The 72,089-nt window shown below is 45.4% G+C and overlaps 2 protein-coding genes across 3 annotated transcripts in view; both read right to left on the minus strand.

Annotated features, from left to right (window-relative positions):
- Nucleotides 1-15,699, minus strand: part of LOC146191411 (cytochrome P450 3A14-like) — a 24,974-nt gene extending 9,275 nt beyond the window's left edge. The window contains exons 1-7 of one of the 2 annotated variants that reach the window (XM_084601956.1): nucleotides 15,641-15,699; nucleotides 14,744-14,840; nucleotides 13,690-13,742; nucleotides 13,084-13,180; nucleotides 11,803-11,928; nucleotides 1,571-1,808; nucleotides 626-756 (exon numbers count right to left, since the gene is read on the minus strand). In XM_084601956.1, coding sequence (XP_084458082.1) covers nucleotides 626-756; nucleotides 1,571-1,808; nucleotides 11,803-11,928; nucleotides 13,084-13,180; nucleotides 13,690-13,742; nucleotides 14,744-14,840; nucleotides 15,641-15,699 — 801 coding nt within the window. Of the gene's footprint in view, nucleotides 1-625; nucleotides 757-1,570; nucleotides 1,809-11,802; nucleotides 11,929-13,083; nucleotides 13,181-13,689; nucleotides 13,743-14,743; nucleotides 14,841-15,640 lie in introns of those variants that run through there. The other variant, XM_084601957.1, reaches the window with a different exon arrangement.
- An 8,290-nt stretch (nucleotides 15,700-23,989) lies between these two features.
- On the minus strand, nucleotides 23,990-59,402 carry LOC146191412 (cytochrome P450 3A29-like). The gene is made up of 15 exons (XM_084599938.1): nucleotides 59,344-59,402; nucleotides 58,147-58,243; nucleotides 54,682-54,734; nucleotides 53,461-53,557; nucleotides 51,668-51,793; nucleotides 42,994-43,234; nucleotides 36,473-36,603; nucleotides 33,634-33,718; nucleotides 30,683-30,697; nucleotides 30,207-30,279; nucleotides 29,186-29,298; nucleotides 28,006-28,093; nucleotides 27,770-27,910; nucleotides 27,030-27,195; nucleotides 23,990-24,067 (listed from the first exon to the last, which is right to left on the minus strand). The coding sequence occupies exons 1-15, from the start codon at nucleotides 59,400-59,402 to the stop codon at nucleotides 23,990-23,992; spliced, it is 1,563 nt and encodes a 520-aa protein (XP_084456064.1).
- Between the last annotated feature and the right edge of the window lie 12,687 nt (nucleotides 59,403-72,089).

A 72,089-nucleotide genomic window follows, 5' to 3' on the forward strand; every position in this document is an offset into this window, starting at 1 on the left:
CCGAATATATCAACAGGTGCAACGTTAGGCGTCAGCTTGATAGTACGCGCGGTCATGTGTAGTTACTCTGGGGGCAGAAGGTGACATTTCGTTTTTTTCTCCAAAGTGTGCGTTTTCCTAAATACCTCAACTTGCTGAAAGACAAAAAGTGCTCAGTTAGACATAAACACAACAAAAGTATTCCGCCTGTTCGGTGTTGTTTTTGCTAGGATTCCATAAATAGGAGGACGAGAGTAAGGTTTCTGCTTCAAGGTCAAACAGCGCACGAACACCGATTACGAAATAGTCCGCCCGCTGTTTCTTTTTTTTTGTTTGTTTGCAGCTGAAAATCAAACGATTTCGTTGTTCCTGAAAATAAGAATCTCCGTCATGTCATTGAAAAGCGAACTCTAGATTAGTATCATCCGATGCGAAAAGTTAATCGCCAGTTTGACTTTGCTAAGCACCGATATCCATACAGAAGCACTCATATTGGGATTGTTCCTCCCAAACTCGGTATAATGTACTCTTTTTTTTTTTTTTGCGAGCAATAGCAAAAAACTAGCTCTTTTGTGACGACAATAAACAAACCCCACATGAATATTATTCGAAACCAAAAATTCTTTATTTATATTTCTGTACTCACTGCGGGATTGTTCCTTCTGAGTTCGATGATCTTTGATGTTTCTTTAGTAAATGGAATGGTAACGTAGGCACCGAGGAGCATGTTGATCCAGTACAACGGCTTCATTAGGAGACCCAGCATGGAGGTGCTCTCTATAGCAAAAGAAGAAAAATATGTTATGATCAGCTTACCAGGATAGAGCGCTAGTAAACTAAAAGGGATAGGCATTAGCGACCTAATTAATCTCACTAATGCCTTGCGACACTCTCAACTCCAATGAACAACCTGCTCAAAGGTCGGGAATGGGGGCCTGATCTGCTGTTTCACAGAAAACTGATGTCTCATTGGCTAGTATGAGAGCCTCTACTATCACCATTCCTTTGAGAGCTTTGCTTCGTCGCGTTGCCAATACACTTTAGTAACAACAGGCTTAGAGGTCATCGTTTCTGCAACGTCACACTTTCACAATTCTCTACAGAGCCTTCTGTACATTTGTCTACACTTGCAAAAATGACCTGGTAATATGTGATTCGGCCATTTTGTAGCGGAAAACAGGCGGAAATGACATGCCGAAAGGCCCATAAGCATCTCGACGGACTCAATTGGGTTATTCTTCATCTACATCGTTCGTCGCCAGTTTTTCGACCTCTTATTGTTTTTGCTCTTTGTGAGCTGTACATTGTCTGCTTGAACAAGTCGCCAGGTGCCGTTTTTGTCTCTCACGTAATACGCCTTTAACAAGTGTGCCAGAGTTTTCACCACATATTTGCTCATTATTTCATACGTGACCTCCTAAGGGGTAATTACAGTTGCATTATTAGGCCCCAGCTGGCGGATAGAGGACGAGACGATTGTCGCTAGTGCTGTGTGAACGCCTCAATGACGAGAGAGAGAGAGAGAGTGTGTGTGTGGGGTAGAAGCTCTGAGTGTTAATCCGGACGCGTTAAATGTCTGACTTCCACTCACGAGAGATCAAATGGAACGGTCCCGCCATAATGCCCTGCAGTACCACTTTAGCTGCAGCGGCGAGGGCACTTTCCGGTCCTCTTTGGAAGCTGTAATCAACTCCGAATGCCCCGCGCCCAACGTAGTCCATGGCGAGCCGCTGGTACAGGTGGTACACGTTCACCTCCTGGCCGCTGGTGGCAAGTTTTTCAACGATGCTCAGGAATATGTCTGTGCCATTCATGATCTCCGTCATCATCTGCCAAACGACACAAACACACAAAAGAAGAAAATTGGGAAGATATAAAACAATAATACAAGCATTGTGTAACAGAAAAGCATTTCGTAGGTCGCACACGTTGTCCCATAATTGGTTAGCGAAGGACAGTGATATCGAAACAGGCGGATATCCCCAGCTTGATTTCCAGAGGACGAACGAACTTGGTTTTAACAAGCCTTCACAGATCCTAGAACCGTCACTACTCCCCTTTGCCCTCGGCTTTGACAACTGCTAGGTAAGGTCCCCTTTTCTTGCTCAACCATAATGATACAATACTTTTCTTGAAACGACACTCCGCCGTAACACAACGGGGAGATTTCTCCTCTGCCAGCGGTGGCTGCAGCACGGCGCTGCGTACACCCGGAGGCTATCGGACAGGCGGCAGCGGAGGCGGCTGCCACGCAGATATTTAATGCATGAGCCTTAATTGGCTCATGGCGGAAAAAAAGAAACGCTAGTAGAAGGCGTGCGAAACAGCTGTCCGCAGGAAGTGTACAAAGAAAGCTTTTGTCTGCGCCAACAGCAATGGACTTCTGAACCTTCATTTGATTATGGCCATATGGTATCCAACCTAATCCGAGTGTGGCCGACTCAGTGTTCATTGCCATATTTGGAGGCCGTCCCAAAAATTTGGACCTCTGAATACACAAAATGTGACCGAAATTGATTTCTAGCCTAATATGGTGCGGTTAATTGAGTGGTGACCACGAAATTTGAGTGAACCCCCTCCACCCCCCCCCCCCCCCCCTCTACCAAAATAATTGAAAGGCCTCCTGGTGTCCCAAAATTTTCATTCGCTCGAGTTCCAACATTTGCGTCTAACATATTTTAAGTATGGCTTACTCAGCGGTGGCGCTCAAATTTAGCTGGGGAACCCCTAAAATGTGGTCTCCTGGAGCCCCGAAAATTGACCTCGAATTAGTGCCCAATCTAATTTGACTATGACCAGCTCAGGGGAGACTTCCAGATTTAGCCGGGGCTTCTCCAAAATGTGACGTGCTTCCACTTTCTCCTAGCGTGGGAGGGTACGTGCAACATAATAGATGTTTTCACCTTCTGCCTTGTGTATGGTGTGCATGAAGGTCTTAAACGATAGCGCGTGCCTGCTGTGTACATGGGGTCTCCCATGTAAGGGAATAACGAAGGAAGTGCCGATATTTAGCCTACATACTGGCAACAGATAGAGAGAAATGTGATGGAGTGCTGCATCACAGGAAAATGAATTTGCTGTATTCGTCCCTTCCCTTATGGCGCGGTTCAGGAGTCCAAAAAAAAAAGAAAAAAAGAAAAAGAGTGCGACAGATACTGAACTTTCCTTTCCTGTAAACAAATTTCTTCTTCCTGTTCTTCTTCTTCTTATTATTATTATTACTAATAATATTATTATTAGTAGCATAATTAGTAGTAGTAAACGCACTTCGAGGCGAGTGGCATTGTTTGCGGGAACCAGTGGCTGGTCGAAGGTGGGGTTCTGTCTTGTATGTGTTTTTTAAAACTTTTGCTGCCCGCTTGGCGAGGATGTTCGACGACCACTCGAGGTGTATTCCGGCGTCCGCCTGCCTACACGTTAAAAGCATGCAAGGTGTCATCGATAACAGTCACACTTTCGAGGTTACGTTTATTGCGCGCAAGCCCGTCTGCGGAAACAGTGCGGAGAGCTCAACGAACAGGGCGTCTTGTTGGAGTTGTTGCGCATTTGTTCCATGCATTCCCGTGAAAAAGTTTTCAAGGATGACATATGTGAGCAAAGTCCGATTTTTAAGAATGTATATCAGACTCCGAGTGCTTTGACTCTAATAAGTACAGAACGAAATGCCGTTAGCAAGTGTCTTCAACCCACGGCCTTTTGAAGATTGCGGAAGACTACTTAGAGAAGTTTACCGTTCACAAGGTTAAATTCGCCAATGTCTGCATAAACACTACGAATTAAAGTTGAATTGCTTGCATTAATGTGGATTGCTCGTCACATTTTGTGTCACTTTCGGTTTTAGAAACCAGCTGCAGCTCTCTACTGCAAAAAAAAGAAAGAATAAAAAAAAATCACGATGATAAAGAGCTTGTGCGCGCACATTGTGGCCGGCTACTAGGACCAAAAGATTAGATTGAGGAGCAAATTAGCTGATAGTTACATAGCCACATCGCAAATCTGTAAAATATGACTTCTGTGACCTGTTTCTTTTCGCTCTTGAGGTTTTATGGTAAAAATAAAATCTATCAAACAGCACCTCCTTCAATTCAGATGGTTAAGTCAGACAGCATTAGTTTTTTCTTATTTGCATTTGGCCTCAGTCATTCAGGAAAATGACGTATTCGATACGTAAAGTACATACATTAGGGTATGTACACGTCACAAATTTTTTCTTTGTGACTGCTGGTCGCCGCATTTTTTAGGCGTTGTTATTGTGCTCCACTTTCCTAGGGTTTCATTTTGGGGGAGCCATAAAACCCGTTTTTAAATTAGCGTGGATATGACTCACTGACTGGAAATACATGCAATATCTAAAATGAAGACCTTAACGCAAATACGAGAACACATAATAAAATGGAAAAGAAAAAAGTATAATTTAGTACAAGTCACAACTTGTAAGTAAAATAAAATGAACCAAAATGACTGCGAGAATTTGAGATAATGCAAGGACAAACGTATTATATAGGCAGCATGACACTGCAGGAAAAACAAATGATCATATGTAAAACAGAGAAACCTTAGAAAAAATGTTTGAGAAAGCATAGTAAAGCAATTTCAAACAAATCTTTTACCTGACTGTTAACTACTTGCTAAACGCGAAGCACACAGTCAATGAAACTGATCGCTGGTTGTTGTATGAGACGTTTAAAATCCCTTCGTATGCACGCATCACAGTCAGAAAAGATGTGGAATGCGCAGTCGCAAGTTGTCATTACCGCAACCATGTGGTGCATCAATATCTGGCCGTGCCCTTGAAGACAGTGGGTGTACAAAACATTTCTACACACGACGCTTCAGGAACACAGAAGAAATATTGCCACCTAGCGTTGCCAGGTGGCGCATGACTGAGGTGGAAAAGGAGGACGAAGTTGAAGAGGACGACAAAGTGTCGCTTACACGTTTGCGTCTGTGCTGCTGTGTTCTTGTGTCTGGGCTACCCCCTGCTATCATTGGTATCCTTAGTCACCGTGTACGTGACATTCTGGTGGAGCTGCTGGGTAAAACGATCGCCTATGCAAGAATCTCCATCTACAAGACGTCGCGCCAGCCCTGTACCATTGGACACCCCCGTGCATCGCTCCAGTCGACGGCTCCAGGGACTGTCTCCGGAGTTTCAGCCAGCACCCGCCGCCATGACATCTAGTGCTCCTGCGCAGCAGGTGACGGGCCTCGCACCGGCCTGTAACTACACCTTGCAGGCCCCTCGGGTACCGAAGACTTTCCATGGGGACCTCTTTGAGGATGTGGAGGATTGGTTCCTTCAGTTTGAACGTGTCGCTGCATTCAACCAGTGGGACGATGCTGCCAAACTAAGGAACGTCTACTTCAGCCTTGAGGACGGCGCCCGTATCTGGTACGAGAACCGAGAGCAAGCTTTAACTTCGTGGCGGGAATTCCGTCGTCAACTGCTCGAGGCTTACACTAGCGCAGATCGTCGCGAGCATGCAGAACGTGCCATTCACTCTCGCATCCAAAGGCCGAATGAGAGTGTCCAAGCATACGTCGAGGACATGACGCGCCTCTTCAGGCGAGCCGATCCCGCCATGTCCGAGGACAAAAAGGTCAGGCACTTGATGCAGGGTTTGAAAGAGCAGTTGTTCGCAGGCCTTGTGCGAAACCCACCCTCGACTGTAAACGGATTCCTTGCGGAGGCCACCACAATGGAAAAGGTGCTACACCAACGTGCCGTGGCTTATGACCGACCTTTTCATACACGCACAACCGCGGAATCATTTGCATCTTCAGAGCGGCATCCCGATGCATTGCGCGAACTGATTCGCAGCGTCGTGCGCGAAGAACTAAGCAAGTTCTGGAGCCCTCTGCAGCAATCGCCATCTTCCGTTTCTGCTATAGTGCGGGAGGAGGTGCGGCAGGCACTCAAGAGCCCTCTTTCGCCTGTAGTTCCGAGCCCGCCATTGCTGTCGGGGACCGACAATCGTCCCACATATGCGGAAGTTCTGCAGAGTCAGGCTCCCCCTTCACCACCGCCCATTCTCGCGTCACCTACAGTTCCGCTGCCCTCGGTGCAGCCAGTGCAGAACTTCGACAATCGCCCGCTGCCCCGACGCAAAGCCGACATTTGGCGCACGCCTGACCGCCGTCCGCTTTGCTTCCACTGCGGTGAACCAGGACATCTCTACCGGGATTGTCCGTATCGACGCCTCGGTCTCCACGGCTTCCGCATCGACTCGCCTCCTCCCCGGTTTGGTCAACGGCCCCGAGTTATTGAGGAGTACCTGGCGGAGCAGCGTTCATCTCGTTCGCAGCGTCAGCCCCGCTCCCCTTCGCCAAGGCGCTCCTCCTCGTTCACTCACGGTTCCTCGCGAGAGGACCAAGGCCGCTCGTCTAGCCCTGGTCGGGAAAACTGAAAACAGCGACCTTCGGGGGCGAGGCCGCTGGTAGTCGCTGCGTTGAAGACCTCCCGTCGTCGCCGCTTCGATCCGACCGCGAGCTGCTGGTACCGTCACCTAGGGAAGCAAAAAGCGTTTCTCTGGACCTTCCGGTTATTTTAGACGGTCACACTACGGTCAATGCTTTAGTGGACACCGGTGCCGATTATTCAATTTTGAGTGGTCGCATGGCGACTGTTTTGAAGAAGGTGCTCACTGCTTGGCCAGGTGTGTGCCTTCGAACCACCGGCGGTCATATAGTTACTACAAAGGGGATGTGCACGGCTCGCATTCAGATTAACGGACGTACGTTCGTCGTTAGTTGCGTTGTTTTAAGTGACTGCTCCCGTGACCTTATCCTCGGCATTGACTTTCTGCGGGAGTACGGAGCAGTTATCGACCTGCGAAATAGACTCGTCACGTTTTCGATGGGACAGTCTACCGAACAAGATAGTAGCAGTCCTTGCAATAACGCACTTCGTGTTTCCGCTGAGAGCGTCTCGCTGCCGCCGCGAAGCAGTGCTCTTGTGGAAGTTACCTGTGACGATTTCCGTACCGGTGATGCTGTAGCGGAGGCGAACCATACACTCCTGCTTGCTCATGGCATTTGCGCTCCCCGAAGTTTATTGTCGTTTCACAATGGCCGGGCTGCACTCCTTGTCACAAATTTTTCTAATGAGTACCGACACTTGTTCCCGGGGACTGCTATCGCTTTTGCTGACCATGTTGCGCACGATCCGGTCTGTTTTGCATCCACGGCAGTAGAAACTAACGAGCCATCTCTTGACAACATCGACATTAACTGTCACTTGTCAAAGGAGAAACGGCGGGCTTTAGAGCAACTGCTGCTAGACTTCAAGCACTGCTTTGCTTCTTCCTCGAAGGTTCGTCAAACGCCCATTACACAGCATCGCATCATTACTTATGACGACGCTCGCCCAATACGACAGCAGCCTTATCGTGTGTCTGCCAAAGAACGAGAAGTGATCCAGACGCAAGTTCAGGAGATGCTGGATGATGGTGTTGTGCAGCCTTCACAAAGTCCGTGGTCTTCACCAGTTGTCCTTGTCAAAAAGAAAGACGGCACTCTTCGATTTTGCGTCGACTATCGAAAATTGAATAATGTGACAAAGAAAGATGTATACCCGTTGCCGCGCATCGATGACTCACTGGACAGATTGCGACGTGCGAAGTATTTTTCATCTATTGATTTAAAAAGCGGCTATTGGCAAATCGAAGTAGACGAAAGAGACCGAGAAAAAACCGCATTTGTCACTCCAGATGGCCTATATGAATTCAAAGTACTCCCATTTGGATTGTGCTCTGCCCCAGCTACATTCCAAAGGATGATGGACACCGTCCTCACTGGCCTCAAGTGGCAGATCTGTCTTGTGTACTTGGACGATGTAGTTGTTTTTTCCGAAACATTTGATCAACACCTCGAACGCCTTCGAGCTGTCCTGGAAGCCCTCCGTTCTGCTGATCTCACGCTGAAGCCCCAGAAATGCCACTTCGGGTATACAGAACTCAAGTTCCTCGGCCATGTTGTAAGCGCTGATGGGGTGCGCCCGGATCCCGATAAGACTGCTGCCGTCGCACGATTTCCCGTTCCAGCTAATAAGAAGGCTGTTCAGCGCTTCCTCGGCCTGTGCGCATATTATCGGCGTTTCATTGCGGACTTTTCTCAGATCGCAGAACCTCTGACGCGCCTTACAAGGAAGGACACCTCCTTTGTGTGGAACTCTGAGCAGCAGATGGCCTTCTCTTTGCTTCGTGAGCGCCTTCAAACATCCCCTGTTCTGGCGCACTTCGATGAAGCGGCTGACACTGAGGTACACACTGACGCCAGTAGTATCGGTCTTGGCGCGGTCCTTGTTCAGCATCAAGACGGGTTTGAGCGAGTAATAGCCTATGCCAGCCGCACTCTCTCTCGTGCCGAAATGAACTATTCCACCTCAGAAAAGGAATGCCTGGCGGTCGTATGGGCTACTATGAAGTTTCGTCCCTACCTTTACGGCCGGCCATTTAAAGTCGTCACCGACCATCATTGTTTGTGCTGGCTGGCAAATCTGCGAGACCCATCTGGACGACTTGCACGCTGGAGTTTACGTCTTCAGGAGTTTGACATAACCATTGTTTACAAGTCCGGCCGCAAACACGAAGACGCCGACACGCTGTCACGAGCACCCGTTGACACTGGCGATACTACAGCCGATGACGATAGCGGTTTTCTAGGAGCCCTCAGCGCATCTGAGCTCAGGGATCGACAAAGAGCTGATCCAGACATCCTTCCACTCATCGATTATCTGGAAGGGCGTGATACGATTCTGCCTCGACACCTATCTCGGCACCTTGGTTCCTTCTGCATACGGCAAGGCGTATTGTATAAAAGAAACTCCCAGAGCCAAGACAGAACTTACCTTCTGGTAGTGCCATGCGAGCTCCGTGAGGATATTCTCCTTGCTTGCCATGATGAACCAACGTCTGGTCATTTGGGTTACTCACGGACGCTTGCTCGCGTCCGCAACATGTATTACTGGCCAGGACTTTCCGCAGCAGTGAAACGCTATGTACGAAGCTGTCGCGAATGCCAGCGCCGTAAAACACCGCCCCAGAAGCCTGCCGGATTTCTCAAGCCCGTTAAAGTACCCCGCATTCCGTTCGACCAAATTGGAATGGATCTCCTTGGCCCTTTCCCTTTGTCGCAGGCCGGAAACAAATGGATAGTAGTCGCTACTGACTACCTGACTCGATACGCTGAGACAAAGGCAATCCCTCATGCCACAGCTTCCGAAGTAGCAGAGTTTTTCATGCACAACATAGTCTTGCGGCATGGCGCCCCTTCCTACGTCATTACCGACAGAGGGACAGCTTTCACATCACAGCTGATCGACCGCATATTTGAGCTGAGTTGCACGACCCATCGCAAAACCACAGCGTACCATCCACAAAGCAATGGCCTTACAGAAAGATTGAATAAGACGATTGCGGACATGTTGGCAATGTACGTCGATGTGCAGCACAAGACCTGGGACGAGGTGCTGCCGTACGTTACATTTGCGTATAATACAGCCTTACAAGAGACAACGCGCTTCACACCATTTCGACTTGTTTACGGACGCGAAGTTCAGAGCATGCTCGATTCCATGCTCTCGTGCCCAGATGATGACCAGCTATCCTCAGATGCCCATCAATATGCCATCCGCGCTGAGGAAGCCCGCCAGCTCGCCCGTGTGCACATTGGGCAGCAGCAGACCACTGACGCGCACCGTTACAACCTCCGGCACCGCCAGGTTGACTACAAGCCTGGAGATCAAGTCTGGGTATGGACACCAGTTCGCCGTCCAGGCTTGTCAGAGAAACTCCTTTCCCGCTACTTCGGGCCGTACAAAGTGTTGCGCCGTGTGAGTGACCTTAGTTATGAAGTTATCCCAGACGGTGCCACACAACCAAAACGTCGAAAGCACAGCTCGGACATTGTGCACATTGTGCGGCTGAAGCCGTACTACCACCGATAGCGTATGGCCACCCGCTGTGACCACTCTCTTGCTTTTCACACCATTTTTACCGGCCCTTCTCATTTTTTTCCGGAGGGAGGGGGTAATGCCACCTAGCGTTGCCAGGTGGCGCATGACTGAGGTGGAAAAGGAGGACGAAGTTGAAGAGGACGACAAAGTGTCGCTTACACGTTTGCGTCTGTGCTGCTGTGTTCTTGTGTCTGGGCTACCCCCTGCTATCATTGGTATCCTTAGTCACCGTGTACGTGACAATATACTTCTGTGACGGCAGTCTATACTACTACTACTACTACTAGTACTACTACTACTACTACTACTACTACTAGTGCTGCTGCTACTGCTCCTCCTCCTCCTCCTCCTCCTCCTCCTCCTACTACTACTACTACCACTACTACTACTACTACTAATACTACTACTACTACTACTACTACTACTACTACTACTACTACTACTACTACTACTACTACTACTACCACTACTACTACTGCTACTACTACTACTATACTACTACTCAGTGCACAAATGCACGGCACAAGTGCCATGCATTTGCTGCCTTCCAAATTCTCGCTCCTAGCACTGCCATAACATGTTCATCATCATTTTCAAGCACTGTTGATCCCTACATTTTGATAGCCCCACCCCTTAGGTAACAACCCGAAAAGGGTGCTTTAAGGTACATAAAGCGATGTGATGTGATGTGATTCGACGCTGAATATCCCTTGGTTGTTTTTTTCTCGAACGGCTTTCGAAGTAATGCTATTCGAAAGATACTATAAATATTCTCAGGTATATTTAGACACAATTTGCCGCTCCGAATTTCGCCGTAGAGAGCTAGCAGTCGCATCGCTACGATGCCTCAGACCGGCAAGAGTGCTCCCTAGCGGCTCCTCTTAGACCTATATCATATTTTGATGAAGTGTCATGACCAGTAAATGTATTGGCTGATTCTGCTAATGCGACAGCTCGCACCGCTTTGTCGAAACATATAAAACACGAGCTTTTTATATTTCTTTGTGTGATGCAGCTGTGGGTATTATTTTTCGTTTCATGGAGAAAGCAAGGACTCTAGTGTATTTCAAGAAACCCTATTCAAATCCACTTTTGGTCTTGGTCACCCCTCGGAACATTTGAGGACAGCTGAGAGTTTCTTGTGGTGTCTGCGCAGCGATGTTAGGCGCAGCTCCAAAAGGGATTGAGATTGAGAAGAAAGGGATTGAGTTGCATCTTTCTTGCGTATTCGTGAAAAAACAGTCATTTTCACGAAACTATTAAAGCACTGCTTTTACAAGTCCGATAACTTGAGGTACGTATAAGTTACATTGAAAGTCACGACTCATATATTTACATGACATAGGGCCCCGTTGTAACGAATTATATCTTCCTGCTGTAGTACGAGAGGCAGCAAAGTAAAGCTTGTCATTTAGAGCTCGCTCCTGTATAAATCAGTCTAGTGTACTAACACCTCATTACAAAAATTTTCACTTGCGACGAGGTAGCTTTACATAGGCAAAGTGTGTATGCTGAGTGTGTTTCCCACTTCATAGGGTCAGCCCCGCTGGGGTGGCGCATTGTTTACGGCGCTCGGCTAGTGTTCTTAATGATGCGGGATCAAATCCAGGCCTCGGCGGCCGCTTTTCAGTGGAGGTGAAAAGCAAGGCGCCCGTGTGCTGTGCGATGTCAGTGCACGTTAAAGAACCCCAGGTGGCCGAAATTTTCGGAGTCCTCCACTACGGCGTCTCTCAATAGCCTGAGTCGAGTTGGGACTATTAAACCCCACAAACCACATATCAAACTTTCTAGAGTCAGTGTTTCTCAATGTTCTATGGGCTGACAGCCAGCACATATGCGATAGTTTTTCTGCCGATTCCGCAGCTTACCTGCTTTATCTTCGCTGGACTAAAGCCAGGAGCAATCGCCCGCCGTATGCTTCGCCATTGTGTGCCGCCAGCATGGACAATAGCATTCTTCAAAAAGGGGTGATTTTGCAGCATAATCGCTCCCCGCTGTAAAAATAATAATAGCATAGCCTCCTGTCATCAACTATTACATGGGGAAGAAGGAGAAAAAACAATTAGAATAGAGAAGCATGCATGTAGCAAATGGTCAAGCTCTTTAATGCAAATACTTATACTATAAGAATACTATTCTCTCCATGACATTGCAGTATTTTTTTTCGTAAAACTATTCTACATACGCAAGTAGTACGCCAGCATCGGGGAGCTCAGATAATGCTGAATGAATAACTGCAAGATCTGAGATTGGGCACTGTTGCACTGAAACGCTGTTGTCGAGCGCTCTGCTAGTTCTTCTTGAATGCAAACTTCATAAAATCACCTTTGTAAAATCACTTGTATAACGCAGAACCAATCGACATGCACGCGTTGTGGTGTAAATATATATACTGAAATGTAGCGAAACATTGAACGAACAAATGCTTACGGCGAAATTTTGCAGTGATGAGTAAAATAAAATAAATGAAAGAAAACATTATGATGCCATGGAAAGTGCAATGAGAACCATTAAAGTTGCATTCTAGAAAACAAAAGAAGGTGGGCAGTGTCCTGCAAATGAACTGATAGTGTCATATCCTTAGAAATTGAGCAATGATGAGTAACGTAGAGGTATTAAAGTTTGTCTAGGGGTCCAATATCACGTAGATAGGAATATAAAAAGTTAGTTCACTGCATGCAACCGCTGCTTATGCCAAGCAAAGAGCAACCGCTGCTTATGCCAAGCTACCATGTTATCTAGCTTAGCTAGATACTAGATATCTAGCTAGGCTAGATAGAGAACGGTATACCATTCTTAAGCGGCCACCCAACATATTTCTGAAGCCCCACTTTCACAAAGCCTCACGAACGTGCCTAAACCTACGAGAGCCTTGTCCGTAATTTTTCGCTACCAACGCCGACGCCGACAACACCGACGACGCAGTTACTGAAGAGCGGGGTACTGCGTAAAAACGCGGCAAAATCTGCACTGGAAAGAAAAATAAAGGAAGTATGCTTGGGTGAACAAGTATTCACATGATCTGAGAATATCGCATAGCATCCGTCACACCTCGGCTGCAAAGTACTGCAGGACAGACAAAGCCAAACCACAAACTTACAATTAATGAATAGTTGTCCTATGGTACAGACTAACTGACATAAACTTACGCCACGGTCCGTAAAGTTTTGGAAGTTGCGAACTAGAACATATTCCAAGAAGTCCAGGTCTTTTGTTACTATGAACGGCACATCTCCGTCGTAGAACCTGTAAAGTGGGATAAGGATGGCTATGCACGGGCGGCGCGCTGAAGCCAATGGAGTCCAGATAATAGCCCGTAGAAAGAAAAGTGGTTTACACAGTTACGGTCAGTGTGCCTCTGTCTCGAATTCCGGTTTTCTTTGTTATCGGATCTATTATATACGCAGGGAATCAGTATTGGTTATTTCTAAATAATGTGTAGTTATAATCTTTAGATTGCGCTGGAGAATAGTTTAACATGTGTTGCGATATTACCCGTATGGTAGTGGTCTTCATGTCACTAACTAAGCAGCATAGTACAGCGAAATCATCTAAAGAAAATTATAGTTCAGTCAAGTCTAAATAAATTTTATTCTGAAAATGTTTAGTTATTGTTGATTCGAGCAACTGAAAATACCTGTCGCAAATAAAAGACACATCGCAGTTTGAAGCCAAACTTTCCTATTCTTCAAGGTGACATCTGTGAGTGAATTAGCTCTGCAAAATCTTTTAAAGACCACGAAATCGTACCTTACCCAAATGTGTCGCCGTACTTGTTGAACCATTTGCCGAGAACCCTGAAATGATCCTGTCCGAAATGCATGAACGTTGTGTACAGAAAACGCGATACGTATTCGGAATTTTTGTTAGTTGCTTTCTCATTAAAGCAGACAAATAAGACAAAATGATCACCAAAATCACTGGTAGGACTCCTAGTGAAGCACGATACATGTCGAGAACTGTGTATTATGGGATTTGAATGCGCAAGGCTCTAATTTCAGTGCTTCATCACGCTCTAATAATAAAATATTTTCGAGACGGTCGTAGCCTGAAAGGCCACGAAAAAATAATATTCGGCTCTCTAGTCGATTCTCCATCCGGCATTTCCTACGCGACGAAACAGAACAGAACGAAAGGTTTAAAGAACTGTTCCGGGCTGGGCGTCTTTACATATGACAAAATGTTGAATAAAAGTAATTCCATCTGTTCAGAGTTATATAAACATGCATATCTAGGCTTCAGTGACGCGCATCGAAGTCTATAATAATAATGATATTTTTTTTTTCGCTGTTCGCATAGTACATGCGAAACATATGCTTTCAAAACGACTGATGCTAACCGCATTACCTTCTTTTCGACCATGGATCCCCAAGACGGAATTGTGCTCCTCTCTATTTCTTCATGTCAATTGCCTGCCTGACGGTACTACTAGCTCAAAATAATGTAGACAGAATTCATGGCGGGTGCTAGGTGCCGTTTCTCAAATGCAATTTATGTTATTTATTTCAGCAATAAATATACTGCGGACGCTGAGACGAACAAAGTAAGGACGTACAAGAAAGAAAAAAAATAACACACATAGAATCGGCATCTGCAAAAAGAACGGATAAGAGCAACTGGTTATGCGTCACGGGTCAGTGGTATGGTTATACGTTCCTACATTTATACCGGATGTTAGAGCAGAAATTTATTTCCGATTCACTCTGTCAGTAAAATGCAGGTGCACTGTCGCACAAAAACCCCGTATTGCTGCGTTGACGTGCTAATTGCGACGAATCTATGGCTCATATACCGTTTTGGTGACCTCACCGTTTCGTGATACTCGCGTATGTTTCCCCACAGCAGACTCGGTGTAGGACCAGGTATCCCGAGAGCTTTGAAGTAAGCGAAATGTCGCTGTCGCCACCTGTAAACGGGACGATGTTATGTTCTGGTAGTGAAGGAAGAATGAAGCGCTAACTTCATTGGCCTGCCGACTGGTTTTAGCTAGGCCGCAGTGCCTACCACCGTGCAGGCAGAAGAGTTGAAAGAAGTATGAGAATAAAGATTGAAACAAAAGGTGCATGTCGCAGCAGTTGCATCCGTCGAAGTGAAACGGGGTCTATTTCAGGGTGAGATGGAAGAGTGAGAGAAATCGAACCCTCCAGAACCCTTGCATCATAAGTCAATATCCGTAGGCCACGCATGCACGTTCGTACTGCCTGGGCTTTAACATATTATGGTCGCCTACGACTGTATGCTAAAAAGTATGGGTGACATTAAAAAGGGAAAAATTAAGGGGTTAGCAAATAAGCGAGCAGCAATATGAACGCCCGCGAACAACGACTCGCGAGAGCACTCGCGGAGGAGGGCCGTTCATAATAGACGCATATACCTGTGTGTTTTCGGAAGACGCAACTGGAATTAGACGTAGATGTTTTACAATAACAACGTCTGCCGAAGTGGGAGAGCGCTGGTACTTCAAGGAAACACCCCCTCCCTCCCCCCCCCCCCCCCCCCTTCCTTTCCCGTTAGCCCCGACTGGAAAGATCGGAACGAGACGACAGCGCAACGCAAGCCTTGCTTATAGAAGCATGACTCTTATTTGGGGAAAATTGCAATTCGCGTTTGTCCTAAGTACTACTCACCGGTTAACTAGCGAGCCTGAGCGACACTCTTTGAACTTCAGCGAAACATCCTCTAGAGAGAAAAAAGTAACCACCTCACCTGAAAAGCGTGATGACGAAAGCACAAAACAGAGTGAGCCCGGCGACAAGCAAAATCATAGCTGTTGGAGAAGGCGTGGTTGCAGCAAGCAGGCTGGAGTGTTACCGAGATATTCACAAGGCCAGCGCACCAAAGCGGCGTACGCTCCGACTGCCGTATGTCCGCTACAGGGCGTCCTCTCTCCACTTTAGCTGTATTCGTGCGCTGCAGATTGTTTTCCGGAACCTTTATCGCCCATCTGGTAGTCGTGACAACCGTTGCTGGGAAAAAGGATCATGCACCGGCCTTGTTAAGTTCTCGCTAATAACGATTTGAGCAAGGATGAGCTTCTGAATTTGGGTGAACATTTACCTTTCAGATTTTGAGTTGAGGATAGAGGGGAATTTGGGCAAACATTTACCTTTCAGATTTTGAGTTGAGGATAGAGGGGAATTTGGGCAAACATTTACCTTTCAGATTTTGAGTTGAGGATAGAGGGGAAAGGAGTGGAGCACGTGATTGGAATGGAATGAAGCACGTGAAAGGAGTGAAATCACCTGGGTGACGTCACGTCAAGCTATCGGGCATAGGCAATAGCAGTGACGCCAATCGAGGGTTATAAAATGAAGAGATACCGCGCCTCGACAGGGGGGTAGGGGGTGTGTGGGGCGGCTGCTCCCGGGCCTACGAAGATGGGAATCAGGGGCCCTCGCCGTTTGCAGCAGGGGCTGGTATTCCACCAGCTTGTGTACCTGTTGTGGAGATCATCATTGCACCGGCCGCCGCTTCGGTGGTGGAAGACGGGTGTTGCGATGCACGTCTTCCCCTCGCTCTATCCTTCAGTTTCTTTTCTCTTCTTTCACTTCTGAGAAAGCGGTGGGGGCTCAGCTTTAGAGCCAGTCAGCAGGCGCATGCATTTTCTTTTCCTTCTTCCTAGAGTCGCAACAAAAACAAAACCTCGACTAAGAGTCAGCCATGGAAACAGTGGCGAAGATGCAGCGCTTAGCTCGTCGTACCAACGCCACTTAATCGGGCTACATCAGATCATCCAGTAGACATTGCCTGCTGTTCACAGGCCAGTGGGAAAAGGAATGAATGCAAGCGGGCCAAAAGGGCGTCTTAAACACTGGAACAACGAGAACGACTGGCTAAGCGGGGACGCCAAGAAGCTGTGAAGCTTTCGCTGATTACCATGTTTAACTACGCTAAACGTCTCCTAATAATTCTTCTCTTCTCTTAACTCCGGTGAGAATACATTGGAAAATGCTGCGTGGTGCCGCCTTCTTTTTCCTATGAGAGGAAAGTGTGAATTGATACACGCCATAACCTGGTGTGATCATTGCTATCGCTGTTGAAGGTATATATTGCTTTTCATATGGTTTCTGAGCAAAACATCTTTATCGAGGTTTCCTTTTTCATTTGGTTTTGCTGCCAGTGATGGTTGGTTGGTTTATTGGGTTTAACGTCACGAAGAGACTCACGCTCTTTGAGACGCCGTAGTGGTGGTCTCCGGAAATTTCGACCATCTTGGGTTCTTTAACGTGCACTGACGCCGCACAGCGCACGGGCGCCTCACTTTTCGCCTACATAGAAAAGCGGTCGTCGCGGCCGGGTTTCGATCTCGTATCTTAGGGCACAGACGTCGAGAGCCCTAACCACTGCACCACCCGGCGGGGAAAGTGGCAAGGCGTCTGCGCTATTTTTTGCAATGTGGAAGTTTCTAACCGTCAGGGTTTGCAGTAATACGTGGATTTGTGTGTGTGTGTGTGTGTGTGTGTGTGTGTGTGTGTGTGTGTGTGTGTGTGTGTGTGTGTGTGTGTGTGTGTGTGTGTGTGTGTGTGTGTGTGTGTGTGTGTGTGTGTGTGTGTGTGTGTGTGTGTGTGTGTGTGTGTGTGTGGCAGGAAAACACTGTGTGAAGCGCAAATAAAAAGAAATAAAAAATATATGATACTCATATAGTATGACCAATATCGCATTCCATCCAGCTAAAGAGCTACCGCTTACAACTTCATATCAGCATACGGAAAAGAAACAATGAAAACAGAACGCACGCTTTACTGAGGAAAGAAAAGATGTTGGTAGGAAGCATATGCGTCCAAGACCATGAAGATTCTAGGTGACACAGGCCCACGACTCGGAATTGGATGTCCGGGTCATCACTGGCCGCTATTTCATTCCTAGGAACCAGGAGGTAGACGGGCTCAACAATTTCTAATTATATGATTTATGGTTATTTTTTCTCAAACAAAGCGGGGGAAAAAGAGAGTACGTCTCGTGTTATTTGCTGCGTAGTTAGAGACAAGTAAAAGATTTGCAAAATATTGAATGATGTCGAAGACTAAAATAGTTCTCGATGATTTCTCTTTCGATCGCCGTCTTTATTCCTTTCAATTCGGGTGACGGAACTCTGGTAATTTCCACGTGCTGCCGTTGGTTTAGTTGAGTAAGCAACGCCCTTGCATGTGCATGATTTCTCTATGACTGACGCTGGAGCGGTCTGGTGCGGAACAAATAATAGAGGCAAACAGCTGTGCTAAGGGCAATGTACTCGTTACTTGCTTTTGTTTCAGTGCAGCTTTGCTTTAGTCCGGAAACTCATTATGTAACCCAGTACTTGCTGCAAAATGTCGCTTCGTTTGCTCCGCAGCTGCCCACTCGAGCGCTCGAAACAATCCTGGTGGGGCTGTAGCCTGGTGAGGCCAGTACGTTACACTGCGAAGTCGATACCATTGAGTCGAACCACGCCCCGCGACGGCTGGTGTAGTATAAAGCGGAGCTTCTGTTGCCGTTTTTACTAAAAATAATTACAAGGCATGGAACTCGAAAAGTGCAGTTTGCCGATGTTGTCCAGCGTGTAAACCTATGCCTTGCCGGCAGTTTAACTCTAACTGCATCGCCCCTTTGTTTTCTTTCCCGCCAGCTTCTAATTTCTCAAACGCGGTTGTCTTTTACCACTCGGGTCTCTCCCCATTAAGGTTTTATTTGCAGGCATTAAAACATGAGTTTATAGTAAACAAGCGCCAATGCAGATATGCAAAACAAAGAGAAGAAATATTGCTGGGTCTCTAAGATATCTCTTAGAGATGAACGGTGAAATCCTACTATACCTCCTCTTATCAGTCGGTTCTGTTATCTTGCCTCTTCTCTTACCTATTTCTCTTTCATTCTTTCTCTTGGCCTTTCAATTTTTCATTACAAGTCATTATTAACCACATTAATCATTTATAAATAGTTACATGTAGTTGTTAGGCATATTGGCATTTGTATAGTGCGAGGCGCGCGGAGGGAGCGCAACTGCGCATGTTCTTTATCGCGGAGCGTGACATGTGCTCGGCCTGAGAGTGAGCCTTAATAAGGACAGCGCGGAAAGCCATGGGGATTCCTAGACAGAGCGACTGGGACGCGGTCATGCTGTCAGCAAGCGGCACGATGCATCCTGGATGAACACGGACGGTGGAGCGGAGTTCGACCAGGATGAAGACGGAAGCGGTGTGTCCACGCGCGAAGCAATGTCTCTGGTGCCGCTATATGAGGAATTTTTCCGTGCCGGATCCCCCTATTTGCGCCCCAGTTCATTTTGACTTTACGGACTGTGTAAAAGCACAGTCCGTCTTATTTTTGAAATCTTGGCATCGCGCTGCTGCAAGCCTTGAATCATTCTCCAGTATCTTGCGATGTATCGTTACAAAGTACTTTTTTGTTGACCCGGCATAAACCGGCGTTTTTTTTTTTTTTTACAAACTGTAGATTTGTGACTCATCGGGCGAGACCATTTCTCGCGGGCTCGTTTTTTTAGAAGGCGGAGCCTTCATCTGGCGCTCAACGTGATTTCTGCTCGAACTTTGGTTTGCCCTACTAGTATCGCAATTCTCGTTTAATGCGGTTTAATGCGTAGCCATGGAGGACTATTTCAGCCCATCGTGCCTAAGCACCCAATCGACCGATGCAGTTCACCCTCCCACCCATGCGGGTTCCGTAGGGGAACAATTAGGAGACAGGAAAAACGACCCATCAGACTTCGATAGCGGAATGCTTGACCTCAGCATTCCGGTCACGCATTCCGCTATCGAAGTCCGACGGTTCGTTTTTCCTGTCTCCTAATTGTTCCTGTACGGACTTGCATGGGTGGGAGGGTGAACTGCATCTGTCGATTGGGTGCTTAGGCACGATGGGCTGAAATAGTCCTACATGGCTACGCATGAAACCGCATTAAACTACATTTGCGGTACTCAGCTACTTAAATCGAAGGCACATTTTAGAGAAATATTGGGAAGCGAGCAAGCATTTTTCGATCATTCTTTCTTTTTTAGGTATATCAAGCGAAGTAAGTTAAGCAAGCAGAGCTTATTTTCGGAAGCGAGACGATGTTCTGGAGAAATCATTTGATATTTTACTTTAAGGTCTACGTTTTCAAAGCTGCAGTGTCAAGTTTGTTGCCGGAGTCGGGCGTGGAAGGTGACCAATGACTCACCAACGTTTTTTTGAGCTTCACTAAACGTGTAGATAGAAATGTTAAATGCACTCGCGAAGAGAGTCGTGTGTATCCATTTCTGCGGCATTGTATAACGGTGTCCATAATCTCTGCGCGGTCTGTGTTGTGTGTTGTGGCTGTTGTAGCTGCAGCTTGCCTGATGCAGTCAGGGAGTGAGCGAAAGATTCCCCGACGTAACGCAGAAGGCGCGCTTACTTCCCCTAGTCTGACGTGATATCTTAGGCCAAAAGAAAGTTCTCGAAAGTTTCTATGCATTTGGTCGATTTATGACCAATATTACTGTCATCGGTAGCGCGACAGTCGAAAGTCGGAAGTGTTGGAGCACATGTAGAATGCTCGTGATGGCTGCTTGTCGATTGCTGCCGCTGCTAACTGAGGTACGATACGACAGACAGATCGTCTGTTTCGAACTCACAAAAGACAAAATAACACTCCTGAGACTATTTTAGTGCTCCCACAAACACAGGTAGGTTCAGAGTGATCAGATTGCGTGTGACGCCGATAATGGCTTGTTGGGTAATTATAACTTGCTGTTGAGCGAGTTGGTTTTTACTGGACAAAGAAATAGGACGCGCAAAAGGGACGATCACTTTTCCTGTGTTCTCTTCTAAAGTGATCGACCCTTTTTGCTCATCCTATTTCTTTGTCGTGGTTGGTTAAGCCGCCATATTTATTTCTGTGCAGTCTTGCCGACATAACATTCGCATTTGGCTAAATACGGGTTAGAGACACTACACTTACCAGCTCGCTTTTGTTCCGAAGCTGAACCCTTGGTAACATTTGAGAATGCTTGTTACGCAGCACCAGGAGCGCCGTGAACATAGTCAGAATGCGGAGAATAAATAGCTCTCGCCATTAATGCACGCACAAGAAAATGCTTGACATAGGAAGAGGTACTCAAACCCACTTGCTTGTTAGAGTAACAGGAGCACTTACTGCTCACCAAGAGTTGTCAAACCCGCGGTAATGCGTACAGAGTGGCTCACTGGCATGGCGTTAGGTTGTTAAGTACAGCTGGTTAAACCAAGAAAACAAGAGAAAATACTCTGGGCGACAAGCGAAAAGAAAGTGAAAAGTGACAATACAGATGAGGTAAACCTGCGTTATGCTACACATTACTGCGCAACCTCTCTCACGACGGAGGTCAGAATGGCCTCCGTAGTAGCTTCAAGATTACTACTGCAGAATGCACGTTAACAAGCTGCTTAGCCTTTGTTTTTAGTGGTGCGCTGTATGCGTGTCTCAACATTAACATTTTACGAGCAGCCTGTGATGCCATGATGAGCCCCAGGTTCGCCTGCAGCGGTGTCTCGACAGTGCAGAGGGGAGGCATATTAATTAGAGAGGCTTTTGATTTTTTTGTACAGATATGATACTACATAAATTTCCAGCAATGAAGCGCTGTTCAACAGAACTGGTTCAAACAAACTTGTTCTTAAACGTGGTTTATTATTTGAGGTGCCAAATGTTAAGTGTTTAGCGTAACATGTCAGATGGATTTACTACAGAGCATAAACTATGTAGTAAACCATGTTAACATGCTTCAATAACCCCTATTCTAGGGCAATATCATCGGTCATAAACATGGCAAATAGGTGTAGTTCTTCCTCTTCATACCTGCTATTCCTTATGCTCTGTGTCCCGCAAATAAGTTGGCTTATAATAATAATATTTATTTCCATAACCGTAAATTGATTGAGGAGGTGGGAATAAAAGCGATTAAAGCTTGACTAAGTTCCCACCCCCTTTACAGAAAGTGAGCAGCGGCATGCGACGGCATCATATAGAAGAATAGCAAAGACGAAGACAAGTCCACTTGTCGAAACGTTGGCTCATCTGCGAACTGTAGCATACCATAGCAAAGTGAGTGCGAAATAAAAACAAAGTTCACTTCAATGTAAGCATGAAAAAGCAGTTCGCTTAAAAACAGAAAACAAATCGAAACAACAATTATTGTAACCAAAACCGCGTTTATAAAACACTAATTATACAAATCAATATATACACATGCATAATGAATTGACCTGAAGAAAGAAAAGACAGGAAAGTTTCGCAGAGAAAGACGTCGAGGAGGTAAGTGTAGCTAATGCATTCTATTTCTACGTTCGCATCAGTTAGTTTGTTAAGAAGTAATGGGAGTTGGAATGCAATCATTTGGCGTCCATAGTTTGTTCTCGTGGGCGGCAATACCCAATGTTGACTTTAACGGCGTGGATAAGTACCTTGAAATAACTTAATGTTGGCTATGTCTGATATGTTGGTCACGCTTTTTCGCTTTTCTATCATATGTGTGCGCAGAAGTCTGTAAGGATAAATATTGAAAACGTCAATAAACTTATTCCCGCAAAAAATTTATTTAGTGCAGTATCTGTATGGCAGGTTGTAAACAATTCTGAGGGCCCGCTTTTCAAGAAGAGCTAGTTTTTTTCAGACTTGTATGTGTAGCGGTGCCCCACACTAATGGGCAGTAGTTTAAATATGAGTGAAATAATGCATAGAAAAGCAACAATTTTACCTTTTGCGGGAGATAACTTCTAAAACGCGACATAAATCCGATGACTCTAGATGGTTTTAAGGCTACATGGGTTATGTGGTCAACCCACAACATATCCGAGTGAATATTACGCCAAGCGACCTAAATGACCTTACTATTTCAATCTGTTCATTGTTATAGAATAGCTGTTCGAGCTCACAGCAATTTTCGTTTTTTGGGTGGAAAAGTATTGCCTTTGATTTTACAGTATTTACAGAGAGGAGATTTTTACTGGACCATATTTGTATTCTTTCCATACGTTCGCATTGCATATTAAACTGTTACTAGCATCGCCAGATAAAAACAAACTGGTGTCATCAGCGTAAATAATGAACCGAGCATTCGTATCCGCACTTATTATATCATTAATGTATAGGTTAATTAGCAATAGTCCCAGAATACTCCCTTGGGGTACCCCGCAGGACAATCTTAGCAGAGTTGACTTATCTTTATTTATTTGAACCTGCTTCGAAACATTCAAGGTTTCGAAGCAGGATGCTGTGATTTATGCACTCAAATGCTTTTCTAAATTCTAAAAAAATTCCCAAGACAAGTTTTCTATTTTTAAGGTTTTTTAATATATAATCGTTCTGGTGCAGAAGGGCCAGTTCTGTTGAATGGTTTTTCCTGAAGCCACATTGGCAGTCGGTGATTACACTGTGTTTATTTAAAAAGCTTTCTACTCATTTAAGGATCAGTTTCTGCAACACTTTTGAGAAGATAGGCAAAATACTAATTGGTCGATAGTTCCCAAGGTTATTTTTATCATCTTTTTTTCTGTAAGACTCTCACTCTAGCGATCTGCATTCTCGAGGGAAAAGTGGCAGTTTCGACACATAAGTTATATATGTGCTCTAATGGTAGCAATAATGTCGGTTACGTGCTTAACTGGACGTATTTGGATATTATCCGCGTCACACAAGGTACTGCTCTTCAGGTCTCTAACCATTGATAAATTTCATGCCTAGAGACAGGTTCAAAAAATAAAGAAGCATGCTTGTTCTTTATTACAGCACAACCATGTCGAAGACTTTTTCTTTCGCAAACATCTCATTGTAACGAAACAAATCCATTTAACTAGCAACATTGTAGTGCATACTGCGCAGATAAGGGGCAATCAAGGAAACACCCCTAGTAGGAATGGTTAATTAAAGTCTAAATGGTGATTCCCCAAGACTGAAATTCATTATTCTGCTACATACAACTACTATTTTGCGACAACACTTCTAGAATTGTATTTGGACAGGTGACGAATGCACAGCCGACACAAACTTCTTCTTGGCCGATAGCGACACTGTTGTTGGTCGTCAAGTATGCAGCTCGCTTTTCCGTCCTCATTCGAAATTCAGAGCCGGCGAAATACAATCCAAGGGCCAACCATGGGTTTTGAGACCACAGCACAAGAACCAATGCGGAGGAAACCCTGCAAACCAGCATGAACTAATGAGAAAAAAAAAAGCAGGGATCCGAACGAATATTCGCTTATAAACTAAAGCAATAACATTATCAATCGCAGCTGCTCGAATTGCTTCTCTTACTTCGATAAATGAACCGTTTATTTTTTGCAGGAGTGAAGTAGTGTTCGGACAAAGCAATGCCAAGGAAACGCTATCCCATCTTAAAACGTTATCAAGGATGTAGCCACCAAATAATATTTCAAGACAACATAAAATGTTTAAGAATTAGACAAGAGTACACTGATCAAATGCATGCTCGGGTTTAGCTATTTCTTTAAGGGAGGAAGACCAGAATCCTCAATAGAAAATTCCATGGTGTGTTGTGCGTTGCCATCTTCCGACGCAATTATAGTGTTGGTGAAGAGGAGTAGAAAGCCGGAGTGGCATCACTCATGACGCCGTCAGCGAATTTTAAGGCAAAATCATTAACAGCACCACTAGGTGAAAGTCCGCCTGGGGTTGTTCTTGCTATGTAAAGAAAATTGTACTTAAAGAAACTTACAAGGGACTGTCTTCCCTCATTAAAACAACCAAATAGGACATAAATACAACTACCATCGCCAAGCAGAGTCAAACACATACAACACGAGGAAATCCGGCGCAGTCACTAACATCCCGGGTTTTGCGCGGTATGCGGAGGAAGCAAGTAACGCCCCTCACACGCGCTGCTCACATCATACCATTAATATCGCAGCAGCCATTTCCTTTTCCTTCTTCATACAGTTGCAACAACAACAACAACAACAACAACAACAACAACAACAACAACAACAACAACAACAACAACAACAACAACAACAACAACAACAACAACAACAACAACAACAACAACAACAACAACTGTCACACGGCCACTTCTCCCAGTAATGAAATGGGTGCTCCAACGCCATAGACACTCCTGCTCTTCCAGGGAGACGAGGTCGATGCAGGCCTGTTCGAATAGGCGCGTTCCCGTGCGTTGTAGCATTGGGGCCATCTGTTGTGGTTGTAGCGTTGTAGCGTTGTAGCATCGGGGCCAAGATGGCCCCGATGGGGCCATCTTGTTGTGGTTGGCGGTGTCAACAAACGCCGGAGCACAAAAAGATGGCGTCGGCATGCAGCATCACTAACGGGCCTCTATGTGGCACCAGATTTCCATTCTTTCATACCAAAATTAGGGCAGTCATTCCGTGGCAGCGTTGTGGGCCGGTGGCATACACTTCTTTCCCCATTCATCACGCATCTACTAGTTAAGCTGGGGGCCAGTTAGCGATAGATGTTCGAACTGGCGACGTACAGTACAACTGTATACAATTATCACCTCAACATATCACTTGACCAAGTGCGGCGGATGTCGGCAGAGGAAGAGGATGAGTGAAGAGGGCGCCGCAATAGAAGCAGAAATAGTAGAAATGGCATTGCGCTACCGATAACGCGGTGGCGCGCGCCGCAGGAGGAATTGTGGGGAACAAGCACCCTGGCAGTGCATCCGGTGAGCCAGCTTCGCCATCATACATGTAGGTTGTGCTAAGTGCCTGTGCAGACTTTTTCTCTTCTTGAGGGATTTGATTGGCATTTACTCCACCGTTCTGAATGCTAGCGGAAATATTTTAGGGATTCTTTGCAAGGAAGCATAACATGCACAAACCCCTGAACTGTGTCGCTCTCTCTAAAAACAATGGCAACAGAGCGACGCAACACTTTTCTTATCGTAGCACTGTTGAGAGTCAAAACGACCAATTGCAAATATTTCGCGGTTGTTTTCTCTGCCAAATTGTCGTCGAATGCTTATGAACAACCTTTGACAAAAGTGTAGAGTTCAGGGGGTTCCCTTAAAAGCCAAGTGGTGTGGCCGGGTAAGCATTCGTGGAAGCCCTACCAGCCAAAGAAGACAGGACGAAATATATCCTTACATTTGGGAGGTATCGAAAAGAGAGTGGAATTACGGACCCATGGGATGAATCGTAATGAAATCCCCTCGGCTCCGAACTTTTGACAAAGACAGCAGATTACATTGAAGTAGATAGTTGAGTGTTATACTTTCTTCTGAATATGTACGCCTTACTAAGGAGCGCTTTGTGATGACTCTCTCGGAGCATACTTTTATCCAGGTATGCGCTGTGCTACCTTCATTCATCATTATACATGGCATGGGAATTTGCTCTGCTGAACAAAGACTCCCTCTGTGCTTGTGCAGTAGCTCATTTCCGGTGGCTCGGGTGGCCCCAAGTCCATAGCGGCAAAGCGTATTGAGGGAACAAGACGAGCTGTTGTTCTGCAGAGCGGTTACATTTTAGTATTTTCTTCTCAAGCCATTTAGAGCATTGAGACAGTGTGTGCAAAACACAAAACGAGCGCAGGTGAAAGAGTATTTTGAAAAATATAAATAATTATGTGATTCATACCGTTCCAGTGTAGACCACTGTATCCCGAATATTAGCGAGAATTCTCGACAGCAGATGCATACAAATAAGTTCATGTAGGAAATTGTGCCTCCTTATCAAAGGAGAAGATAAAGATGGTTCGAAAACGACGTTGCTCATTTTCTTGAGTTCATGAAGCGTAGAGGACCCCTCATAAGTGGTAAAAAACCGCTTAAACTAAGGAGCGCTGTGAAATATGTCTAAAGCAAACACAATGCCTGTCAAATGTGCGCCACAAAAGCGGTAATGACACAGGCTCCCCAAACTGAAAAATATTCCAGGAAATGCCTGACTCGAAGAAGAAAAGCGGACGAAGGCGCACGCATATTAAGCAGATAAAGAAGGGGGCTGCTGCATCAGTGGCACTCAACCTAATGAGACGTCCTAGAAGATCTAGCACTTTTCCGAAATGCAATTCACACTTACATACAAGTAAACAATCACATAGATAATTTTCTCAAATCTCCGTTACGGGCCGACTATTTGTTAAAATATTTTGGCCTGAATTTCTGAGTGGTTCACGTACCTCTCCCTGCGAAGGTCCCAGTTCCAGGTGAAAACGCTGAACCAGCCGGGCAATCGTGCAGTTGGTTTCCATCGTGGCCATTCGCATCCCGACGCAGTTTCGGGGTCCAACTCCGAAGGGTTGGTGCGCCATCTTGTGGAAGCTACCTATTTTTTCGGGGGCGAATCTGTCGTGCAAAGACAGAAATTTTACATCCCTGTCGAATAAACAGCACAACAACGTAGCAAGATAATCTGCAGTTCTCTTGTAACGTCAGACTTTTTGTTCCCATTTTGAACGTTTTTATTTCTGCAGTTTATTCCATGGTAATTTTGTGTACTCTATATATATGTGTAGTGTTTGCTGTGGTGAACATTTTGTTGTCCTTATAATACTTTCTGTTGTCCCTAGACGTAGGCGCTTAAAACTGGCGCGAAAATAATAGTGGGAGTACAAAACCTTTTTCTGTTAATTTCGTTTTTAACTGGATTGAAGGTACGCTTCCCCGGAGTGAGTTTATATTCATGGAGAAAATGTCTGTTCAATACATCTACAATCACTCTTTTCTTGCGCAAATGGCGGAACCCGATCTCAAGAACATATTACATTTCTCACCACTTACAGCATCCACTCTCAATGTAGTAGACAAGTCAGTTTCTCGTATGCGTTTCGTATTGCCCCAAAAGCGGTTTCATTTCCTAATCACCGGCTGAATAGTCCTAAAAGAGGCACATCGCTGTGACGTGCGCCGTGCGTCGTACCTGTCCGGGTTGAAGGTCAGCGGGTGTGACCAGTACCGAGCGTCCCTGTGGATCTGCAGCGTTGGTGACATAATGCACGTCCCGGACTTGTACTTTACGCCATTGTATTCGAAGTCATTGACAGCCCTTCTCGTTGAAAACCTATTCGGGAGTGATAGAAAGTAGATACGAGCAATAGGAAAGTCGATGGGACTCTAATGCATTCATCGTGAGGAACACGCGAGGACGATACTCACAATGTCGCAACCGGGTATATGCGCAGAGCTTCGTTGACGACTTGTCCTAAATAAGGCATTTTCCTCGTCAAGGCTTCATAATCCATGTCTTCCTATATTTGAAAATCAAGAAAATGCAAGAGATAGAAGAAAATATCGTGGGCGCTCAATGCGGTTCATGCGGCGGTGTATTGTCGTTAGCGTTACAGTCTGCCTCGCGTTTCCACTGCCTATATGACACACCATAAACGTCTAGACAATCCATTTGAATCGTTGAATCCATGCTTTTTTCAGCACGCTTTTCTGGAATTGGGAAGCTTCTAGTGGTGTTGTGGTCGGGAATGAGTGAAGACTTCTGGAGGATCCATTTCTGCATGCCCGTTATGGTAGCGGGTGAAAGCTTGTAGATTGGAGGTGCACTTTGTCTGTCTGCAAGAAGCCTGAAAGGTGCAGGCTCAACGCGCCAGTGCCGGATATATTTTTTACCATAAGGGATGCTCTAAATCCAAAATATTTAAAAAGACAGCCTGGAGTGTTATGTAGACATGTACAACGGAAGGAGGATGCATCTTGTGTACATAACATGCTCTTGAAGACGTCATTTACAAGACGGATTGCAAATGATATTGAAACACACCGCCTAGCAAAGCCGCAGTTCAGAAGTGAGCAGCGCACTTTCACAGCACAGCCCCCTTCTGCCTCCAATTTTTTTTCCTTATCGCCTGAGCTCTAGAATTGTCAAATATTTATCCCTATACACGTAAATCTTTCCTTTTAATACATTGACACAATTCAGCAGATTCCCAGTAAATAAAAAAATCTTAAGACGTACACTGCCACAATTTCTATAATTGCAGAGTTAACCTTTGTTGCATGCAAGCTGCCTTTACAGCTTTGATCAAGTCAAGATATTAAAAAATAAGGAAAGCAGGAAATACTACCAGGTGCTGTACAGGAAACGCTTTCTAGACTGGTTGTTCAGCACCGCATCCTACATCAGCTGATTATGCCCTCAATTTTAATGAAGAAAATAGTCATTTCGGTTCATGTCCTCTCACGATGACAAAAAGACAGTGCTTTCAAGCAGGACGCCCTTAGGATTACAGAATGTATGAATGATGCATGCATCAAACATGAGTTAGAACAATGGCAACGTAACGCATCATTATCTAGAATGCAGGTGCTTAAAATATGTTACTACTTGAATTGCTGGAAACAGCATCGCAGACTTCTTTTCGAACTCGAGCTTGAACCTCCGGGTGTTTAGCCAAAAGGTACGTAATGTAACTTAATGCCGTTGCTGTTGTTTTGTATCTGCAAATGAGTGTCTACATTTAAAACAGAATCAGTTTACCTCTTTTTTAGTCTCTAGTAACATAGTTAACATAGACTGCCTTTTAATGCCTAGTTTCTACATCGTTTTTAAAAATGACAGTTAACCTTTTCTGATGTTTCAAGCACGTTAGTCATCTGCGGCAGTATGATTTTTGTTATTTTTCTACTGTTGGAAACTTTGAAGTGTAGTGTGGTGCTAAAGAGACCCCCAAGACACATTCGCACACTTCATGCTGCAGGAAATTTCCAATAAAGACTCCAATTGCTAAAAAATCGCTCATATCTTGCAGCCATGATTGTATGTACTGTTATCAGAGGACACTTTTTCGATTCGTGCCTGCCATAATCGGCAAAATCAGCATTGTTAGCATGAAATTAGGGAGCATTATTTTTTTCCGTTCGATGATAGCACGCTATATTGGTGCGCTGTGGCATCAAGAAGTTCAGTTTTTATGTATGCTAGGGATATGACTGCCTTTAAACTCAATTTGGGAGTTTCATTGACACATAAGGAAATATTCATCGTCAGCAATGAATCTCAATTGATATAAAATATATGCGCACTGATTTTAAGCCATATTGTTTTAGTAGAACAGGACATGAGTAAAAGCGAAAGTACACAAAAAACGATGACCGATAAGTATCGAGTCTGTATATGTAAATAGAGTAAAGCCGACAGAGCAGAACATTGCGAGGTTAATTTTTGAATCACAGTACACTCAAGCAAGAAATTGTAGCTCATTTAATAAACGCAGTATACTTTATGCAATTCAAATTGCTTTATAAGCTTCAGCGTTCTTATTTAGAGAGGAGGCTGCTGAAACGAGCAGGCAAAAGTGTTACCAGATAATTTTTTAGTGATTTCATTTCGACTTTGGCTTTCTTACCCTGCCACGAACAAGGCGCCAGCATTCACAAGCACTTCCTGTGTGGTCATCGCACGGCTCTTCGATGTGCCACCTGTAAAACCCAAATAATTCAGGGTTAGCTTTCCTAAATTCCTCAATGTTGGAAAGTAACCTGGCAAATAGCTTATCATAAACAAATGGCATGCGCTGAAGTCACGCCTAACATTGCATCGGCTTTCATATTTGATCAACTTCGCATTCGTGTTGCAAACACAAAGTCCAAGAATTTATATTCCCTGTGATATCCACTCCTATTGTTTCTTGCTCTATTAAGACAAGATCTTCAGTGTCAAACAGCAGTTCTTGTCCATGTGGCAACCGCTTCGTTTTAGATGTTAAGGAATACGTTAACATGCGCATAGAGCTTGCTTGTAACTGTACACGGTCTTTATATTGTGGGGACCGCGCCAGCTACATTCAAAGTTCCCGCGGCTACCGATGCGCCGCCGCCTAACCCTTCCCTCTCCCCGCTCGTTCCCGGGATAACCGGTCCCGCGCGAGGGTATAGGGAACCAAAGCTGGAGTTTGCTCCGCGACGCCAGCGCTCGGTTTCCAGCGGAGCGGAGAGGAACTACAAAACCTACGCGCATCCGCGCCCGCGCAGCGCGCGTCTTTCTGCGGAGTCTGCGCAGCCCGCTCGCTCGGGAGCGCGTGCTACAGGCAGCCGCACGTGCACGCGGAGCGGGAGAAGGAGAGTGAGGACGAATGGGGATGGTCGTGCGTCTGTGCGCGCAAAGCCGGCGCTCTTTTCCAGTGGTGTTTCTTATTTTTGCTTTTTTCTGTGCCCCGGCTGACATAGAGGCTGGCTGGAGGCACGCTTTTTATCGGTGCTTTCGAAAGTGAGAAATTATGATTAATTGATCGCCGCGGACATTGTTTTCAAAGAGCGCTTCTTGGCAGGCTCAGAAAACAACAACAACAACAACAACATGAACGCGAATTCGGTACTCGAAGGCAGAGGCAAGCGACAGGTATTTTGAAGGACTTGAGGCGACACCTCTTGATGTCACTTCCATGTTGCTCAGAGAATGAAGGGTCCAGCCTTCTCGTTGAGAATTGATACGCGTGTACACAGCGACGAGTGCTCCGGGCGCTGGTTGGGGAGCTTCCTTTCCATTTGTGACTGCTCACTTGAAAGGGGCTTATTCAACTCTTTGGGGACAGACGTTTTAGGCGATGCTGCCGGCGCCGTGGTGCCTGTTTTCGGCGCGTTTAGGACGCGTTCCCTACAAAGGCACAAAGCATGCCGCCTTGTATACCCTTTGGTTCCTGCTGACAGCGGTCAGGGGGAGTTCGGTGCTGTGGCGCTGCCATCCGAAATCAATGACTTATCTACCTTTAACGATGAGAGGTTTCTTAACGACCTGGATCACTGACGAGAAGCCGAGGCATGCCATTTTTTCGGCAGTTTCCTCTCTCCGCGAGACGAAGAACGAGGAAATGCCTGACGACTTTTCATGCAGGCGGGGACATCTCTCCAAGTAAACCTTTGTCTTCTTAATTCCACAGCTTCGCTGTGCAATCCCTAGTTCAGTTATCTCGTCTAGCGGATACGCAGTTTTGAGCTCCCGAAGCAGGATCGCGTATGAGGATAGAACGATTGACGTATGTGTTTTCCCTTTATAAGCGCCGAGTGATGGCATTAATGAAATATATCTGTTTCTTGAGGCCGACTTGGTTCCGTGATGGCTGCTGCGGCACGGCCAGTTACAAACAGAAGTGCGAGATACCTAAAAAAAAACGACAACCATCGTTTCAACACGAAAGGGAGAAGAGAGAAAAACACTTTCACGAGTTTTGCGAAAAAACGCGCCGTCATTTTTTCATTCCAGTTTTTTTTTCTTGCCCCCTTTGCTAGAGCGCGACGGCGGCCACAATGCCGCCGGAGGAGGAGAGAAACAACCAAGCGCGCGCGCGCAAACACGTGCTGGAAAGCAGCGCGGAGCAGAGGACAGCATGCTTTTCTATGAGGCGGGGAGCAGACGACGCGGCCGGGCTGCGCGTAGATTTTGACGTGGTCTCCATGGAGGGCGCTGACGCATAGAGCGGCGCAGCGCCCCCTGGCCCAGGTTTTCTCCCCTATAAAGGAAGGCGCACGCCGTCGTCTCGCTCTATTCGCTCCTGCTTTTCGCTCCTGGCTGATCGCTGCCTTCCCTCCGAGACGACGACCCCGATGACCTCCCGCACCACAATGGACTTTCGGACGTGAGGTTAAAGATGTTTATTACACGGCCCGCTGTGTGTTTGTCTTGCGCATCGCTTGGGCAGAGGAATTGCCCACAACTGGCGCGCCACGTTGGGCGCCAGTTGTGGGCGATTCCTCTGGGTGAGGCCATCAAGCTAATAAACAGGTGGAAATTTTAATATACTACTAACCCTCTTCTTTCAGCAATGCAACAGAAAATAAATTGCGTTGCAATTTTTAACACACTTTTGTACGCACATGAAAGCCACCACGTCTACTGAGCCGTCTGAAGCAAGGAGGTTACAGACGCTGCTCAAGCGTGTCGTCTCCTGCCTTTGAGATACTTCTGAAAACACGGTGGCGTTTTAGTCATACAAAGATGTGTTTAGAAAACGCAAACGCAATTTTATTTTCTGCTGGATTGCTGAAAGAAGAGGGTTAGTAGTACTTTAAAATTTCAGCATGTGTATTAGCTCAACTGATTCACCCATTTATCATAGCAAGGGAGAGGAGCGCTGCGATCACTTTGCGATCAACTCACGCCGGACCGGCGATCGTTTTAAACCGCTTCGCACCGCGTAGTTTTCCAACTGTCTCTATCTAAGAACGTTGGGCACGGCCAACTAAATGTGCCGTGTTCGCGACATTAAGAGCGCACGCAAAGCAGTGAATACGGACGGTCGCTTACTGCGTACACTCGACTAAACCTCTCTATTGAAACCCACTTCTAAAGTGTGCATGTTTTCATGGGCTTTCACAAAAAATGGCGGCGGTAGGTCCAACTGTTGTTCCACTGTGAGTTTTACTCGTGGTATTGCTTCGGGCCTCTATGGTCCCAGAAACGTGCAACAAGTTTTGCCCTGTAATATTGAAATACATCTTCACCCGAAAGCATATATTTATCACAAAATTACACATCCCTGCACGGCGAAGTAAAAGAAACCTGTTACTACCTAGTCGTTTGCTGCAGAAAGGTGAACTACAAGAAACAGCCAGACTAGGAAGGCGCCACACAACACCCCAATCATTACATGCTCTTGAAAATATCACTTTTGCAGGTAGCATGGTCAGTGTTTCTGACTTTCAATAGCATATAGGCCGCGTGCAGTTTACAAATTTGATAAAAGACAAGTGTGTACTCTTAGGATGTCAAAATATGTCGACGCTGCTGTCGTGAGGACCATAGATCTTGCCCTTCCCTGAGTTTCTGAGTAATCTTACCAGCCGTATTTCCACTTTTTATAGCGTTGTCTTCCTCCTGATATTCGGCATCCAGCAAATTCTGGAGAACGTCGGGCTTTCGCAACTGTAAAAAGCAATTTAAATCGTAATACAGTCATCATGGCAAAACTAGGTGTTATACTAGCATCAGCTGATATTTAACTAAAGCATATGAAAGCTTACAACAATGGTACATTTTACGTTTCATAACTGTGCGTGATAAGACCAGACAAAATAAATAGCACCAGGACTTATACTTTGGACAACATGGCTTTCACAAGCAGAATGGATTAATCAGATAGTTAACAATGTCAAAAATGCTGCAGCGGGATGCCTTACCATCCTTTGCCTGAACTGCAACTCGATTGTATGGTTCGACAAATGCGAAGTGCTTTAGAACATATAAACAAAACAGTAGTGATATCCCTCAAGCGACTGAGATATACTACGATGACTACTCATAAGTGTTCTAGCTGCCTGTTCTGATCTCTATAAAGTAAGAGCCAGGCTTTTTGGTTCCGACATGAATCTTCCTGCTGTCACTATTATCTCCGCCTCAAAGACTAAGCGGTTTTACAGGCTTCACCTTTTATTAGTTTACGTTCAATGCGTAACCATTCTATGTTTGAGGAGTTTGACACCAGATCTTTGTCGGCATGATTGCGTCGTAGTGAAGAGTGATAAGAAAAAGTGAATGGTGTAGGGAAAACATTTGGTGCATGTGGAGTAATTAGTTAATTAGAGCCAGTTAAGTCAATCGGTCGTCGAAATAGCCAACTGGAGTAACGGCGATGTCCAAAGTGATCGCATGAAACCTTACTTCCAGTCACGTGGTACCTCACTTTGGGTCATGTGACCTATGAGGCCGTCAGAATAGTGAGTTATGTCGACGTCGGAATGTGACGTCATGTTGTGAAGTCACAAAAGCGGAAGTAGACGCGTTTCGATGTGAATGAGCCGAAAAATCAAAAGTGACGTTACCGACATGAATGAGCCGAAAAAAAAAAAAAACGGAACTGGACGTATTACAAGATGAACGAAAAATGAGGCGATTAAGCGGGTGAAAAATGATCAGAAATTGTGTAAAGTGTCGTTTTGTCGAAGAAAAATAGAAAAAACTTCCGGGAGCGCTGCCGAATCTAGAGTAAAGGAATGTTTCCGCTGTACACGATAAATCGCAAGCCCCTTGTCGGACACAACCAGCGTTCCGTTGAACGTATCAGAGTTCAACGGCGCTATATAAAAAGGCGCAGTATTTGTCACTCGCAGAATCTCGCTAATACATCTGGCTGACAAATTTCGCCGACGCGAGATTTTCATCATGAGACTAGAAATGCTTTCACCTTAAAAAAATGATAGAATATGTGCAGCTTGCTGCACAATGTCGTCAACGATGTAGCTTTTATCGCAATTTGCGCAGTGTGAAATATCTACAAAGGGCACGCGATATACCGTGAGCAGCAGCAGCGCCCAGGGTTACTGATTTCTCCAGTGCAGAATCTTCAGTGCTCTCGGAATGTTTTCTGTCTTCTTAAATTTTCGTGGGGTTCGGGACGGGCGTTCGAGAGGCTTTCCTGTGATCTGTCATAACAAAGCAACTAGGTTCATTACACCACCATCCTAAAGATTTCGGAGCATATCACCAATCAAAGAAATTTTGCACTCACCATTGCTCGCTTCCCGAATGCAATTTGCGCAATTATATATTTTCAACCCTTATTCCATAGCGATTAGGAATTTGCGCGCTCCCATCTTTTTCCTGCTTCTCACGTCCCATTTTGCCTTGATCACACAAACAAAATCTGCCCAATTTTCGCACGAACAAAAATACAAAAAATCACAACTAACATTGGCAATAAATGAATGGAATGAGTTGCCGTCTAATATCGCTGTTCTGATAGAGTTACCAACGTTCCAAGCAGCGTTGCTAGTTTTCTAGACGCATTGAAGTCGAACTGTGTGGTTTCGTCGTTACATGTATGCATTTTTTTTCTTGCTTCCTTCAGGGACTCCTGTGTGGCTGAGTCGGTGAGTTGGCAAATATATTTTGTACCATCCTATTCTGCTTTTGTATTCGGCATTCATGATCTGTTTTTGTAGTTTCAGACATGCACTGTTACATGCTTTTAAAATCTTGTTGTCCGAAATCGTTGCATGTGTGTCTCTTTTCATACCTCTGTTATTAATTTGAAATATTGTTTGCCTGCTTACGTTTCCTAGTTTTGTGTAAAGATTACTTGCCAAGCCATTTCTTACCCGTACCCTCGTAACATCATCTCCTACCTTGTTGTGTTTTACCTTGCTTTGCTTCCATATCCCTCCATATGTAATGTCCTACTGTGCCTTTATATTTCAAATAAATAAATAAATAAATAAATAAATAAATAAATAAATAAATAAATAAATAAATAAATAAATAAATAAATAAATAAATAAATAAATAAATAAATAAATAAATAAATAAATAAATAAATAAATAAATAAATAAATAAATAAATAAATATTATATGTGGTGGCTTCACCATGTGACCATTCTGCCGAAATAATTAAGTACCAAAAATTTTATGCAATGCACAAGAGGACTTTTCACTGCATTTTATGCTCAAAAACTGGAATTAACGCATGCGTGGCAGTTGGTCTGGTCTTTCTTCCCATTGTGCTACCGCTTACAATGAAAGTTAAAAGGATTGAAAGGCAATGAACCACTTGCGCGAATACGACTCTCTTTCTTACTTTGTTGTGAAAAGCTTCCCCTAGCTTAATTTTTTTATCAGATTAGTAAATGCGATAGGTAATTGAAGAATCTCGTTTAAAGTTGAACTCATATTGAGGCACTTACTTCGGGATGTCTCTTTCTCAGTTCGATCACCTTCGCTGTTTCTTTCGTCACAGCTATCGAAGCGTAGGTGCCGAGAAGCATGTTGATCCAGCACACCGGCTTCATCACAGGCCCCAGCATGGTGGTGCTTTCTGTCGCATGATAAAAAGGAAAAAATTTTATGTTGAACATTTTCCGCCATCGAAGCCAGTAATATGCTTTTGGCGTGACTAAAAGCAGCTCATAAGAAAGGGGACACTAAGGACCTTAAAAATTACAGACCAATCAGCTTACTCTCTGTTACGTATAAGGTATTTACTAAGGTAATCGCTAATAGAATCAGGACAACCTTAGACTGCAATCAAGCAAAGGATCAAGCAGGGTTTCGGAAACGGTACTCTACTATCGATCATATCCATACCATCAATCAGGTGATAGAAAAATGGTCGGAATATAACCAGCCCTTATACATAGCATTCATTGATTACGAAAAAGCATTTGACTCAGTTGAAACCTCGGCGGTGATGCAGGCATTGCGAAATCAGGGGGTAGACGAGCCGTACGTGAAAGTGCTGGAAGATATATATAGTGGCTGCACAGCAACCATAGTTCTACATAAAGAAAGCAACAAAATTCCCATAAAGAAAGGTGTTAGGCAAGGAGACACAATCTCACCAGTACTATTCACAGCTTGTTTAGAGGAAGTATTCAGAGACTTTGAATGGGAGCAGTTAGGGATAAGGGTAGATGGAGAATACCTCAGTAATCTGCGATTTGCTGATGACATTGCCTTGCTAAGCAACTCGGGGGGTGAACTGCAAATAATGATTGATGACCTAGACAGAAAAAGTAGAAAGGTAGGCTTGAAAATCAATATGCAGAAGACTAAGGTAATGTTCAACAGCCTCGGGAAGGAACAGCAGTTTACATTAGGTAGCGAAGTACTGGAAATAGTAGGCGAATATGTCTACTTAGGACAGATAGTAACCGCACACCCGGACCATGAAAAGGAAATATCAAGAAGAATAAGATTGGGATGGAGCGCATTTGGCAAGCACTCGCAGATTATGACTAGCAGCTTACCGGTATCGCTCAAGAGGAAAGTATACAACAGTTGCATCTTGCCTGTACTCACCTATGGGGCTGAAACGTGGAGGCTAACCAAGAGAGTTCTACTTAAGTTGAGGACAACCCAGAGGGCTATGGATCGAAAAATGGTAGGGGTAACATTAAGGGATAGAAAGCGTGCAGAGTGGGTCAGAGAAATAACTCAAGTTACCGACATTCTAGTGGAAATTAAGAAGAAGAAATGGACATGGGCAGGACATGTAGTGCGAAGAGAGGATAACCGATGGTCGCTTAGGGTAACAAACTGGATTCCAAGGGAAGGAAAGCGTAGCAGGGGGAGGCAGAAAGTTAGGTGGGCGGATGAGATTAAGAAGTTCGCAGGGGTCAAGTGGATGCAGCTAGCACAGAACCGGGTTAAGTGGAGAAATATGGGAAAGGCTTTCACCCTGCATTGGGTATAGTCAGGCTAATGATGATGACGATGATGATCATGATGAAGTGCAGCCCCGCTGACTCTGATGCCATATAGTGCGTCTTGTGGGACATAATTAGTGATGTGCTCTGTGTAAACAAGAAGAGCAAATTAACGTGGGCAAGTCATTTAATCAGAAGAGCGGATGAGCGATGGTTAAGCGCATAAACTAAAGGAGCCCCCTGATGAAAGCGCTGAAATCCGAGGGAAGGCAAAGAGCTCCTTGAACAATGCTGTTTGCTGATAATTTCATATTTTGGCCGAATCGAAAGATGTGCCGGGGAACGAACTGGTGAAAGAACTGGAGAAATGGAGAAGGGTAACGAGAAATTGGCCATAAGAAGCCGAGTAGAAGCTGAGAATGGAAAGAAACCTAGCATAAAGAATGCGGAAAATACGTCCAGGCGGCGAAGCGAATCTGTGGACGGGTATTCCAAAATGGAGAACAGCGCCGTGAGAAAAAAGAGAGCAACTTCAGGTACATTGGAGCTTTTCGATTGCTGTTGTAAGCGAGGAAGGAGAGACATGCCAGTACTGCCATGAAACGGGAGGCTGCCTCTTCGGCTGAAGGAACTCGTTTACAAGACACTGATGAGACCGGTAAGAGTTCACAGCAGAGAAAAAAATACAGTTTGTGGCATGGAAGCCACATACTTGAGAAAGCTCATGATGAACGTTTACCAAGGTACTTTGTTGGGCGAGCTGGGAAACATCCATTATTAATTTAAACAGCTTGAATAAGAAGACACAGGACAAGATACAAGGAAGCCACAGTAGAAGCGCTGACTCACAACTATGCCTAAGCATTTACTCCAAGGCCTAGATAAAAACAAATATAACAAAAACGAAACAATCACGTGAAACAACCCCTGGGTTCACCTGCTGTGCAAAAAGTCACTCAAGAAAGATATCTGTTTGCTTGAAAGAGCAAGAGATGTTTTTTTCAATCATTCTCTTCCCTTACGGCGCGGTTCAGGCGTCCACAGAGCAAGTGTGACAGGTACTGCGCCGTTCCTTTCCTCTGAACCAATTATTATTAGCCGAGGGGAAAATATCACTAGAAAGGCGAATGTAGTCAAATATATTACAATTAGAGGAATCTTGCAGAGCTAACTAGCCTGAGGATGGAAAGCGCAGATAAGGCAAACCCTAACGTCCTCAGAATTGTTTTATTAGAGTTCTCGAGTGAGCTTCGCACGGGCATGATCAGCAAAAGCTTTCTTGTTATAATTACCGCTTTGCTATATGATCGTCTCCTTGCCCCATGCTTCCTGGCTAACATTTTTCATAAGTAATGCATGCCGCGGACAAGACCCTGTGTTTCTGAATAAAAACTGAAAGTCCAATAGTAGTGGTCATCACCATGCCTGACTACGCCAACTGCATGTCAAAAGCTTCTCCAACACCTGTCCAATTAGTCCGGTCCTATGACAGCTGCATTCACATAATCCTCGCCAACCGCCGCGTAGTAGTGGTGTTTCTTTCATGTAATGGGGAAAAATACAGACGGTTTAACTGAGTTAATCAAGGAATATAGTGTAGCAGCAGGGCGGTTTCACAGGATTGTGTTTGCTGTGTCTCAATTATTAAATGTTATTTTGCTCTACTAATCAGGCGGCCATGCTTCCAGACATTCATTGCATGTGCTTTACAGATATAACCTTCTTAAATTAATGCTTTTATTAGTGATGGCATTGGATACGAATAACACTTTTTGCGAAAGCCTGAGTGTTGCTGCTGCACACGGTACATCGCGCGCCGCTTGTTGAACACAGTCAGCGTTCCGTTGAACGCATCAAAGTTCACCGGAATTTTATTATTTGTTTACAGGAAATGAAAGGCGCAGCATCTGTCGCGCATGTTTCTGCGGACACCTAAATCCCCTCGAAAATGTCAAAGGTCAAATGTGCTTCAGGCATCTGATATTTGCGAGAATGCGAGTTGTAGTGCTGAATCCATAAAAAAATCTTAAGGACAGGCCCAAATTGCAGGCCCAAATTGCAAATTGCTATTCGTATTATTCGTGTCTTCCTGCTGCTTTCTTATTAAACAAACAAAACCTAATGTCATTGCAAGAATGCGCTGTTTTCACACTAATTGATGGCTATATGAAAGCTTTAAACTATGCTACGAAGGTCCCGGCCCCTTTGGTGCAAACCGTCGCTTTGCGGAACTGAAAACCATGGCTGAATGTTCCAGCTAAGTTTTATGGCACCAAGTTAGGATGACGCCTCCTCCCGACAGCCGTGCCAGCTACAAATTGAGCACTGTCTGGATACAAGATGCTATCAACCACGATAAAATACTAAGTGTTCTGGCGTAAGGACCGAAGTTCTCCTTTGACCCAAAGCCTGAGAGGTCGCAAATTTGGCAACCGCGCGGCAAATTTCTCGTAGCGCAAGCGATCAGCAGAAGGGACGTGTCGTTGATGACGGCGTCGACTTCCTCATACGCACAGTACGTAAACAGCCATAACATAATGTCCGCTCCAAAGAAAATTATCACTGTTTTGAAAGACAATGGTCCTGCAATCACCTATGCTGATAACGGAGGCGACGGTGTTGTTATGCCAGCATTTTATGCTCAAAGAAAAAGCAATGCAAGACTATAATCAAGCATTTTCACCAGATCAAATTTTGCGCGAATAGGTAAACGAAGGAGCTAGGAATCTTTCAGGAACATTCATTTTTGATTTCCTTGCAAAAAATATCGTGAAGGGCTGGAATGGGCTCGTGCACGCGTTCTTCACAGGCAGAGGTCGTAAGACAGATTGCGCCTTTTGCGCGATAGTTTGAAAAAAAAAAAAAAGAAAGGCATCCATTCAATGAAATCCGATTGCGTAAAGACTATCTGAATAAAGTAGTGGAACCGAACCCGATTTTAGTATGAAGCGCAGAACCACTTCTCGTCTCTCTGGCGAACGACATGACCACCTTTATTCCATTATAGCGACATTTTGTGCAAACACCCGCTGCAGCTGACACGTGAAATTGTTGAAGCCTTTGAGATGAGGAAAAGAACCAGGTTGTGCGTCAGCAAACCTTCGCTGTTACTGCGCGATAGTGAAGTGGCGTATCTTGACAACACGTAGCCACACGTGATCTTCTATGTATTTGTTGTGTTCCCCTATATATAGTGTTTCCGATTATTAAAAATCAGTTGAGAGTCAGCGCTTGTGGCGTCTGTTTCTATTCTTTCGTCTGTGTGTTTTGCGCTGTTTTATTTTTAAGCCACCAAAGCCTTATCAGTGGATATACATGATTTATGCTATTCTCCTAATCATCATCAACCAGAATATACCCACTGCTGGGCGAAGACCTCTCCCATATTTCTCCAATTTGCCCTCTCCTGTAGTTAGCGGCATCTACTTGACTCCTGAGAACTTCTTAACCTCATTCGCCCAGCTAACTTTCTGCTCCCCCTGTTACGCTTCTCCTCCCTTGGAATGCAATTTTTTACCCGTAGCGAACATCGGTTGCCCTCTCTTCGCACTACATGCCCCGCCCACCGACTTTCTACTCTATTCAAACTGAAACCAAGTATGCAGCTCACAGGCAACAGGTAGAATAATACGGCGAAGTAATTGCAGCTTCCGTAACGCAGCTGGAATGTCGATGGATCACTGCCTTGCATTTTTTGGACTTTTACATCGGCTCTACCGCGATTTTTAATCAAAGTAGTTTTACGTGCAGAAAAGGGGTGTGTACATCGCGTCTTCTGTTACACCAGTGTTGCATCATATTTTTTTTCCTTTGACCAGGGTAAGAAACATCGCCTTCGTGACCTTCATTTAGTGCGCGTTTTTCGTTATGCCAAGGACTGTCTTGTAATCTTAAATATAGCTTGGCCGAATCAGCAACGTTCTTAATGTTTTTAAATCTGAAGAAAACATGCTTAACTTGACGTATGAAATTTCTGAAGATAGTCAAATTCAGTTTGTCCTTTTCAACTAGCACTTCACGTGACCCCATGTCTGCTGGTCCTACAATATGAGATTAAAAATTCAGTTTCTACCGTATGCCAGTGCTCGTTTAAAATTGGCCAATAGCGCAATTATTCATTTTGCATGCGGTTCTTCGTTTGAAAAACAATCCCAGCGCAAATTGCAATACAGACTTAACATGCCCATTGAGGAACTGCGCAGCAGGTTGTGATTTCGATGGTCTGCTACCAAGGATGAGCAATGTGAATTGCTAAGAGACCGAAGAGGAAAGCGAACCACTGTTCCGTTTCCGTAGGGACCGCTTTATCGGTTTTGGCGGTGTAATTGAAGGACCACCATGGCGGTGATATGGCTCGAAGGGTATACATGAGGTGACCTCACAGCCATGCTTGGTGATGACGTAACGACCGTTGGTGCACGTCAAGCCGGCTGGACACGGGTAGTTTACGGGGAGGCTTTCCCATACGACCGTGTTGTTGCCGAAGAAATCAAAATCGTCGATTCCTTTAGCACGTCGGTGTTCTAAGAGCTTTTGCTTTGCGTACATATTCGCGTAGTGGCAATCGAGTATCGTTGGCTTGGGGGACGACATGTTCGTTGTGCGTGTCGGTAACACAGTTAGATTAGAGATGAACGAGTCATGCTATTACCTAGTTTTATGCGATGGGAAAACATTGTGCATTTCAAGTTTAAACCGTGTAAAAGCACGTCTAACCAAGGAAAGAAAAGTTTAGCCAAATGTAACCATGGAAAGCCGAGTTTAGCAATCAATATGTTTCGCATCTGACCCGGCTTAACCAAGCTAAGCCTCAGCCATTTTTTTTTAACCTTTCAGGGTTTAATATTTGGCACAAAAATATCTGTGACCGTGCGCATTATCTTTGTAGACGTAACCAACAACTCATGCAGATCACGTTCTTCTGACAAACATTCATATATAAACAGATTGTCAAAAAAACTTTGCACAGATATTAGAAAAAGTATTTTTTTTTTCAAAGTAGACCAATGTTTATGTACATGTTTTTCATATCTTAGATTAGGCGTATACCATTCACTTACGGCACAACAAATGGAGCGGTCCCCTCATGACTCCGTTCACCACCGCCTTGCCGGCAGCGGCAATGCCTCTATTGGGTCCCTCTTTCTGGAAGCTGTAATCGACGCCAAACGCTGCACGGCCCACGTAATCCATGGCTAGCCGCTCATAGAGAAAGCACACGTTCGTCTCCTGGCCGCTGTCGGCGAGCCTTTCAACCGTCTCCATGAATATATCGGCGCCTCTTAGCACTTCTGTGATCATCTGTCCATAAATAGCCATAAATAGCAGCCAGTTAGAAAAAAAAGCATATATTTACTTCGCTACGGAGACGGAATGAAGTAAATAAGTATTCACAAAGACCCGCAATGAAGTTAGAGTGCTGTATTGAGACTGGTCCTAATGTTAAAAATGGTAATTACAATTTACCAACATAAAGTTTGTTGACTGCCTGATGAAGCCATGATCGAGAATAACGCTGAGAAAGCTTTATCAAAAGAAAATATTAAAATTTGATACCTGGTTTCAACTGATGAGTTACATTGTCCACTGGTCATGTCACAGTTTCGTAGCACATCAGTTCCTAAGCACATAACGGCAAGTGAGGGGAGTCAGACCCGCCCTAATTATCTTCCTTCCCATGTTCTATAAAAGGTTTGAATTTGGCCAGAGCTAAACTCAAGGACAGCTGTGAGCATGTTTTGTGAGTGCTGCGCGCCCAGATCAGTATGCGTAGAAGGGGCGGCCAGAAAATTAAAAATGAAAAGGAAGGTTTTATGTATTTGAACGCTGGTTATCTGTCAGTGCTGCTATGTCGAGACTGTCCAAACAAAAACACTGCACACCTAGACAAAAAGCAGAGCACCAACTTCCGTTGCTGTGCGGTAAAGTGTAGACCGAACGCACAGGCCGTCGTGTGAATCGCAGCTCACTCGGAAGTGACTAGCGCAACAGCCTAACTGCAATGCACATGCTAACTAGCGCAAAAGACAAGGACAAAAGAGCGACGGATACCACGAAGGCTAGATATCTACTTGGTTTTATTCTGGACACTACATTCACTATATAGGCAAACCATGTAAAAAAGATCACAACCTAAAGCGCATGTGCAACGACACTTTCTGGTTCATTCAAGAATTGTTACTCATTGGATGACAGAGATAACGATGGCTTGCTTGCGTACGACTGTCGTTCCATGTCAATGAGAAATGCTTCCCGTATTTCACGCTCATTCTGGTTTGAACTTGAAAAAATGGCCCGTGTCTGATTGCATTCGGAGCACAGTTATCCTTACAACGTTTACAAAGTGCCGCCAAGTGTCCCGAGCCTGATAGTCCTCGACCGCCAGCCTGTGCTTCCTTAGCCGAACATAAATACATCGGTCAGTTTGGCCGATATAGCAACTCCCGCATGACAAGGCAATTCTGTAGACCACATTGAACTTTCAAGCCGCATAAGGAATTTGATGTTTTATTGGGCAACATTTCTTTTTTAGGGCACCATTAACAGCCCTGCACAGTTTTCCGAGTTTATCTGGTGCCGTAAGCATAACTCGGACATTGTCCGCCTTCGCTACCTTCGTGTCAGTTGGTGAATATATGGCAGTGCCAGGCATCTAGCTCGCTTATGAGCTGATAGCTCAGTTGCCGTTGCCTGTTTTCCGGCTTTCATCGTTTTACAGGGCTGTGCTTTGGTGCCCGTGCCTGCATTTTGCGTCATCGTCGCCGTTGTCCGTCGTAACCAGCTCCTAGCAGGGGCAGTACGCGCTCCTGCCGCCATTATTCGCTGCTGCGTGTACCCCCCTTCTCTTTTCCTCCGTGGCGGCGACCACGCGTGTTCTCCGATTGCTGCGCGCGCTACTGACGCCACCGTTCGCCGCTGCGTGCACCACCCCCACCCCCCTTTCCCTGCATGGCGGCGACGGTGTTCGGTTGCCGAAGCGCCGACTCAACATCAGCGGATCACGGTGCGTGCATGCCAAGTTGAAACACAGAGCCATGTTGATTTGACTCGCTAGCGGCGTCAGCGGCATCAGTCAGTCGCTGCTATCTCTTCGACGCGCAACGTTCTTATGGGCCCACGCGCTGTCTCCTGCGACCTCCGAATAACTAAAAAAAACTATCTTTTCTTCTCCTCCAATGCCACCCCTGTGCGGCGACAATCATAGCGCCGGATCGGTGGAGGCATATCTCGATATGTGCTGCGCCCGACCCGAAACGCATAGCCGCCGCCGTTCGCCACTGCGAACCGCCTGCCTAAAAGTTGTCTATAATTGAACATATATGTTTTGCTTGAATTACTTGCCTCAATCTATCGAAAAGCTGCAACAGCTGATGAGCTGCGCTCAAATTTCGCATTAGGAAGTAACGGAAATGTCGGTAAATTTTTAACAGGCCTTCAGCAACGAATGTCACGATTTCCCTAGGGAAACCCACCTTCGTTATGCGGTCAGCCTGCAGGTGCGGACTTTCAGTCACCTTGTGTGAGCAGGAATTGGCTAGGGCAGCACGAAGGCATGTGTTGACAATACATCTTTTTACTGGCCCAAATTAAAATTCAATATTGCTATTTTAGACCCTGGCTGGTATATATAGCTGTGCGTTGTCAGTGCACGTTAAAAAAACCCAGGTGGTGGAAATTTCCGGAGTCCTCCATTACGGTGTCTCTCATAGCTTGAGTCGCTTTGGGACGTTAAACCCCACAAACCAAACCAAACCAAAAGCGTGCGTCACTCAGAAAAAGCCTAATGTCCAGGAACTGTAGACTACCATCTTTAGCAAACTCATGGGTGAAATTAGGAATATGGGCACGTGACTTAAAAACTTCCAAGACTCCTTCGACTAAAACATTCTTTTCATCATCCTGAGTAGTTTGGTATCCGTCTCTCTTGTCTCTCTTTTGTCCTTGCCTTTTGCGCTAGTTCCCATGTCAATTGAATATAAAGATCACCTGCTAGCCCAGGTGTACACTTTACATCCCTAACTGCTCATTGGAGTGTTTTCCAATGCTCGCCCCCTTCTTTTCAAGAAATGTATTTTTTTTTCTTTCATTAAGACCAGATAAACCGATAAATTATAGAAGCTTTTTTTATCACAAGAAATGCTGACCGGTGCGTCAGCGCACCTTCTGTGGATTGTTAGATAGGAAATTTCGCTGCTTGGGTTAGCTATCTGTAGATGCAATATGAGTGTTGTCTTGCTTTCATGAGGATGTTGCATGTTGTTTTCGTCGTTGTTCCCTAAATTGGTGGCATATACCCACACAGGGGGATCGGCCAAGAATCGGGGGGCAGAGATATTTGTTTTTGGGTATGGCGTGTGCTGGTGATTAGTTTGTATTGTTACCCTGAAAGCATTCGTGGAGAACGGGACGTCGGGAACACCGTGTCAGCAGTTAGTCGTCTCTGGTAGAGTGCGCGCACCGCTTCCTCTTTCTTCTTCTCTAGCGCATCTTCGTCTGCCTTGCAGCACGTTACATTTCCTCCCTCCGCAGCCAAAGCCTGCCGGACGAGTTACGAGGGCTCACGAGGATGCCAGGGCTTCAAGCGCGCAACATGGGACAGTTCTGCTTTTTTTTTTTTTCCGACCGACGACCTTTTGCAGTGAGGCGTGCAATCTTGTAGGTCACATCAGTGATGCGATTATTAATTACGTAAGGTCCATCTTAGTGAGGCAACAGTTTCTGGTGAAGGCCACGCCTTCGTAGCGGTCGCCAAATTCAGACAGGTTCGCCGGGAGCGTAGGTGACATGCCGACGGCGCTTATTGCAGCTTTCTTTGAAGCGCATCTTGCGACGCAATGATCCACAGGCGCGTCAGTCGCCGAGCTTCTGCTGCGAGGCACAGGGTCTAAGCGATGCAGGGTTCATCGCTTAGGGAAAACGGTAGTATGGTGTCCAGGGTGTAGCGCGGTGGCCGGACGTACAGAAGAAAGAAAGGGCTATAACCCGTAGTCTCATGAGTCGCTGTATTAAAAGCATACGTGACAAAAGGCAGGATGGTGTCCCAGCTCTTGTGATCCGCAGCCACGTAAATTTAAATCATATTTGTCAACGTCCTGTTTATACACTCTGTCAAGGCGTTAGTTTGCGGGTGATAAGGGTGTGGAGTGGCGATATTCATTGCACATAGACGCAGGAGCTCCTCGACCCCATCCACCATGAACTGAAGGCCCTAGTAACGTATTAGAACCCGCAGTGGTCCGTGACGCAAGATCACTGAGCGAAACTTGATGGGCTGTAGCTGATGGGATAGCCGCCGTTTCGCAGAACCGAGTAAGATAATCGATGCAAACGACAATCCAGCGGTTGCCAAAGCAAGACTTTGGAAATGAACCCAGCAGATCGATGCCGGCTTACTCAAAGGGCACTCTAGGAGGTGGTACAGGGTACGACAGCACAGCGTTAGAAACTCTATGTTTGTGGTGCTGACATTGTGTGAAACTGGCCACATATCCCTCAATGGTCGATCGCCTCTTAGGCCAATAAAAGCGTTCTTGGGCGCGGCGGAGCTTCCGAGCCGATCCGAGATGATCAGATGTGGGATCGTCGTGCAGTACGCGCAAAACAGGCGAATATAGGCTTTGGGAACTACAAGTAGCAAACGTGGGCCAACTGGAGAATAATTTTTCTTCCCAAGGATACCATCGCTCACACAAGAAAACGGCCGGTAGCTCGACGGGTCTGCGGGGCGTTGTAGAGAGGCGTGAGGGCCGGATCTTTTTGCTGTTCCAATTTGAACACTTGAATGTCCGGAAACTCTGCAACCACCACCGAAACGTAATCATCTAAGTTGTCGGCTTCGCACTCAGTGGTGGCTAGGGGAAGACGTGATAAAGTCTGTGTCGGCGTGGCGTCGGTCGCTCTTATACACCACCTCGAAGGTATTACTCCTAGAGGCGAAGGGCCCATCGCGCGAGACGGCCATTGGGATCGCGAAGGTTGACAAGGCAGCAGAGATCGTCGGTTAAAATTCTGAATGGGCGGCCGTGTAAGTACAACCAAAACCGCTGTATTCCGAAGACCACTGCTAGGCATTCCTGCTCAGTAATAATGTAGTTCCTCTCGGGCTTGCTTAAAGTACGGCTTGCGTATGCAATAACATGTTCTTGCTCATTGCAGCGCTAAATCAAAATAGCTCCAATGCCAACACCACTAGCCTCCGTATGAATATCTGTCGCCGCTGCAGGATCAAAGTGGCGTAGAATAGGGTGCGATGTTAACAGAAACTTCAGCAGACGAAAGGAGGCTTCACATTCGGAGGTCCATTCGAAAGAAGCGCCTTTGTGTAACAGACTCGTCAACCGGGCGGTGATATTAGCAAAGCGGTGTACAAAACGACGAAAAGAAGAACATAACCCCAAGAAGCTGCGAAGCTGTTTGACAGTCTGAGGCGGCTTCAACGATTCGACAGCCTCCATTTTCGGGAGATCAGGTCGCACACCGTGTTCGTCAACAAGAGGTCCAAGCACCACTGCCTGCCGTTCGTCAAATCGGCACTTCTTGGAATTAAGAATAAGGCCGGCGTGACGCAAACAGTCCTAGACAACAGCTAGGCGTTCGTTGTGTTCGCTGAAAGTCTCTCCAAAAATAACTACATCATATAGGTAACACATACAAATGTCCCATATTAAACCCCGAAGCACCGTGTCCGTAAACCTTTCAAAGGTTGCAGGCGCGTTGCAAAGTCCGAAAGGCATAACATTGAATTCAAAACGTCCATCTGGCGTGACAAATGCAGTTTTTTCTTATTATCAGGGTGCACAGCAATCTGCCGGCACTCGGATGTTAAATGGACGCAAATAGGCGCGCGGCAGAAAGGCAATTTATGGCGTCATCTATGCAAGGGAAGGAATACACATCTTTCTTGGTGATGGCGTTCAGACGTCGATAATCCACACAGAACCACCACGTACCGTCTTTCTTGCGCACCAGGATTACAGGAGCCGCCCATGCACTGCAAGATTCCTGAATGACACCCTTGTGGTGCATTCCTCAGACTTGTTCGTTGGGGATCTTGCGCTCGGTTGCTGATACTCAATAAGGTTTCTGACGAAACGAGCGGGAAGAACCAGTGTCGATCATGTGACGAATGCGAGAATCAGGAATAGAAGCAGGTCCAGAGGGCTGGGCGAAGTTAAAAACGGATGAGTATTGCAGTATAGGAGGTCCACCAGGGCTTGGCGTTCAGTACTTACAGAGACTGGCGTTCACCATGCGAGTAATTGTCGATTCTGGTGACGAAGGCGGAAGAGGTTCGGTTGACGCGACTCCGACCGATGCCACAGTGGAGGGCATATCATGTCCACAGAAGGCAAGCTCTATTCCAAATGGCAGAATAGTCGGCTCAAGGGAGGAATTGATTGTCCACAAGCCCACACGACCGTTAACCACATAAATCAAACAATGAGGCACACGTACACCTTTCTTAACACACGCCGAATAAATAGGCTTTACTAGAGCTTCAAAGGTGTCATCATTATGAGGCGATGGGTGCACTGGGACGCACACTGCAGTCCACGATGGCACGAATATGTCTTCGGAAACTCTAACTACAGTTTCCGCATCGCACAGAGATTAACCACAACTGTTTGCTCGAAACAAACCGCCCCACGTCGACAGTAAACGCTAGCGCCACACATTTTCAAAACGTCCAAGCCTAAAATCACATCATTGGTGAAACGGGCAATAACAGTTAATTACGCTTGAAAAACTTATCCGCCCAGTTCGACTTCTACACTGCACATTCCTAAAGGCTGCAACGGTTCACCGCTTACTCCACAGAATGTTGACGTAGGGGCACACTAAAACATCACTTTGCGCCCTAACAACATTTTAAATTCAAACTCATTACTGAAACAGTAGCACCAGTGTTGACAAGAGCCGATGTGACTACACCATCCAAAGACATGTTAACTTTGTTCTCGAGCATTAAAACAGGCGGCGGTACGTTGGTACACAGCAGACTTTCAGCGACCTCACCTCCATCGGCCGCGCTGACTAGTTTTCCGGATGAGGTGATGAGCGCCGTCGAGGCGATGAAGACCGGCGTATGCGAAATGCTGGACGAGGAGTCATGCTGCGATCCGATGCCGGCGATGGAGTCGTCATGCTGGCCTGCGAATGATTCGGTGCAGCGGGTGAGTGAAAAAAATGGATGGCGGGGAACATACTCCTGCCGGTAGCCTGGCTGTGCAATGTAGGTGGTGGTACCGTAGCGAGGTGAGCGGCGGCGATGTCAAAACCGTGAGATGTGGCCAGGATTACAACACCGGTAGCAAACCAAGGACGGACGGATGGACAGAAGTGCACCTCGTGAAGACATCACCGCTGCCATGACCCATATGGAAGCCGTTAGATGTCACGTCTTCCTCGAAGTTGACTGGCGGTGGTTCGTTAGAGCGCACACGTGCTTCGTAGCACGATCGTGGGGATTGGCAATCTAGGCAGTGTCGGGACTGCTGGTGCACCTGGTAGCCATCATAGTCCGCTGTATCGACAGAAAGGGGCTGAGGCTGAGGCGGCGGATACGTGGGTGGCTGTTCAATAGGACGGCAGGTTGGGTCTTGCTAGCGGGTGAGCTCGTCGCGCGCAAACTGCCGAAGGGTAGTGGAAAGGTCACTGGTGGATGCGTACTTAATAGCTGCCACCGTAAGGACAGTAGTCAAGCGACCAAACTTGAAAGTATTTCTACGCATCTTAAGGTTTTCAAACGTGCGGCAATGCTCAATCACGTTTGACACCGATGCGAGGTTCTTTTTACTGATCAAGTAGGTGTAGATGTCCTCGGCGAAGCCTTTTAGAAAGTGGCCCACCTTGTCCTCGTCGGACATGCGAGGTGAAGCGACTTTGCATAGCTTCAGTACAGCCTCTATGTACTGGGTGCAGGTCTCTCCAGGAAGCTGAGCTCGGTGAGCCAGTGTCTATTCTAAAGTCGCCAACTCGCCAAACATCGGCTCTTATACATAGCAGGTCACTTATTTAAGCCGTTACGTTAACTCGATGCACTTCCTCTTTTTTGAGCGGAAGCGCCCCTCTCCAGGCTGCAACTCCGGAGTTCGCCGCTTGTCGGAGAATAGATTTGAGCTCTCATGAGGTCCCACCTCTCCTTGCTCTCTTTATTCCTCTAAGAGATGGCAAGGTATTTTGTTCACGAAGCCTCCCCTCGTCTTCTGCTCCTTACGCCTCTCAGTGGAGATAAGGATATATTAGAGCAGAAGTCCTAAGTTCACTGGGTGTCGATGAATTTCCTTCAAGGTTTCGCATGATCAAAGTAGGATTTGAATTACCTCCAAGGCCTCGCAAGCTTAAAGTAAGACAGTCATTTTGAGAAGTGATTTAGCTAGCCCGCATGAGTACTCTCAGACTAAGAAAACAGGTAACATTGGAGAAGTTTGGACACGGGTACTCGGGTTCACTACTCGAGCGTCTAACCAGGTTTAAGCAGGGTTTAACCTTCGCTATTTTTTTACATATGTTCTTTTGAGTGAAAAGGCACTACAAGTGCTGACTGACACTCTCACATGCGTAGGAAAAGCTTGCTTTCGTTGCTATCAACCTGTGCAAAGTGCAGTTAGCATTACCTCGACTAACCATGAGGTCCAAAATGTCTTCCCGACTGTCTAAAGTGAGCGCTTCCAGCTTTCCGAAAGCCGGTTTTCGAAAAGTCACGTGTGCAGTAATAAAAAGATTAAGGCATACCTGTTTCAGCCTCATGGGAGTGAAACACGAAGCGATTGTCCGGCGCAAGTTTTGCCAATGCATGCCGTCCGCGTAGACAATCGCGTTCCGCAAAAGAGGATGATGCTTCTCCAGAGCTAGCATTAGCTGAAAAAGAAAAGAGAGTAACTTCGTATTTTCTAGTAGTTTATATTGTTACGAACGATGAAAAACATGCGGGCAGTGGCGTGGGCAGGAGCGCTCACGGTATGATCGCCGACATTCATGAAATGTCATCTCTCATCGCCATCGGTCATGTTTTGTTTTCCTGTGTTCATCGGCTTGACACTTTATAAAAGTGCACTTCAAAGCTTTACGCTGTTGCCACACCGAGCACGTTTCTGCACATATTTAGCTGGACAATATTAAACTATAGCTTACAGAGATGGGGAAGAATACTGTCACATTACAGCGGAGTCAAATTCCCGCCGGCCTTCCTTCCGCAGCAGAGGACATGGAAGGTTTTCAGTTTGGTCTCGTAGTTATAGTTTGAGTATTTATAGATTCAGAAAATAGACAAGATACTAAACAAAATTTTCGTAGGCGTAAAATGATGAAATGGTACTTGTTGATCATGGTGAGAGCAGGGTGGTATTCAAAAATATTTGAATGCATTAATCACAGCCATAGAGTGCATCAGCCGCATTTTTATTCACATTTCCGCAATCCACTAGGCACCTCACGGCGAGTTGCTATGAGTACTATGCTTCAATTCTACATACTCAGTGTGTGTAGATTGCATCATCCTGCTTGATGCAAACTTCTGGGATAAAACATCACTTGAACCTTAGGGAACAACCCTGAGTATTGTAATTACGCTTGCAAGGTTTTAAATATTGGCGCACAAGCTGATTCGGCCGAGAAGACAAAATTTGAAAGCTCTTCTTATGAAGCAAACCTTAAAACCACAGGGTCATCTACTCTCCTGTGTTTTTTTTTTTTTTTTTGCTCTAGATTCTTTACATTACAAAAATCGTTGTGACAGTACCCAGAAAGTATGCAATTCAAGGCAATTCAGTATTGGCAAATTTCAGAGACGACGCTCTTGAAACCTCGCATGTCGCATTTAGACTCGAGTAGTAGTTACTTGTGCAAAATAACAAAACAAGAAAAAGCAGTGCTGAGGGCATTCCAGGCTAATCAAAGCAAATAAAAAAAATCACCCGTACATGAGAGGAGTTCGAATATATATCACTCTTCACGGAGAGGACGAGCAGACTGGTATATATAATGCGTCCACGTCCTGCTCTTCCCTACGCACGTATTCTTGTTTTCAGCAGGCTGTTGTAAATTGTTTCTTTACTTCATCAGGAACAAAGATGAATTTTCGGCTACGTCGTAATCTACGACGTAGAGCGCAACGGCTTTGCATGCATACGCCAACCCGAAAACGTGCATGGTCAGTTGACGCACTCTATGGGAGCGATCAGAAATGACCCACATGAGTACATGCTGCAAATGCCAATAATACTTAGCAGAGTCAAGGCTTCCGTGTACTTCTCGGTGACAGTGCGCGTTAAGGAAACCCAGGTGGTCCAAATTACCCACAGCCCTCTATTATACGGTCACTTTCATAGTCTGATTCGCTTTGGGGCTTTAAACCCAATAAACCGTCAAAGCAACTTGAAAAAAAAAAAAAGAGACTGATAAGAAATGATCGTTAAATAAAAAAAAATACAAAGATGGATGCAACTGGGTTAATCACAGGACTTCAGAAAATTGTACTCTATCGCTCATTCTATTTTACGAAAAAAAAAATCGGTGACAGAACTTACGCCACGATCGGTGAAGTTTTGGAAGCTGCGAACGAAAACGAATTCTATGAAGTTCAGGTCTTTTGTTACAACAAAGGGCACGTCTCCATCGTAGAATCTGAAAACGCAACGTGAAGGCGTTTGCTGAAACTGTCAGTCTTGCTACGAATGTTAGGGAGATGACGGACAATAAAAAAGCGATCAGCACAGCTGCTTAGCCGAACTACATTTGAGCTCTCGTGGGACTGAAAGTGATGTTCGGAGAGTGGAAAAGGAAGGTGCAAGCCAAGTCGGAGCATTGAAGATAGTCCTGTAAATTTAAGTCAGTTAGGTCCAGGGTGATTCCTGCCTTAGGTCTCAGATTGGTTAGTTTATTTAGGTGACGTTTAGCAGCTTTGGAAAGAAAAAGTAGTTTACAATAGGTAGCGAGGCACAGGTAGTGGTAGGATGATATGTCTACTCAGGACAGGTAGCCACAGATCCGGATTGTGAGAAGGGAATAACTAGTGGATTCAGACTGGGATGAAGTGCATTTGGCAAGAACTCGCAGATAATGACTAGCAGCTTACCGTTATCCCTGTAATTGAAACTTTCGTATCTTACCGGTACCTGCTTATGGGGCAGAAACGTGGAGGTTAACGAAAATGGTTCTACTTAAGTTGAGGACAACGAAGAGAGAGATGGAACGGAAAATGGTAGGTTTAACGTAAATGAATAGGAAGTTTGCAGTGTGGGTCAGTGAACAAACTCGAGTTAATGACATAGTAGTTGAAATCGAGAAGGAGAAATGGGCATCGGATTTAAATGTAATGCGAAAGAAGGGTTACTGAGGATCGCTAAGAGTAACAAATTGGATCCAACGGAAAAAAAGCGCAGCAGGGGGCGGCAGAAAATTAGGCCGGTGGATGAGATTAAGAAGTTCGTAGGGGTCACGTGGATGCAGATGTACAGGTCCGGGTTAATTCGATGCATATGGGAGAGGCCTCCACTCTGAAGTTGATATAGCCCGGCTGATGATGATGATGACATTTTCAAGAAAATTGCGAAATACTCTACATGCAATACATGTTGTGATTGTTTCTGAAATGAGCAGGAATACTTAAAAGAGGTCAGTGGGTTTAAGTTACAAAACGCTTAATGATTTACGAGTGCGCGTACGCAGCAAAAAATGTGGTGTGCTTGTTCCGTTCACAAGCGAACAGGGAAGAGTTCTAGGAATGAATGATTTGGGGTACAACATACCCAAATGTGTCGCCGTACTTTTCAAACCATCTGTCAATAACATTGATGTGATCCTGTGAAGATTTATGCAAGTGGTATTTGAGCGGCACAATACACCTGCAATATCTGTAATTCTATGTGTCAATTCTGTATGAACACTAAATAACGAGAAGTCGAAACCGCGAACAACCAAATCGCAGGCACCATGAAGGCGCACGTTCGAGATCGGCCTATCATTTTAGATGTTCCCGCGTGCGCGCTAACGCCCATTCAGAAAACGCTGTAGTCCCAAGCCACGTTGCGAAGTGTGGATTCCTGTTCTCGCGTGAGATCATCTTCCTCTATTATTCACAATTCTCTCTGTCGTGTACTTTTATTTCAAAAACGGGATCAAAATGTCTAGACGGCGATGTACTAGACATCTGAAAATCGGCTATTGTGATCCCTATTCCAAAGGCGGGAAAAACGCCAACAGACCTTAGCAACTTTGGACCTATATCCATAACGACAACAATTTGCATGTTTGCTGAGAAAATGTTCGCCACGCTAATCTCGTGGTGGCTTGCACCTCATGGTTTCTACCCCATAGACCAAATTGGCTTTCGACCATCTATAGGCATAGAAGACGGGTTGGCTGTCTTGGCGTCCTTAGTAATCATCCACACGCAGCCACAATGTACGCACAGTTCTCGCCATAATATCAGTCATGCTGCCATTCTGGATTCAATTGACATGCTCCATTTACCACTTAGAGTACACAGTTTTGTAAAATCTTTTCTTGAAGTATAGACAGTTTGCAATACGCCTCAGTGGAGATGTCATAGGATCGTTCGTCCATTTTCGTGGCGTACCCGAGGGATCAGTGTTGTCGACAACATTAATTAACATTGAATTTATCTCCCTCACATGGCGGTTACACGAAGTTCCTTATTTTAAATTCTTAATATACGATGATGACACCACGGTGTGGAGCGCACACAACGACCTATTGACTCAATCTGCTGCCTTGCAATTAGCTGTATATATTACGTCTGCATATGCGTCTTTCATTGGGCTTGAACTTTCTGCCAGTAAAACTAGTTCATGTCAGTTTTCAACCGCTGGGGTTAAACTAGCTGCAACACATTATTCGTCTACATCTGTCCGGAACCCCACTTCAGGAAAGTAAAAAAGTAAAAATATTGGGTTTAACAATTCATGAGTCAGGAACTGGAACTGCATGGCTGTCTCACGCTAAAAACCAGGCGTTACGGACTCTGGGTCTCATCAGATGCATTGCTCCAAAAATGGGCGGCGCCCGCTCAGATGTTGTACGACAGTTAGTGCGCGGGGTTGTGCAACCGCGCCTTGTTTATCAAGTCAAATTTCAGCATTTGACAAGAGCACAATGGGATCGACTTAAAGCTATAAATCGAGAGGCAATGAGGGTCATCACCTACCTCCATCGCATCGCATTAATCGTGCCGCTTCAAGAAAACGCACAGATGAACACAATAGATGAACTGGTGCAGCAACGACGTGATACTCGCAGGCAGGCTTAAAGCCACCCTCTCTCACGCAAAGTGCGCTCTCAGGGCTTATGCTTCGCCGCATTCAATTCTACCACCGCCACTGCCAGTTCTTCCTCCTTGGTGTTTTGTACAGCTTAGTGATAACAAACCAACGGAGTTACGACGACCAAGAACACAGGGATCGGCGCCGTCACTACGTTACCGAATTATGGAACAAGGCACCTGCTTGCCACGAACATCCATTTTAATTTATGTCGACGCGAGCATCCAGGCCTGCTAAGTGACACCTGCAGTTTACTGCCATTGCAAGTCTGCCTTGAACAAGACATCAACTTTTTAATTAGCGGAACCTCCATCTTCTTTTTGTGCGGAGCTGCTCGCTGTGCAGGAGGCGATTCGCTCTGTGCCCGCCATTCACATGGTTCCCACGGCCCGTACTGTTATACGCACTGATGCCCTCCAGGTGATAAAGCTGCTTAGACGCGTCAGGAGCAGCACACAAGCCTGCCCAGACATATACATTCTAGCGGCACGCATACCCCAGCCAGTTCGGATTAAATGGATTCCGCCTGATCTTATAAGTTCTCATATCCATGCGGATTCTGCGACCCGCCTTTACATCTAAAAACCTCCTAAAATTGGATGATGATAACCTCTTTTTAACAAGAAACGAGCACCTCCGACGTCATACACGTGCTCTCATACCTCCGTGTACGGTAAGCCTCCTCCGCGGTCTAACCCTAGCAGAAGAGGTGGCACTTCGGAGGATTCGAGTTGGGGTGACCCTATCACTTGCAGTGACTCGAAAGTGACCTCAATTTCGAGTTTTGTACCCTCACCCTGGTTGCCCGGTCTGCAAGTCTCGATATACAGAAGCCGATATCCACCACGTGATGTGGGAATGTCCAGCGCTGAAGCCGAAACGGATCCGGCCCCTGGTGGCAGCTGACCTCTCTCCACATAATTTGTCGTCATAGGCCGCTTGGACGCTGGGACCGCATCATCGTTCACTTCTTGACTTCATCACGTCAGCCAACCGTTTTTAATTTATTTGACCGTACCATTCTTCCTTCATAACATAACTTTTATGCCCCTTGGCAATAAACATCGGAAAAAAAAAAAAACCACAACAGTATCGATTAGTAAGTGCACTGATCAAGCAGCAATGGTCGGCGAGATGCGGAGCTGCGAATGTTTGAAGCGAAATTACATGTATGCTTTTATCTTCTATTGATCGCGGGAAAAGTTTTCAGATCAAGGTGTTCAAGAAATGTGTCATTCGCTAATCATATATTTAGCACTGTATGTTTTGTCCCTGCACTGAAGTAACTTTCACAAGTAAATATAACTAACCTGCTGGAATTCCCCCACTAAACGCCAGCTCATTTACCTGCTAAAATAATTCTTTACAAAACTATTGTTCGGCCCCCTCCTCCTTTACAGTCAACCGAAAGTTAGAGAGAAGGAGGTGGTTTATGTCACTCGCAGTATTGCATGAATATGAAAAATTTGGACGGGTCTATAGAGCGCGTGCGTTTCATTTGCGCTGTCACTGTGATGTTTTTTTGTTCCTTTTTAACCTACAGTCGGGACACCACTCCAACTTGCATCGAGCAAGGAGCGAAATCTATCTCTGGAGTTGGCCGTACGAAATAAACCCTTTCGCATGATCGTCGTCTTTAACTCCGTTTCTTCACTGCTGTGTTCATTTACTTGAAAGGTCTACGCGGAATAGTGCGTACCTTGCCTCATTCCTGCTAGAAGCAACGAGAACTTTGCGACAGGAACAGAGAATCGTACACAGAAATGCATCCGATGCGAATGAAATCATTTTTGTGTGACAATAGCAGCAGGTGTCCAACAACACCGCTGCCATCTCGATGAAAATGCGTAGACGTATTAAGCCAGGGTATTTCGCCATCGACATACCAGATGTGATCAGGATTTCGACGCTGCCCTTCCCACGTGCCCTTACCGTTTCGTGATACTCGAGAATGATTCCCCAGAGCAGGCTCGGTTCGGGACCGGGTATTCCGAGTGTTTTGAAATAACGGAAGTGCTGCTGTCGCCATCTGAAATTGAAAAATAAATACGAGCATCGTGTTTGTCGGAGCGATTGGTCGAGCGGCCAAGCTCAGTGCATAGCACCGGTGGAAAAGTTTTGGCGCCTGTTTCTTTTGAACTTTTTTGAAGTTTGTTCCTCATTTTGCGCAGTAATTGATCAATACACCAGTGGCACCGAGCCCTTCAAGTGGATGCCTGTGATGCCAATTCATCTAACCGAACGTTTTTCTTTTCGCAGCGCTTGGAATGCAGACTTTACAGTCACAGTCGACTGAAATCCGGTTGAGAGCAGCGCGCGGATCAAAAAGGCTAGAGTGGACTGACGTTCAGAATAATAAATTCGACCACGGAGTTTTTAACTGTGCAGACGGCATTGAGACGAAATTTTTTAATGGTATTTTTCAATAATGATAACCTGTTTTCCGGACAGGGAAAGATGACAAAGTACTTAAAGACTTAGAACAAACGAAGGTGACGTCTTTAGTTTCCTTTGGTAGACCATAGTGATCATAAATACACTACAGATGAAATATTTGTTTTGCCCACAAGGAGGCCTCCTGAGTATGGAAGACCATAACGTCAGCAAAAATTATTTCATTTTTCTTCTGCGGACAACAGCAGCCGTAACACGTGAGCGATCTTATTTACCGAGCTCAAAAGCTAATCAGAGACGCGAACTAGAAGGATGCAATTTAGAGGGCTGCTTCACAATAAAGAATAGAGAGACATCGTTTTCGTAGAAAAAAAAAAAGCTAATCTGACATATTCTAACCACGAGAGAATTGCTTTGGTAGAATCAAAACGTTTTAGCTTCCGGCGAATATCCGCGGATTGCGCATCACATCAGTGTTTCATTGATGACCTCGTTTCGGTGTTTATGCAATCCTTGCTGATTTGCAAGCGGCTAGCTAACATATTTCGCGCTATTCACTAAGCGACAATATTAATTTCAAGAAATGCCGTCAATCTTCGCGCATGATCCGTTGTGCTTCAGTGAAATACTCATTAGTGCACTATAGGACGGTGGAAGAAACACCTATTTAAAGTGCAAGATCCAAACTGCACATAGCGAAGGACTCGTGTAAGATGTACGAAATTATTACCTCACCTCAACAGCGTAGCCGCGAGGACGGCGATCACGGCAAGAGCGCCGACTAGCAAAAACATCGCCGTAAAGCGCACGGCTCAAGGCGCTTGTGGCTGCCAGGTGCGGCGTAGAATGTGAATGATAGAAAGTGAACAGCTGCGTAATTGTGCTGCGGCTGAAGAGAGAGAAAGAAGGTGGGCAATAGAAGTTGAGTCCTTCAAATGGCGTAATACACATCCACTCATACCATTCTACTTTTTTTGCTACAATTTGTAGCACACGCTGGATGTTGAGAATAGAGTCTGCGCAACTTCAGTTAGCACGAAGGTCACTTCGCTTGTGAAAGAGCCATCAGCGGAAGGAATTCTGATTGACTGGTTAACCCAATTTAAATACCCGAAGCTATTCGTTTTCACTCTAAAGGCAAAATTTTAAAACGCTTCATAACTCAAAAAGGACGCCTTAAGAGTGACACGCCTTCCTTCGGCCAGTTCTTAAATACGCCTACATATAAGGATCGCTTACTAAGGTGTCCCTTGAAGCATATTTTTGTTTAGGCAGGCGCGACGCTACCTTCATGCTTCCCTGCCTCGCCCTGAAGCGGGATTCACTGACCAACTGCTCCCTCTGTGCTTGTGCAGTAGGGCGTCTTCGGTGTTTTAAGTGACGCCGACTTCGCAGTGGCTGAGCGGGCGAAGCAACCATTTGCCGCTGCTGCTTCATGGTAAACAACTTCGCATTGCCAGGCAAACAATGTCTTCCTACCAAATCATCTAGAATACCAAATGTTACGTGTAAATAACTCAAAATGAGCGCATGTAGGAACGTACCTTGAAAACAAAAATGCAAAGCGATAGATGTGTATATGCTTTTCTAACTTAGACCAATCATATTCGAATATAACGTCGAATTTCTTAACCCCAGACTCCTACAAGAGGCTGTTCATCGCCTTAAGTGCCTGCTTACGCAAGGAGCGTCTAAGGATGGTTCGAAAAATAGATGGCTCGCTTCAAATTTTTGCTGAGTTAAGGAAGCACGCAGGGCTCCTCATGTGATGTTCGGAGAGATTTAGCTAAAGAAACTTCTGAAATTTGGCCCCAATAATTAGCGACACATGGCAACTGATTCTACAGGAAACCTCACGCTTATCTGTAAGGCTCTCAAAGCCGCGCTGACGGGTAATCAACGCAGAGTCTTACAGCAGTAGAATGTTCTGCGCGAGCGACTTGTAATATTACGTTGCCGCATTTTACAAGCCTGGATTTAACTGAGCACCGGATGCTGTGATGCTGGGACGGGCTTAATATGTTACGGTAGTACTCTTTTTTCCTTCGGGTGACAGTGGCTCCTCATTCAGATATATTGCACTAGCAGCCGATCATGTAGAAATGATTAGCTGTGTGCAATCCTCCAGTTCAGCGAGCCACTCCAGGGGCCCTGTCACTGTGGCTCTCTGATTATGGCTCTCTCCTTTTGACCCAGGAGAATCGGGTTGAATCCCGGTCACGGCAGCTTCGCTTCGACAGAGGTGGAATGCAAAGCACTCGTACACTTTGCGGCTTCAGCACGTGAGAAATTACATCAGGTGATCGCAGTTAGACGATGTCTTCTAAACTACGGCATTCCTCGATGCGCGGGTCGCTTTGGGACGTCAACCGCAATAAATAAATCCCACCTATTCTCTAGGGTAAACAACAATGTTTTTTTCCCACATGCACTGACAAGCAAATGAAAACGGCTTATTTACATGGGAGATGCATATCGACGAGGAAAAAATGTGGGGGCACTTACACTCCGCCTACAAGGGTATGGCGCGACAGCGTATGCCACCAGCCCACATATAAAGCCTCGCTTAAAGCAAGCCGTATGAATGTGCCTGCGTGGCTTATAGTGAGTAACGTTAATGCAAGGATCTTTGGCAGGCTGACGCTGATATCAGCCTCCCATATTAAATGAGAGGCACGAGTTGGCAGCTCTTGTCAATCGTAACGTCAGGAAACGCTTTGTTGAGTCAGTGCTCTGCCATGTCAGCTGCCAGCTGCCGCCTGCCAGCCGCATGGTCGTGATTCTTCGCTCATAACGCCATCACCAAGACACCGGATTTTCTGGTGACCGTGACCTTTAAGGCCGTCTATTCAAAACATTAAAAATGGTCGGAATCATTGCATTTGTCGAGGAAAGCTATGAGTTCAGATTAGGAGGTGCAAGAGCGTGATCGGAGGTGTGCTGACGTATCTGTCCTGGTGCACATGATGATGGTTTCCTCAGATTCCCATGTATCTTTGCTATAAGACCGTATTAAGACGCCCGTCTTGCATACATCAGGACGACAGCCTTTATAATTTATGCACTGTATGGACAAACTACCTACAGTTCCACTTCGCAATGAATTCGCATGCTTCCGTTGCCGGTCACTGACAGCATGTTTCCTCGGCACATGTGGTGGCATCAGTTGCGGTCACCGTTACAGGATGACTCCCCGCTCTGCATAAGTACCGCGGGGTAAAAAGAAAAGAGGTATGAATACGACTCGCATGAACAAAAAAAAATAATAAAAGAACTTACAAAATTTAGTCTGCCCTGTAGTGAACTATATATAGTATGTACATGCCAGTTCGCTGTATTCTGCCTGCCGCCAAGAGAAGGGCTCTGCACTCAGCTGCGTCAATTCCAACTTCAGTTCTTTTTCTGGTCTCTGCCGTATACTGATATTTTTTTAAATTAAACTTACTGCTGGGCGAGTTGGTAGTTCATCTTGATGTAGAGGTTTTTTCGCGCAAACAAAGACAAGGACTAGAAAGGCGAGACGCAAGAATGTCACACAACCTCAAAAAAGTTGCTGACAGGCATGGTGTACGTGTATTGTTCTCGGCACCCAGAAAGCTGGGAAAGCTTTGCCCACGCATTTATAATGCCAAAAAACGTGAGTACCTGAAAAAGCATGATAAGCCATCCGTTAAATGTTCCAGTGTAGTGGGTTATTCCATTCCCATGTCTTGTGGAAAGTAATACATTGGCTAAACTAGACGTTGTGTCAATGACCACCTGGGGGAACATTCCCGAAAAAAAAATAATGACGACAATTATAAGCATCTTGTTGCTCACGTCAGTAAATGTCATGCATGTGTGACCCGGTTTGAGGAGACGAAGGTTCTTAGCAAAAGTAAAGACAGGACGGCACGGATTAGCCTAGAAGCCTATCACATTAAGAAACGGTAACGAATGTATCAGCGAACCCTCGTTATCTCTGCGTGGCTGAGATTGACTTTTCAACGCCACTACTTGTTGACTCTGGCAAAAGTGTCTTTTCAAGCGTAACACACGCCGTCTTGATTTCCTGCGTCTTGATTTCCTGGCTTTATATTTTTTATTTTTTATTTTTTTTTAGCTTTCGATTCAGTATTTCCCACCCTTCAGCCTATGTATAATGTTGCATTCCACGAATAAAGTCAGTTGACAGTTAGAGCTTGTGTGTGTACGTCTCGCCTTTCTTGTCATTGCCTTTGTTTGCGCTAAAAAAACCCTACATCAAGATGATTTTTTTATTCTCTTTTGAAGCGTCGTTGCGTAGCTACTCCAGTGCGTATAACTTGGTTGGCGTGTGAGTGAGTGAGTGAGTGAGTGAGTGAGTGAGTGAGTGAGTGAGTGAGTGAGTGAGTGAGTGAGTGAGTGAGTGAGTGAGTGAGTGAGTGAGTGAGTGAGTGAGTGAGTGAGTGAGTGAGTGAGTGAGTGAGTGAGCGAGCGAGTGAGTGAGAAGACTTTATTTACACCGACATGGACCTCGGGGCAGGGGCTCAGCCAGGGGGAGGGTCTCCTTGCCGGCTTTCCTGCGCCGTGGCCGCAAAGAAAGTCTTGGAGTAAGCCTCCTCCGCCAGGTGTAGGACGATCATTTGTTCATCCACATTTGGGCTGCGGATGTAGGACTGCCAGGTAATTTGATCAAGGGGATCAGTTTCTTTAGCTCCCAGAGAATCTGGGCATTGCCAGATTAGGTGATTTTGACTCAGAGGTACGTTGCAGAGATTGCAAGCCTCTGGGTCCCCTGTCAACTCATTATGCAGAGTAACATGAGGAAAGAAACGATTGGCCTGACCTTTTCGCCACGCCCTGCATTCTGAGGGTATTAGAGACCTATCTGGTGGTGGATAGATCCTTCTGATAGTCTGGGAGCCTCAGAGAGCTCCCTGTAGTGTTTCATATGGCCTTGAACATTCATAGGGGCGCGCGGCCTCTGAGTCGCCCGCTTCCTTTCCGCACGTGTTGCGCGTGGAGCGTACGTCCCTCTCTTTTTCTTCTACATCACACACCTGCTTCTTATTTCTTCGCACGCCTGGCAAACTTCATTCGTACCAGTACATGCCTCCACAAATATACATTGCCTCGCACAATGCCACATATCCTTCCCATCCCCTGCCCACCCTTTGTCCGCCATCGCATGTCCATCTCTCTCGTCTCCTGGAACCTACCCCTTCAAAATTCCCTCGACACCTTCGTGTCGTCCAGCCCCGGCGGTGATATCCTTGGGATTAGCAGACATCCATGGAGGAGTCGCGCGCTTTCACTTAGGTTTAGCCGTGTTAAATATTCCATTATTTTTCTCATTATTGTTTAATTTGTTATATTTTTTGGTCGCATAGTGTAGGTTGCGTAGGAGAGGACGTATAATAACCACCACGCATGGCCAGGGGGGCCCGTATGACGTACCACATAAGCAGTCACATCAATGTAGTAGTTCTGAAAGATTAGAGTTCAGTCATTTCCTCTAATATTTATGTATGTGCTGCATACCTTGATATTTCATCTCAATGGCTTTGACCTGACCTACACCTCAAATAAAATGTTCGGACCTCGCACAGTCTCATTCTCACCAGCTGAGGTTGAGGTTTCATAAAACGCCCTCACCATAATTTTCAAGATGGCACAGACGACCTCACTAATATGAGTTTTAGGTGCGATCGTCGACACGAAAGAAAATCGTAAATAATTGATTCACCGAAAAATTCGAGTAAAATTTATTTGGCGCGAATTTTCAGGCAAAAAAGTTGATGACTGTTTCATTACAACAAACATATACGGTAATAATGGAATTTAGAGCTGTATATAAACCGTTTCGCGTAATCATTGCGCCAAATATGAAACGCAGGGCGCTATTGCACGCCGAAATCGAAGGAATATTGTGGCATTCCTCAGGGTGTCATTTATATTCGGATTAACATCAAGGAATGATTGATGACCTACACAGGAAAAGTAGAAAGGTAGGCTTGAAAATCAATATGCAGAAGACTATAGGTAATGCTCAAATTTTGCTATATAGCCAGGGGTTTGGAAAGGTTCCTGTTTGTATTTTGCGCCAATGGACAGCTTCGCGGCGGGGTAGTTCCCGGTGTGCAGGGGGTTATACACACCGTTCGAGCCGATAACCTGTAAAGAATGGTATTCGTTATCCGCATCGTTAACTAGTGTCAATGACAATGTCCTTACAACGCTAATAACTAAGCACTGTGTTTGCGTCCATTAACGTATTTTTATGCTATTTTTATGGACCACTTCTTATTATTGTTTATCAATTCATCTATGTATTTGTAAAAAAATTGTTCAGAATAGAATAATTTGCCTTTATTGTTTTGCTTTGTTTAAATTATGCTTTGTGTTCCTGTTCACCTCTACGATGTACGATTTACCCTGAGTTTGAAATAAATAAATAGTTGTATGAGTAAATAAATAAAAAAAGAGTTTTAATGACGATGCGGCTTGACCCCAAGAAGGCATCAAAAAGTGGTTTCCAATTCTAAGCATCAAAGCACGTTTACGGAGCTGCAGATTTACATCAAGGTCGTCGTTTCTCAAGCCACCATTCCATGCTGCTCAAATGAGGCAACATATATGGCTGCACACAAATTGAGTGGTTCACCACTCAAGCGGTTGAGAAAGCACGAAAGTGAACATGCGGTGTCAGTTTGTCGCAACCTTTTAAGCGACTTGCCCGCAACACAGCATAAATGCTGCACACCAGGGTTCTAAATTTCAGAAAAGTAGGTAATGCATACGCAGTGGCTTTTCAACGCATTCACATGTCCGAGGAGGCATCTTGTATCGAGAGCAATGTGGAGCGGCCCGTGCAGCTATCGGGACGTCTCTACACGCAAAGCTGCACAGAGAGACAACTTTGAAGTTGTTTTTATCCACTCAAATATGATAGAATTGGCTTGCCGCTAAAATACGCTCAGCTTCGACGACAGTAAGACTTCCATTCAAAATTTTGGAAAAGGCAGGAACTCGCCGAAGGCGGCAAAGTTCATTAGCCAACAACTGCTGAACAAGAAAAGTTTTATAATCTAGACACCCGCGCACGCTGTCATCCCTGGCAACGAGGCGGCCCATGAGTTAGCTCGAGCACTCTACTTCCGGGCAGCCATGGGATCCTCCGCCGACTGGGGTAATGAGAAGTGGTTGCTAAATTATCGGGAAATAATCAACCATTATCTAAGCAAGCAAAGGAAATTTTCGCTGTGAGGCACCAGCCCTGGCCTTGCGATCAAAAGCTATACAAGGGGCGCGCGATGTACCGTGTGCTGCCGCAGGATTTCGCATTTCCCCACTGCAGATTCTGCAGTCCTCTCGCAATTATTTTCTCGTTAAATTTAGTTTTTATTTTGTTCTTTTATCCCAATAATTATCATGAATTATTATTGTCTTAGGATTTTTATTACTTACTGTAATCACTATTTATACCATTTTAATACCCTACAAATGCTTTCATTAGTAATTGGCTTATAGGAAAGGACAGACGCAGTATCTCGGAAGGCTCTCTGTGGACATCTGAATAAAAAATTCTAGCGGCCACTTTGGATCACTAAGTAGAGTGCCTAAAGTGCGAACAGGCGAAAGTCATCGTAGCCCTCCACTACGGCACCTCTATCTCCCTCTCTTCTTTCACTCCCACCTTCCCCCTTCCTTGACGGAGTGGTACATGTCTCCGCAGAGAATTGTGACAGATACTGCACCTTTTCTTTCCTGTAAATAAATTTGAAATGCTGCTGATGCCTCCTGTACTAACGCCACGTAGACATATGAGTCTGCTTCTGGGCGTTGTAGGGGTGGTTGATTCTGGCCCTACGGGGCTGGGACTGGTAGGTCACTGCCGCTTGCGGCGGGGGCTAGCCTGCGAACATATGTTTATCTGTTGTAGGCCGTCATTGCACCCGCTACTGTTTCGGTGGTGGACGACGGTTTGCGACGCTCGTCTTCCTCCCCCTTTGCTTTTCCTTTTTTTTTTCTATTTTCTCTTCCGTCCGCGCGAGGCAGCGGAGCTGGCTCAGCTACAGAGCCAGTAGCAAGCACGTGCATTTTCTTTTCATTCTTTTTTCAGTCGCAACAACAACAACGGGTCTGCTTCTGTTTGCTGTGTGGTGCAGCGTCTAGGAAGCGGCAAATGAAAGGCGCCGCACGGACGCCTGGATCGGACGCTCGGCGGAGTCAGCTTCGTCTATGCATGAATCGTTTGGCGACGTCATGACTAGTCGTGACGGTACATGGCCCACCCCTTGTCAAACACAACCAGCATTCAATTGAACGCATCAACGTTCACCGGCGTTCCATAATTCGTTTACAGGAAAGTAAAATCGGAGTATCTGTCACTGGCGGAAACTATCATCCTCACGGTAGACAAGTGGCATTATGAAGCGCGTTTCACGATCCGGGGTGTGGCGCAGTGGTTAAAGCGCTGGGCTGGGGATAGAAGTGATGGAGGTTCGATACAAGGTTTATTTATTTAACTTTCTCCCTCGAAAGTATGACAGCCTCTGTCGACAGTCCCTGCTGTCAACGATGAGGCGTTAAAAGCTTCGCCTTAAATAATTGGTTTATATCAAACGAAAGTCGCAGTATCTATGCCGTACATTCTTATGTCCGGTTAGACCTCGCGAAATAGTGCATTCGCACTAAAAACTACTCGGGCACGGCCACGGTCATCCTAACCACGCTGTTGACGGACGCTGACGCTAGCCCACTTAGGAAATTGGATTCTTTTTTTTTTAATTAGTTCACAGGAAGGGAAAGGCGCCGTGTCTGTCACACTTGTGTCTGTGGACACCTGAACCGCGCCGTAAGGGAAGGGAGGAAGATGGGAGTGAAAGTGGAAAGAGAGAAAGAGGAGCCGCAGTGGAGGACTACGGAATAATTTCGACCACCTGGGGATCTTTAACGTGCACTGACATCGCACAGCACACGGACGCCTCCTCGTTTCGCCTGCATCGAAACGCAGCCGCCGAGGTCGGGTTCGAACCCGGGTATTCCGCACGCGTATTTGGGTTTCCTCGGTACGGTGGCCCCGCAAGGGACAAAGCAACAGAAGAGACGAAGAAAACGGGCTGTTACGACTAGCATCTACCGCCCCAGGAGCCGAGCAGCCCAGCGATTAGCGGCTCATGCTTTTTCAAAGGGCGTCACGTTGGACGCGGCACTTGCTTGAGAGAGCCTATAATACTACTACTACTACTACTACTACTACTACTACTACTACTACTACTACTACTATTACTACTACTATTACTAAATAATAATAATAATAATAATAATAATAATAATAATAATAATAATAATAATAATAATAATAATAATAATAATAATAAACAGTAATATTTCTCTGCTAATGATTATTATTAATATTATTATTATGATTACTATCATTAGTAGTAGTAGTAGTAGTAGTAGTAGTAGTAGTATAGAGGAGGACGCGTTTCACGAAGTTGGCACTGAATTGTCTAGTTAACGGCCGAATTAACTGGTTAAATACTATCTTCACAGTTTTAATTAATAGTAATAATAATAATAGTTGGTTCACAGGAAAGGTGCAGTATCTGTCACACTTGTGTCTGTGGACACCTGAAATACTTCGTAGCCCTCCGCTACGGCTCCTCTTTCTCTCTTCCTCCCTTGTGTCTGTGGACACCTTCATACCTTGGTGTCCACAGACACAAGTGTGACAGATACTGCGCCTTTCCCTTCCTGTGAACCAATTAATATTATTAGCATTATAATTAAAACTGTGCAGATAATATTTAGCCAGTTAATTTGGCCGTTACCTACAGACAATTCAGTGCCAACTTAGTGAAACGAGTCTTCCTCTATACTACTACTACTACTACTACTACTACTACTACTACTACTACTACTAATAGTAATAGTAATAGTAATAATAATAATAATAATAATAATAATAATAGTAATAATAATAATAGTAATAGTAATAATAATAGTAATAATAATAATAGTAATAATAATAATAATAATAATAATAATAATAATAATAATAATAATAATAATAATAATAATAATAATAATAATAATAATAATAGTAGTAGTAGTAGTAGTAGTAGTATAGGCTTTCTCAAGCTAGTGCCGCGTCCAACATGACGCCCATTGAAAAAGCATGCGCCGCTAATCGCTAGGCTGCTCGGCTCCTGGGGGCGGTAGATGCTAGTCGGAACAGCACGCTTTCTTCGCCTGTTCTGTTGTTCTGTCCCTTGCAGAGCCACCGTACCGAGCAAACCCAAATACGCATTCTGGACAGTAGTCGGGCGTCTTTACCACTGTACCCCCCCCGGCGGGGCGAAATTGGATTCTCACCAGAGGTTCTACTGCAGACCGCAACGAAGAGTATATGCTCCCTTCACATGCAGAAATATCCAATCGTTCACTGACTACCACAGACAACAATTTATTCACTTGCAGTTCCTTACCAGTGGCAGGCATGCCTCGGAACAACAGTGTGTGAATCAATAAGCGAAAACATTTAGCCCTAATTACTAGGACAGAAAGCTGCTTGTTTTTTGTTTGCTTGAATTTGATTACGACCAGTGATACCATCGCAGTTTCTGCAAGAGAAAATGTTGCTTATTATTTTACTTCAATTGCTCTTCTGTCGGATTTTATCGCTACACTTTTAGAAAATCTCGCTTGGCGCCATTTGTGTCTTAACCACAGGTGGAAATTTTCTTGCATATGCCATTACACCTTGGCCAATCCCCCCATGTGGGTATGTGGGTATGTTCCATATTTCAAAAGGCCAAATAGAGGAAGAAGGAGGAGGAGAAAAATGCGCTTTATATGTATGTATTACCCCTCAACCATCACTGACAATGAAACAGATTTGCTGAAATTTCTAATCTCAATTCTGCGGTATGGAATCTAAGAAGCTGTAATCACCGCTTGGTCATGGCCAATGCCACTTTTGGGTAAGCTCAATGTTTATGAGGGCAACAACGGCATTTTTTGAGCAAGATAGCGCGCAGCAAATAGAAGAAGTTGCGCATGAGGGTCAGTCCTCGCGCATCTCCAGTTCTACCGCCCCTGTGTTGCGAAAATCCTAAGCTTCCACGCAATGGTAAGACGTGGATTTTTGCCGCCTTTGTGTCTAGCTCATTCGTCTCGTCATTCGCAACGATAATATAGCCACTGAGATAGTGGTACAGGCTGTGACAAAAGATTCAGGGCCGGAACCTTGCCTCACAGAGAGCGTTTAGGGACGGCTTTGACGCATTTCGTAATTTTCGAAGCATTAACACCAACTATTGTTGGATGCTCTTCGTATGCTGATAATAGCGAACTCACTGAAGTAATTGATTTCACTCGTCGTGCAGTAATTGTATTTTCGGATGCAAAAAATTTGAAAGCTATTCCGAGTTACTTAATAAATTACTTACTTACTTAATTACTACTTAATTATCTAATAAATAGGTTATTATATACTAATTAGTGCCAGTTTCGTAGCAGAATGAGGCACTCAGACTGCTGCCTTTCACTACTTCAATCGCTCAAGCTCCTCGTATTTTTTTATTTAACTATATCCCTCTTGACAACGATGAGGCATTAAAGGCTTTCGCTATAGGGCTCTATATACTGTCGCCTTAATATGTGGTGTGGATTTTTCGGCATGCACTGGATCCAAAGTATTTATCTACAAGGCCTCCGTGGAGTATGTATAATGCCAAGCCATGTTCGCGAAGTATGGTAGAATATGTGTAGAACATAAGGGATTATTCTACAGCTTTAAAAGGGTCGGCTTTGACGGGATCCCTCAACATAATTTGAGTACATTGTTTCGCTTGTTTTTGTAATTGTCGAGTTATGACGATCTGACTACCACAGGTCGTAACATGCATGTTTCGGCATCTAATATTTTGATTTGCTCGACGACCAAAATCATAGTACAGTACTGACGGCGTAGAAACACAGTGGTGTGTTTTTGCAGCAAATGTAACCAACTGGCGAGCGTTTGGCGGTTGGATTAGTAGCAATGGCCTTGCAAACTGTGTCCATTAGAATATAAGTGTCGCGTTGCTGTATATTATATTAAGGCACTGAATCTAACATGTTCGCTTCACACGAAGAAACTACAAAGAAAGTGTCACAAAAAAAAGCACCAACAGAGGCTCTGCATGTTACTATACTCCAGCCTAGAGTGAGGGTGAAGGGTGGCAGTTCCTGGCCCTACAGGGCTAGAACGGTAGGTCAACGCCGCTTGCGGCGGGGGCTAGCCAGCCACCAAATTTTATCTGTTGTAGGCCGTCATTGCACCCGCCACGGCTTCGGTGGTGGACGATGGCTGTTGTTGCGGCGCGCGTCTTTCTCTCCCTCTTATTTTTCTTCTCTATTTTCTCTTTTGTCCGCGCGAGGCAGCGGAGGTGGCTCAGCTACAGAGCCAGTAGCAGGCCCGTGCATTTTCTTTTCTTTCTTCCTACAGCCACAACAACAACTCCAGCCTAATCGACATTACGAATGCGATTATGATCTCCGAATTTGAAAAGAACCACGAACGCCATGGCGACCTAAACATATGACCTTAGGCCGCCCCAAAATTTGGACCTGGCATCCCCAAATTTGACCTCGGCCAATTTGGAACAAAACAGATGCCGTCTAATTCGACCGTTCCGAACTCGATTGTGACCTCCACATATGGCCTGGTCAACCCCACACATTTGACCTCGGAACATTTGTACCAAGATCGATGTCCAGTCTTATTAGATGACGGCGAGCCTCAAAATTGGTCCGCGCAACCACCAAATTTGACCTCGCCGGATTTTAATTAAAATCATACTACATCGTGTGCAAGAATAGTCACTAATAAATGATTTAAGCAATCATTCAATCCTATGTCGACCATTGGTAAAATTTGTCAATAATAAATAATTTATGTAACCATGAAACCCTCGCATATTCTCGGATATTGCGCAAGCTGTCAACCTAAAGTAATAGTCATAAAACAAATCGGAATGACAAGTACGTGTATGTGCACTGGACTGTCACAGCCAGGGCTTTTGAGTCGAATTTCAGGCTGTTTCTAGCCGCACGCATTTCATCAGTCTCGTTATTGCATCGCAGTACAAGACAAAAGGCCGCTTCGTGGGCACCGGCCACATCTCATTCGATGCCGATGAAGATGAGACGCCACTCACACAAAGGGACAACCATGAAGCCGACTGGAGCTCTGAGGCAATGACGTCGCATTTAGAGGCCTATTGCAAAGGAGCACGGCATCACACCCACCACCAAGGCACGAGACCGAAGAAGCAGCAAATGCAAAGGCGGAGCCGGCGTTCCGCACTGGCTGCGAGCTGGTGTGAAGATCAGCCTCTAACGGCCTTCAGCCGAGTTGGACACATGCCGGAGTCTCAAAAGCGGCTTCAGTGGTAAGAGCCACTAAGGCGATTGGTTGATTTACTATGCGATTAAGGCAACGGTGCCGGCGAGACCGCTGAGCAAAGCTA

This window comes from Amblyomma maculatum, chromosome 4 (assembly GCF_055883805.1).
Source record: "Amblyomma maculatum isolate TAMU_Amacu chromosome 4, ASM5588380v1, whole genome shotgun sequence".
Lineage (NCBI taxonomy): Eukaryota > Metazoa > Arthropoda > Arachnida > Ixodida > Ixodidae > Amblyomma > Amblyomma maculatum.

Coding starts and splice junctions, on each gene's coding strand:
- LOC146191412 (XM_084599938.1), bottom strand. CDS start 59,402: ATGTTTTTGCTAGTCGGCGCTCTTGCCGTGATCGCCGTCCTCGCGGCT. Junction 27,911..28,005: donor ATATACCCGGTTGCGACATT/GTGAGTATCGTC, acceptor ACTCCCGAATAG/GTTTTCAACGAGAAGGGCTG. Junction 24,068..27,029: donor TGGGACCTTCGCAGGGAGAG/GTACGTGAACCA, acceptor GCTGGTTTGCAG/GGTTTCCTCCGCATTGGTTC.